General features: G+C 37.0%; 5 protein-coding genes and 1 long non-coding RNA gene across 9 annotated transcripts in view; 2 read left to right on the forward strand and 4 right to left on the reverse strand.

Annotated features, from left to right (window-relative positions):
• Positions 1-2,323: 2,323 nt before the first annotated feature.
• Positions 2,324-4,124, reverse strand: LOC133801422 (protein FAR-RED ELONGATED HYPOCOTYL 1-like). 2 transcript variants are annotated; one of them, XM_062239627.1, is made up of 3 exons: positions 3,935-4,105; positions 2,826-3,421; positions 2,324-2,496 (listed from the first exon to the last, which is right to left on the reverse strand). In XM_062239627.1, the coding sequence occupies exons 1-3, from the start codon at positions 3,970-3,972 to the stop codon at positions 2,423-2,425; spliced, it is 708 nt and encodes a 235-aa protein (XP_062095611.1). In that variant the 5' UTR covers positions 3,973-4,105; the 3' UTR covers positions 2,324-2,422. The 2 variants fall into 2 exon arrangements, with proteins under 2 accessions (XP_062095611.1, XP_062095610.1); XM_062239626.1 differs by having other exon boundaries at positions 2,470-2,704; positions 3,935-4,124.
• Positions 4,125-29,311: 25,187 nt separating this feature from the next.
• On the forward strand, positions 29,312-32,692 carry LOC133801423 (uncharacterized). Its single transcript, XR_009876865.1, has 3 exons — positions 29,312-29,557; positions 29,680-29,772; positions 32,448-32,692. It is a non-coding gene; the product is annotated as an uncharacterized LOC133801423 (long non-coding RNA).
• An 8,480-nt stretch (positions 32,693-41,172) lies between these two features.
• On the reverse strand, positions 41,173-44,355 carry LOC133801424 (scarecrow-like protein 9). Its single transcript, XM_062239628.1, has 2 exons — positions 44,228-44,355; positions 41,173-43,994 (listed from the first exon to the last, which is right to left on the reverse strand). The coding sequence occupies exon 2, from the start codon at positions 43,867-43,869 to the stop codon at positions 41,590-41,592; it is 2,280 nt and encodes a 759-aa protein (XP_062095612.1). The 5' UTR covers positions 43,870-43,994; positions 44,228-44,355; the 3' UTR covers positions 41,173-41,589.
• Positions 44,356-45,815: 1,460 nt separating this feature from the next.
• On the reverse strand, positions 45,816-51,408 carry LOC133801425 (probable protein S-acyltransferase 16). The gene is made up of 7 exons (XM_062239629.1): positions 51,000-51,408; positions 47,797-47,889; positions 47,583-47,684; positions 47,203-47,280; positions 47,016-47,114; positions 46,818-46,913; positions 45,816-46,299 (listed from the first exon to the last, which is right to left on the reverse strand). Exons 1-7 carry the CDS (start codon positions 51,270-51,272, stop codon positions 46,183-46,185), a joined length of 858 nt encoding a protein of 285 aa, XP_062095613.1. The 5' UTR covers positions 51,273-51,408; the 3' UTR covers positions 45,816-46,182.
• Positions 51,409-54,124: 2,716 nt separating this feature from the next.
• On the forward strand, positions 54,125-56,931 carry LOC133801426 (UPF0161 protein At3g09310). Of its 3 annotated transcripts, none has more exons than XM_062239630.1 (6): positions 54,125-54,259; positions 54,389-54,472; positions 55,180-55,446; positions 55,523-55,582; positions 56,429-56,569; positions 56,662-56,931. In XM_062239630.1, exons 3-6 carry the CDS (start codon positions 55,299-55,301, stop codon positions 56,718-56,720), a joined length of 408 nt encoding a protein of 135 aa, XP_062095614.1. In that variant the 5' UTR covers positions 54,125-54,259; positions 54,389-54,472; positions 55,180-55,298; the 3' UTR covers positions 56,721-56,931. The 3 variants fall into 3 exon arrangements, with proteins under 3 accessions (XP_062095614.1, XP_062095616.1, XP_062095615.1); XM_062239632.1 differs by having other exon boundaries at positions 55,235-55,446; XM_062239631.1 differs by having other exon boundaries at positions 54,196-54,259; positions 54,435-54,472.
• Positions 56,932-69,984: 13,053 nt separating this feature from the next.
• LOC133801427 (oxysterol-binding protein-related protein 3A) overlaps positions 69,985-71,497 on the reverse strand; it is a 3,952-nt gene continuing 2,439 nt past the window's right edge. The window contains exons 8-10 of the mRNA XM_062239633.1: positions 71,349-71,493; positions 70,671-70,849; positions 69,985-70,459 (exon numbers count right to left, since the gene is read on the reverse strand). Coding sequence (XP_062095617.1) covers positions 70,213-70,459; positions 70,671-70,849; positions 71,349-71,493 — 571 coding nt within the window. The 3' untranslated portion in view covers positions 69,985-70,212. The remainder of the gene's footprint in view (positions 70,460-70,670; positions 70,850-71,348; positions 71,494-71,497) is intronic.

Below are 71,497 nucleotides of genomic sequence, written 5' to 3' on the forward strand. Positions count from 1 at the left end.
TCTGGTGCCGGGGGAATGTACTTGTCGTGCCATTCTCGGCGGTCGTTGAGTACATCCCTTAAGTCGTCGTCTCTCCGCCGTTGCTCGCCGGCTCCGAGCCGGTTAAAGACATTGTTTTGTCTGGGTTGCCCCCCAACATTACGTCTCGCTTGTTGGTCTTCTCTAAGTGCTGGACTTCTGCCTCCACCTCTCTCCTCATTCCTCCGACCGACATTCCCTCTGCCTGAGTCGGCCTCATTATAGCCATGGCCATCTCTGAACTTCGATTGGCTATGGTGAGACTGAATGTCTCCTCGATTGCCTCCTCGGGCTGGAACTTCCCGAGTGTTAGGGGGAGGCCTGCGCTGGTCGGTAGGTCCCTGTGCATTATCATGCCGTGGGGGGCCCCTGACCGCAGAGCCTGTCTCTGAGTTCCTTCTGTTGCCAGAAGGACGTTGTCCCCTGGTTGGCGGGTGCGGCTCTTCACCCCCTTGGCGTCTAGGGCTGCAATGCTGCTGCCCAGCCCTATTCTGCCTTGGCTGTGGGGGATTGCCTCGACCAGCCTAGGATGGAGGCTGGATCTCAGGGTCCCTAGGTGGGACATCATCCTGAGGCATTGGTGGCTGCTCCGGCCTTTGAGGGCTCGTTGGCTGGATTGGAGGGCTAGAATTGGGACCCCTTTGTGGTAGCTCATTTGAGGGCTGATCAAGCTGCGAGGCAGGTGCAACCTGATTCCTAGCCAATTGCAGGGTTGCTTCGAAGGCTGCCATGGCCTCCCTCTGACGACGGTCCATCTCCGCCTGTCTTTCACTCAGCTCTTGGCGTTGACGCTCTATTTCTTGCTGCTGTCGCGCCATGGTCTCCGCAGCACTTTCCTGACTAGCCCTTAGATTGGCCAATTCATCTTGCAATACTCCCATAGTATTCCTCAGCGTTTCGGAGTCCAGTTCATCCTCATAAAACTCCAAGTGTGGCTCATCCTCAGCCACGTTCGGAGGAGGAGGTTGAGATGGTACAGCGCCAGCCGCCTGCCCAGTCTTCCTGGTTGTCTTTGCCATTAGTACTTCAACCGTTTCGTCTCAAGCACTCAATGAAAGCTCCAGGATGTTGACCCTTGTTTTGGTCAATTGACACAGAGTCAAATGCTTGATGTGATGGAAGGTATTGAAATAGATCTAATGGAAAGAACAGTAAACGACACAACAAATTATAGTGGTTTGGCCCCACGAAATGGTAATGACCTACGTTCACTTAAGTTATTATTGATGTTGATTCTCAAAGGAGTGATCAAAGAACTAGGGTTCTCCGAGTTTCACAAGCCTTAGAGAGATAAACAATACAATCAGAAGATAATAGCTATAATTCTCTTGTAAAGCATAAACTCATAATTAGCAAAAAGATCAAAGGTCCCTCCCTTGAGCTATTTCTTCTCTATTTATAGGCTCAAGGAGGATTACATAAATTTGTTACAGATATTCTTTCCTAAATAATCGGATACTCAGGAATTATGAGAGATAATCTCGGATATGATTACAATCGCATAAGATCTTCTCAAAATATACAGAATATACGACCAAGCTGGTCGTATATAAAATCCAAATGTTATGCCAGGGGAACCTCCCTAGTCGATAGTCGAACAAAACCTTTGCCAGGTGTCAGTCACATGTTAAAAATGTCTGCCACGTCATCCACGACTATTTTTTGGATAACAATATATTTTCTTTTTTAATATAAATAATAAAAAAATTATAAAAATTAAGATTATGTATTAAATATTATTATTATTATAATAATAATATTTTACAACATATTAATGTAATTATTATTATATATTATTATAAAATGATATTTTATATTATATTAATATAATTATTAAATATTTATTCTACCATATTTTAAAATTAATAAAATAAACTGTTTAAATACACACTTATTAATAGCAAAGTTGGTTAATAGGGTAGAGCTTTTTTAAAGTAAAATAAAGAAATGATGTTAATGGTGTATGTTTTAATTTTCAAAAGTCATACATAAAAAATAATAGATTAACTATCCTAAATTTTGATCAACCATGGGAGATCTTTTTTTCTATATTTAATATATTATTTTTTTATTATATGACAAATATAAATGTTTTCTTAGTAAAACATTATTTTATAAATAATCAAAAACACAGATATACCACTTTGTAACCAATGTGGAACTATAAAGATGGTTGCCTTTGTTTTTGTTTGTAGTACTCATCCAAGCTTTTCAAGTTAATTCTCCTCCATTAGAGTTTGGGTGATTGAGATATTGATCCAATTCTCTCTCTGCTATTCTTACCAAACAGTTGTATACCGGCAAAGAGTTCAAAGTTAGGCTTTCGCTTTATTCGTTCATGTATTTTACAGACAGAAATTGTCGAAACTATACATACACATTTCCAAATTTGGATGCATTTTCCTTACAACATCAGCATTGAAAAATACTCTTCAAATTCTTGGTCAATGGTTGGTTTCCTACTTGATGCTTCAGTCTCTGCATTCAAAATAAAAATCAACAAAATGAATTACAATAATCTCTCCATCCAAAACCACAAAAATCACATCTCAATCAGTGTTTTTCTAAATCTTCTAGTTTTTTTTTCCTAATCGCGAAGGGAAATCCCCGCCTTGTCCCCTTCCCCACCGGAGATGGAGCAGAGACAGGAGCTTAATGTATTCATTAGTTGGACATGAATTAGTCACTGAAATTGAAACATAAAATCATAAGAATTGCTTTGTAAATATTAGAAAACCTCTATGAGAACATACCAAATAGAGTAATACTACCAATACCACACACACAAACTTGAAAAAAAAAATTACCTTGATTTACAGTCCATCTTCCAGATGAAAGTACATACACATTGGGATTCAATCCCTCAGCATAGAGAATATCTTCAAGCTCCTTATCAGTACACTGCTCGAGGCTTTCATCTCCATATTCTAAGAGCTGCTCTTCAAGATTCAGACATGCCTGCATTCTCTCTTTGTGTTGGGAAGTATAATGCCCGAATACGAGCTCCTCCTCTTCCTTCGCGTCGCCTTTCACCGCCTTTAAACTGCTCCAAAGAGACTTGTTTTTCCCCAAAATATCAGTGCCTTGAGTTAGAGAAGATGAGGAAGGCATGTCTTCTGTCTTTGCATACTCTACTTCCATTTTAGCTCCATTGTATGCTGATGTTGCACAGTCATAATCTTCTCCAAAACTATTGCTGTCTTTCGCCGATTCGAGGGGTTCTGCTTCTGACTTATCATCAATGGCTACTCTCTTTGCCTTTTCCTTGGCTAAGAAAGTCGAGAGTTGCCCATCAGAAGCAACTGCTCGATCCCAACATTTATGCTTTGATATAGGCAAGCCTAATTGCTCAGCTTGCAATTTTCTCTTCTTGAGAGTGTTTAGAGCACTAATGACACGGATGCTTCCATAGAAAATTCAAATACAAATTTGTTAAAAGCAGATTAGCAAGAAACCAAGGGTCCAAAACTTAAGAACATAAATTTTGCTCCACAATGATACAAGTAAGAAAAATATGCAAATTCATATGATCATTACACCAAATGAACACGGCTTAGCTCAAAAGAACATTTGCACAAACATACAAGACAGTCTTTAACTGTGGACAATGATTATTAACTATCTCAAAGCAGATCTACACCACTCAAAATTGTACTTACATTTAGTAATCGAAAACTACAATTTTAGTAATAATGTTTTTCATCTAAACGATCAAATCCTTTTACATAATAAGAAGTAACAAAAGTTTTACACTTTGCTATGAGTACACGGATTTAAATAGTCTACTTTGAGCCGAAATTAGAGAAAGTTGGTTGCTTGATTAAAAAATACCCAAGAACAAACCGACAATAACTAACTAAGCAGACGCAAACTACAATTAAAAGTGAAAAAAGCATTGAGACCCAGAAATCTAAACCTGTCGATCTCAGATGGGCTTCCTTTAATTTTCTCCATTTCCAACAAGAAACCAAGAATTTGAGAGCAAAAAATTTGATCTGTTGCAGAAGAGACTCGACTCTCAAACCCACCAAAGTTAATGCCTTTAGAAATGGACTGTATCTAACAAGCATCTCACTCTCTACGCGGTTTTACAGTGCGTGTGACTCACCTTAAAAGTTATGTGTTATAGACTTGTGCCAGTTCCAATTGGCGCCTCGTTTGGATTGAGTCGTGGTCTATACTTATCTCAAGAACACGTAGTTGTGTTTTGAGTTCAGACAAAGCCAATCCCATCTCCCACGTGAGATGGTACTATCAGTCTCTTTGCAATGTGGTCCCTAATACTCTTAACATAGATTTTAGGGATTGTTTCTTTGTAAATATTACATAATAGCTCAGATTTCAGTGGCTGATTTATCAATGAAGTCCGTCCAAGAACTAGTAAGAGTTTTTCAGAAAAGATTATTCTGTCAGGATAATTCATTGAAAAAGTTCTTTATGAGTTTGGACCATTGAACTTTATTGGATTCAAGCAAAAAAACACAACACAAAAGCAAAACAAATTATGAACCGCAATTACTTCTTTTTCTTTATAAAAGTTACAACTGTTGTTAGTGTTAGATTCATATTCAGCCATTGATAGGGATCACAAGCTCAAGCTCAAGCTCCTCTCTTGAAATCGTATTTGAAAAGACCCTTTTGTCCTACTTAACAGTATAGTATAGCCTTATGCACAGGGAGATTTCAGAAGGACTGGAAAGACATCTTCACACATTTTCAGCCTTGTTGACCCCAATGTCCTACTATAGGGCCAATTCAAACTCCAAGAGTAATGGAGAATTGGAATATCATTTGAGTATATAAATATTATTTTACTTTTAATATTTTATTAATTATATATATTTTTTAAATTTCTTATTTGATTATAGATTACAAACTATATAAAAAAATATATATATACAATATTTAAATATATCTTATAAGCTAATTCATTTTGATTAGACCCCAAATTTACAAATTAGTATACAATATTCATTGCTATAAAAAATGATAAATATATTATACCCTAAATTACTAAGTACTAATTTATAAATTACTAAATATATCAATTAGTACTAATTATAATTATATTGAAACTAATTACTAATAATAATTATAATTATATCAATGAATTATACCCCACTAATTCATTTTCTTTTATTTTGCATATTTAATATTCAATAGATAAGTGATTCTTCATTGATGAAATGTCAATATATTTTTTTTTGGTCAAAGATGAAATCTAAATATTGTTTTCTTCCATCAATTTTCATCTTCAAGCTCTTATCTCCTTCACTCTAGCCGTAAAAAAAATTTGTCTTCTCCCTTTATTGTTGCTCTTTATGTATGGATTCTATTAATTTTCTTAATATTGGTTTTCTTTACCTTTATTTGTAAGATTCTTGGTCAAGTTGTTTTTCTCTACGCTGATTTTTGGTCCTTTTGTGGGTTCAATTATCTCCACCATATTTCTTTTTTTCTAACCTTTAATGTTTTAGCTTTTTGGTTTTATTATTGTTGTTGATCTTGTACTTTTAAACAGAGGTAAATAATTTCACCAAACCAACCTTCCAATTGGGTCTTGGTTAAATCTAATCTGTGTGCTGGTTTATGTGATTTTTTATTGATGGCTATAAGATCAAAATTTGTTGCGTGCAATAGTGGTTTATTGGGCTTGCTTAATTTAGATTTTGTTTGCTATAATGGGTTGTCTATAAGGTAGATCTGTTATTGGTTTCTTTTCCTTTAATTCTATGGCTTTAAAGTTGTATTTTTTCAAGCAAATTGGTAGATTTTAATTTGTTGTGAAACTTTTGTAACGCCCTAGCTACCTCAGAACAGTTAAGGTGAACAGTGAACCGGAAATTTGACTCGCTACCCGAGTCCTTTGGTTGAAAACGTGATCTAAGTGTTATTATCAGGTTAAGGTGATAAACCAGTAAAAAGGAAATGATACATTTCATTAAGTAAATAAACTGCTCATGAGCCATTCAAAACATTTACAAGTCGTTTATAATACAAAGGAGTAGCTATTGCTTCTATTTACAATCCCCGCTGACCTAAGCGGCAAAAATAGGGTAAATCCCTAGTCCCTCTGAGAACTTCCTGACCGTGGTGGTCAAGCGGCCCAATATGTACACAACATCGCCCAAGTTCTCCACTAAAGGTTGGGTGAGCTTCTCTTTCCCTTTACCTGAACCACATAGCACCCATGAGCCAAGGCCCAGCAAGAAAACACAATAAAGCATGACGTAATATCAACAATGATCATAATAATCATTAAGGACTATCAGTCCTTAACAGATAGGTGACAGTAGCAAAAGTCACAAAAGTGGGTACAGCTCCCTTTAGCCATGTGACGATAGGGTCACCGGGGCTTAACTGATAAGTGATTCTCCCATAAGTTTGATCAGGATAGGTGCATGATGATTGGTCACCAACATAACCTTCCTCCCGACTCTAGAGTCGTAACTGCGGATAGCGTCCCCTAGCCATGTGACAAATAGTCACCGGGGCCATATGCCCTGGCTATAAACATCTGGTCTTAGACCAGCCAAATGCTTATAAGTTCTTTGACTTTAGGGTCGATCCCTGACTAGTCAGTGCCATAAACAAGTAATCATCGTTCACTAGCATTTAATATGCAATCCATGCCCACATATATCAACCAGCATGCTTCAATAACAAACCATGCATGTCATATACCTATACAGGGTGCAACTGTATTCATACACTGTTTTCTTACCTCTGGTTCGAGTGAAAGTTATTATAAGAACAACCCCTGAGAACGATCAACTTTTAAATTCATTGACGGTCACCTGGTCATAACCAAAATATAGGATTCATCAATAAAAATGATAACAGAGGGTTCCCAAACCTAGCCTCCGAGACATCAAACACTACCCAACCGGGTAGTAGGTTCAACCCCGAGGCCTAAGGCTTGAATCCCCAAGCTAAAAACTCCATTCTGGCCAAAATGACCCTAAGGGCCGCGACCCTCCCTAGTTGCGCCGCGACGCGCCCCCCTAACAGAGGCAGCCCTCTCTGCTAGACGCCAAGGGCCGCGGCGCCCAGCCCAGACCAGCCAAAATGACAGCTCGCAACACCAGACTTTCCCTTGCGTTTTCCCTTGGAACCAAGCCCTCTAACCAGCTCCAAACCTCCTCCAAACACTCAATTTAACCTCCAAACATCACCCATAACTCACCCTCATCAAAACCCAAGCTAAACTTCAATCAAAACCTCTTCAAATCCAAACTATCAACAAGAATCCATAAGCTGAAAACTAAAGGAAAAACAGAGTGCAAACCAGAAACTCATAGCTAAACTCACCTCAAAACCAGATTTGAACCTTCTTCAATGACTGAACCAAGTCCACAAACCCAGCCCTTGGATTTCCTAGCTTGAAACCCCACTTTGAGCTCAAAATCTTCAAAGGAGAAATGATGAAGGATGGTGTACGGGTTGGAGAAGAAAACCCTGTTTTGGCTCTGTTTATTCTATATGCTTCTACAGCCAACTAAAGGGTTATATAAATCCATCCAAATGACCTAAATGCCCTTAGGTCACTTAAGGCTTCTAAAACCATTCCAAGGGTAAAATTGGTACTTTCTACTTATCCCGTTAATCATAATTAACGCTTCCCAATTCCCGCTAATCTCAATATTTTCAAACACCAATAATTCATATCCCGTTACCCTATAATTTTCGGTAACGCTCTAATCATTAAAATCACCCCGAGACTCACCCCGAGCCCTGAGCTTAAACCTGTTATGACCAAACCGATAAATCATATTTAAAGATCGTCTCATGCCGAGATACTCGAACCAATCCACATTATAATGTGGCCTCACAATATATCATTGACATGCAAACAAATATACAATTATGCCATCAACGGGCCAAATTACCAAAGCACCCATGTAAACAAATGTGGACTCACATGCATGCATTTAACATCATATTATAATATAATTCTCATACACATGCATAAATACATTTAATATCATAATTAAACAGTTATAGCCCTCCCGACCTACTAATCCAGCCATTAAACCATATTAGGGAATCCAGGGCATTACAACTTTATTCCTCAGTGACTTGTAGAGATGTTTTCTTTATATCTTGCGAGTAATCTTGTATTAGAAATCGGCTTAGATTAGAAGTTTTATTCCAAAGAGTTTATGAATTGGTATGATATAGTGTTGCTCTTTGTGATGCATTTTTATTTTGTAATGTCTATTTTTTGTGCCAATTTTGCTTTACTTTTAGTCTTGGTCTTCTTCTAATATTATATGTCTGGGTACGTTTAATTACTCTCTTTTGAGAAAAATATGTTTTGAAAGAAATTGAAGAACCCATCATTTTCCTCCTCTCATATCAATAACATATTATTACTATGTATTTAATTTAGTTTATTAGCTTTTATATCCTCGTACGTTTTATTAAGCCTTATTTTTTGTTTCTAATTATACGTCTTTTGGCATTATTACACGTTACACATTATTTCATTTATAATTCTCCCTAATTCTCTCACTATGTTTTAGGAAGCAATTTAATTCTCTATTCGTTACCTTTTATTTATTAAATAAATTCCTTTAATTACTTTTTTATCATTTTATTCTGTGTTTTTTCCTTTTCCAATATTGTAGCATATTTCATGTAAATGCATTTAAAATATTATTGTATTAATATACAACACTTATTACCATGTATCAAGTTTTACGATGATCACCGACCACCTTTTTTATAACAATCTATTTTCAAAAAGTAATAACATTTAGCACATTATTGCATTGATTCTTAAAATTTATTACTTTTATCTTATTTAAAATTTATTGCTTATTCTGCATATGACAATTGCATATCGATGACATATAAGAATGGTCAATAGATGTATGGCATGATTTTCGTGTTTCATTTTGTAAATATAGTTTTTAATTTTTTTATTCAATTTGTGTTTTATTAGATATGTTTAGTAAAATAGGAATAAATTAGCATTAAACATATTCTGCTATTTATTGATATTAGTCAAAAGATTTTTTCTTAATTTATGCTGATTTAACGGGCATATATATATTACACTTTTAATTTGTCTCAATTTTACTTTTAAGTACTAAATTTATTTGTGGAATGTCTTTTGCAAATTTTTATTCTATTTTTAGGGACCATATTTTTTTCATAATATTTTAAAATTACATTTTATTTTATTTTCTCAATATATATTTTAAGTTATAAATGTCTTACTTCTTTATTCATATGTCATCACTTATTATTCTAATTCATTGTCTTCTTTTAAGTTCTTAACATTTGTCAATTAACTGTATTATTGCCAAATGTATTTACAATATACATATTTTTCAATAATTTTATGATGAGAGAAAATCAAAGTAATAAATGTTTTTTTTTAACTTTACTAATTGTTTGAAATACTTAAATTATTTAAAAAAAAATTTGACAAGATATCACTATTTGTGCCTCCGCGTTATTTACCCTGGTGTTGTTAGTAGGTTAATTTACGTAAGTACCTTCTTAAGATATTCAATATAAGTTATTTTGGCTAGTCTTGTGCTATCTCTGGCTTGTTTTGTGCATGTTTAGGTTTGTCGTGCTAGTATAGGCTTGTTTTGTGCCTGTTTAGGCTAGATTTGTGTCTTCAGAGGCTAGTTGTGTCTTCTCAGGCTGACAATAATTCCTTCAGATTCAAAAGCTTCAAAGAAAAATATTTTAGATTAATATTAAATTTCTTTAGAAAAATTTATCTTCCATAAATATTATATTGATTGTTTTGTTTTATTATTATTTTTATCCTTAAACAAAACTATTGGGTCTATTATTTTATAATTATGTTTCCTGTAGTTTCTTTATTTCAATTATATAGGTACTTTGTACAAGGATCTTAGTTTTTCTCTTGAATATTGTTAAAGCCAAAAGGTATGTATCTCCTTAAGTCCTAAATTGAGTGCATGATATCTCTCACATATCTTGTGCCTCTTTGTAAGCTTGTTTGTGCATGTTTATATGCTTGTTTTTTGTGACTGTTTGTAGGCTTGCTTGTGCCTGTTTGAAGGTTCGTCTTTTGTGCCTGTTTGTAGGCTTGTTGTGCCTGATTATAGGCTGAATGAACTGGTAATCAACAAACAAGATTGACTATTATAAAACTGTAATCTGGTTGCTAGTGGCTTCCTTCAATTCACTTTGGGTCAAAATGAATTTTAGCTATCTTAATTGATTATTTTTAATTATTGGATGTGATTGTTTTGTTACTTTATTACTCTCAATCTCACTAGACAAAGTTAATGGGGTCTAACCAAAGAGTAGCCTTTGATTAGACCCCTAAACTTAAAAACTAATTTTATTTCTAAAATTTGAATCGAGGGAAAACCAAAGGATGGAACTTTAGCTTGATTTTCTATATTTTAAAAAGATTTTTTTTTATTTTACTTTTAAGAAGATAATTATATTTGTTGGTTTGCGCTGCAGGTTTACTTATCAACTTTTCAAGCATAAGTTCTCGTGAAACTAAAAGAGACTTTTCAATGCTCAACATTTGATATTCTTCTTGCGACCGTTTCTTTGATTTTTCTTCAATTGATTTTGGTTTAAAACAATAGTTCAACCTATTAAATTATCTGGATATTAGTTATTTTGATATGAAAATTCTTTTGTCTAATTTCCAAGAGTACCTTTACATGATATTTGGCTAGACAATGAGTTTTGTTGGTTAGAGGAAATTCCTCCCCCAGTTTGTACTCCCTATATTATGCATTCTGAATAAAACAAATTTATTCCCCACAAAATATATATATATATCTTATAAGCTTTTAAAAGACAATATTTCTAGTCAGCCATATGTATCATCCATCAAATAAGTTAAAAAATATTTTAAAAAAATAAAGATATACATATAATTTTTTTTTCATTTTCCAACTCTTTGTAACTCTTTCTCTCAAAATATTATAAAGTAGTGAAATTTACATATATCACTACAATTTAAGAAAAAATTACATATATATTGTAGCACAGTGTTTTTTTTTATTTTTTACGGTTCAAAGTATTTTTTTTTTACAGCTATAGACATCTTTATCTTCGTGCAGTCGGACTTCATCTTCTCCAAAGAGGCAGCGGCAGAGAACCTAAGGAGGCATCAAACTCTGCTAACCAGGGAACTAGCCTTTGCGCTGCTCAGACCTTCCGCCTTTGTCCCTCCACTCCTTCGTTGGGAAAATGTTAGAGCTTTGTCGGCAGTCATTGGAGAGGTGCTTTGGAGTTGGAAATGGTGGTGATGAGCTTCTACAGCATATGGGCATCAAGCTTTATTCTTCAGGAGACTATTCCATAGTTGTGGTTCAAGCCAATTCGTCTCTTTAAAGATATCAAAGACATGTATTCACTTCTCCTTCTGCCACGCATGTTGGTATCTACGATAGTCATGGCGGTCCCAAAGCTTCTCAATTCATCACCTACCATCTCTAGTTCTTTGTTGTTGGAGTAGAGTTGGTAAAAAATCCAAAAATCAACATATGAATTGCATAAGTTTTTTGAGAAACTTTGGAGCAACTAGCTCCCAGTACTGCCTTGTCGTCATGCACATGAACTCTATTTTCCTTCCTGAACAACTTCCCATACGTTGAGAATAATATAAAAAAAAAAAATTATCTTACAAAGAAGACTTTCATGCGTGTTTGAAGAAGCGTAAGGAGGCTAATAGAATAGCTACTTTCATTAATGAGCAAGGAAGAGTGGTGGATAATTACTCTGAAGTTGTTTCTCATTTTATGAATCATTTTAGAGGTATAATGGGGAGTTCCAGCTCTGCTTCCAAGGTGTTAAACAAGCAGTGTGTTGATATGGGGTTAAAACTCTCGTTAAACCAGCAGCTGCTGTTATTGAAACCTTTCACGCATAAGGAGATTCGTGATGCCATGTTCAGTATTTCTAGCATAAAATCTCCGGGCCCAGATGGTTATGGTTCAGCATTTTTTAAGGTGATGTGGCAAGACATAGGTGATGAGGTTTGTAGAGCTATACTTCAATTTTTTGAGACAGGTTTCATCCCAGAAGAGTTACTGAATACCTCTTTGTCCTTGATACCTAAAGTGGACAATCCTAGTAGGGCAGTGGATTACAGACCTATTGCATGTTGCTCAACACTTTATAAATGTGTTTCAAAATTACTCTGTTCTCGTTTAGCCAAAGCCCTACCTGTTTTAGTTCATACTAATCAAGGAGCTTTTATACAAGGAAGATCTATAGTCCACAATGTCCTAATTTGTCAAGATATTATCAAGAACTATAGAAGATCGTCCATATCACCAAGATGTGCAATTAAAATTGATATAAGTAAAGCCTATGATACAATTGATTGGAGGTTTATTGAGGAGCTTCTAAAGGTTTTATGTTTCCCAACTAGATTTATTGGCTGGATTATGACTTGTCTGAGCAAAACTTCTTATTCTTTAATCTTGAATGGAAGGATCCAAGGCAGGTTTAAAGGTGAGAAGGGTCTTCACCAAGGGGATCCGATTTCCCCTCTGTTATTTGCTCTAGTAATGGAGTATCTTACCCGAAGCCTCCAGTTAGCAGCTCAGAATTCAGACTTCAGATATCATCCTATGTGCAAGAATCTCAAGCTCATTAGCTTATGTTTTGCAGATGAATTATTGATATTCTGTAAGGGGTCTCTGTCATCAGTAAAAGTCATTAAAAGTGTGATTGGGGAGTTTAGTTCTGTAATAGGGCTTCAAATAAATGAGAGCAAATCTCAGGTTTTCTTTGGGGGAGTTTCAGCTGCTGAAAAAATGCAAATGTCTGCTGAATTGAAGCTGTCAGAGGGATCTTTTCCACTGAAATACCTTGGTGTCCCTATGAGACCGACCAAGTGGAAGCATGAGGATTGTGATACCATTATTCAAAAAATCAAAATGAGATTACACACTTGGGCTAGTAGGCACCTATCATTTACTGGCAGAATGCAACTGATTCATTCGGTTCTTTTTGGGCTGAGGAACTATTGGATGAGCATTTTTGTTCTTCCTCAAAGCATAATAAAGGAAATTGAGAGGCTCTGTCGTGGTTTTCTATGGGGAGTTAATAGCAATAGATGCAAGATTCATATGGCTTCATGGGAAAAAGTTTGTCTGCCTAAGGCTTTTGGGGGGCTCGGCTTCAGAAATGGACAGAGGTGGAATCATGCTATATTGGCTAAGTATGTTTGGGCGATCTCAGAGAAGCTTGACTTGATGTGGGTGAAATGGATAAATTCCATTTATCTAAAAGGCTCTGACTTCTGGTCCTATCCGGATACCAGCTGGTACTTGAGGAAATTATGCAATCTAAGAAGCAAATTCAGTAGGGAAGATATTAATGCTGCTGGTTTAACTGGGAAATTTTGCTCTTCCATTCTATATAATAACTCTCTGTGCCATCAACAGGTTGAATACTACAAAGCAGTTTTGTGTAGATTATCTCTGCATAAGCACAGATTTCTGTTATGGCAGGTAGTCAATGCTCAGCTACTTACTTATGATAACTTGCTTTGGTTCAGAGTGCCTATAGAGTCGTTACTGTGCCCGGTTTGTGGTGATTTTGAAGAGAGTCATTCTCACTTGTTCTTTGAATGTACTCTGTCAAAACAGGTGTTGGGTCAAATTTTTGGTTGGATGGTTTTCAATACTTGGCCTTATGAGTTTGACAGATGGAGGACCTGGATTTCAAACAGAAATAATGGCTTCCTTTTTCATATAGCTATCATGATATTAGCGGCTGCTGTTTATAGCATCTGGAGGAATCGTAATGGATGTATTTTTGATCATTTTTCTAGGACTGCTACGAGTATAGCTTCTGAAGTAAAATCTTTAATTCATCATAGCTTAACAGTATTAGTAAGAAGAAGCTTTCTGCTCAGGAACAAAGAGTGTTATCTCATTCTACTATGTAATCGTTGGTTGAGCTGAGCTGTTGGTGTTCTGAGGTATTTGTATTTAGTTTGGTATGTTGTTTAGGTGAGGCTTGCTGTTCTTAGCCTCCGTTTGTTGTTAGGCTGGATTGGTGTTTGTACTTTTTGCTTGTTTGCTTAATGAAGTAAATCCATTCTTCTTAAAAAAAAAAATAATAATAATAAAAAAAGACTTTCCTTTAAAGAAACATGTCATTTCACAAAAAAAAGGAATGATGAAACGTGAAGACTCATACGTGGAGACTCACATGTGGAAGCTCAAAATCATAAGTACTTTTTTTTTGTGAGGGCTAGGTGAAAGTTCTGGGTTTTTTTCAATGTTGCTGTTGTAAGGTTGTTGTCGTATTGCATTTAAGTTATTTTTTTGATATTGTATTGCAGTGTGTTACTTTTTAAAAATGTAATAGGTTGCATTGTATTGTTGGGGGGTTGTTTTTGTATTGTTTAACTTTTATGTATAGTTGTTTTCGTATTGGTCTTTTGTTGTTTAAAATTATATATAGTTGTTTTGTTGTCGTGTTGATGTCTAATTGTTGTTTAGTTGTTTTCAGATATATTTTATTTTAAAAAAAAACATGTTAGCATGTAGTGAGTTAATATTAAGTTGTTGTCTTATTACTGTTTTTTAATTGTTTAATTGATACCATATTTTTGTAAATATAAAACTTTAAAAAAATGTATTTTTGAAAACTTAAGGTAGTATTTTAAAAAAAAAAAAAATAAGCGACCGTAAAAAAGTAAAAAAAAAACACAAAAAATATATATTTGAAAAAACCTCTAAAAAGTATTTCTACAAAAAGTATTAATAACTTCCTTTAAAATAAAAATTATTAATAACTATTTTAATAAAAAGACTGATATATGAGAGATAATATATGTTTATATATATAAAAGTAATTTTTTATTTAGAGATGATATAAAATAAACTATTATTTATATATATCTCTATGTATGAAAAATATGAGGTTAATGGAAATTGTTGCTTTATGTTAGATTTAACATTTTTTTTTATTATTTTCTAATAATGTTAGTTTTAAAGTCATCTAAATAAGGTAAATAAATTGAAAATAAAAATAAAATAATAAATAAGTCATAATAATTTCTCATCACATACTTTAAAATTTCATATTAAAGTATTTAAATCACTCTATTAATTGTGTTTTAAAAACTATAACCAAAAAATATTTATGTGTTTAAATTTATTATTTTCTTTCTTTTATTAATAATTTATTTTTTCACTTAATATATTTTGTTTATCCCAGTATATATATAATAGTGACATAAGACATAAATATACATATATATTTTTTTTAGTTTTTTTAATAAGAACTTACTTATTTTAATTAGTCTAGTCATTAATTGAATAATATATATTTATATACAAATTATGTTCACTTTAATTTTTTTTATTAAATAATTAAAATTTGATTAAATAAACTTCTTAAATTCATACTTTTAATTTAAAATTTCTCAATAATTTATTATATTGAATATTTTTTTCTAAGAGAATATTAGAAAAAAATTATTTAAATTTCAAATTAAATCACCATATATAATATATAAATCAAAACATAAAAAAGACCAAAATTTATATTATTATGAACACTAAATTTCAAACAAATAAACAATATCAAATAATTTACTTTGAAACTATAATGGATCATATTTTTATATGTAAAAAGTGTGTATCTAACGGATTTTTAGTTTAACAATTTTTTAAATAAAAATTATGATATTATTTATTTCTTTTAAAACTATAGACAATATTTTGGTTTAATTTTTTTAAAATATGTTTGTGTCATTCTTTTATAATATATGATATTGTTTTTTAATTTAAAATTTAAATGATAATTAAAAAAATATAATAACTTTAAATAAAATTAATTAAATATGCATTGCACGTTGTTTATACCTAATATATATATATATATAATTATGCATTTGGTTTATATCCTTTTGTTGAAGCGGTTCTTCGCCAACAGGTAATTAAGAGAATAAGAGAGTAGGATTAGTGCTAAGTATTGAACCGAAACAGACGAGTAATCTTAATATAAAACGGTAATGCAAGACACTATTTTTAGGTGGTTCAAAGGTTAAAATCATTCTACTCCACCAGCCAATATTATTGGTAGTTTTTAGTATTCTTTACAGGGTATTTCTTTACATAATAGAGTCCAACCCTTTGCCAACTCCCAAGCTCTCCATATTTATAGGAGAGGGCACTTGGGGGTTGGCAAAGGGGGTCATCCTGTGACCTTCTTACCCATCATGTCATCTCTGTGACATTCATGATTAATTCCTAAAACCTGACAAATGAAGTGAGGTCCAATCAATAGGTAAGGGGGATAATGGGCCGCACGGCCCAACCCAGTCGTGGGTGCCTGAACACGCACGTTTAGGCTGCGTATCTGAGAATTCAGGGACATATCAGACACGTGATGCCTGATATATACACGTTTACATTGCGTGGTTGACTTTACAAGGGGTCATAGACGCCAACTCAAGCCCGTACCTCGAGCTGGACGTCTTCTTAGTCCGCGGTGTCCATACTCCGAACCCGACTCCTTAGCAGCTCCAGTGAACCTGCGGTTACCTCGAGCTAAAGAGGTGGGACCTGGGAGCAGCAGCTCCGGGATACACATCATCCTCGTGGTTGATACACAATTATGCCATATTTAAGCCTGCTAATAGCCCATGGAGAATTTAGGGCGTACATTTGCCCCCCAAGCCCCTGCTCGTGGCACATGACGTCACCTGGGGCCACAGTGGGGGCTTTTAGGCTTCTTTGTGGACTTTCACATTCTGCCCATTACGCAGGCGTCGAGTACGTGGAGCATCGTGGTTGGTGACGGTACATCTTCCGAGAACCGCATTAAATGGCCTAGCCTATATTCGGCCGTCGCTTCGCCTTTCGAGTAGAGAGCCTCGTATCCCACATCAGGACAATCCAACGGCCCCCCTCACTTGGCCTCCTACGTATATAAAAGGGGTGACCACCTTATGCATGGGCCACCCGTTTATTCGAAAATTTTCCAATTTTCCCATCTTCTTCTTCCTTCTCAGTCTCAAGAAACCCTCTTTTTCTTCCAGTTACTGTTCCCAGCGTTCCAGAAGTTCAAGCGCGAGAGCTCCGTTGAAGCTTTGGTACCAGATATTCCGACAAGGCTCCAACCCAGACAACCCCTTCATCCTCCCCTTAGCAAAACACTTTGTAAGTTTTCCGCTTATGCATTCTTTAAATTTTCTCTTCACTGTAGCTTAGGTAAATTGTTCCTGTAACCGCATGCAACATTATGTTGGTTTTTTGTGGGTAGGATAGGCGTAGGTTTTTATTTTAGGGCATCGACCGTAGAAAAAACCATTTAGGAGCATGGTTCATAGGATACGTTTTCTGGGGAAATTTTCTGGGTAGGATTTTTGGTATGCCTGTTTGAAATATCCAGCATTTTGGGTGCAAAACCGGGTAGCTTAGGGGACACGTTTCACAGGCGGTTTTGTCACTGTTTGCCTACTGAAACTTTCCTTCCAAGGCAAACTTTTATCCTGACCCTCCTGACACACGAATTCCGAGTAATCGGGGATCCGTTGGGAGCACAGGCGCGTGTTCATAGAACCGCGTGGTCTCACTCTTCATGGGCTGAGATTACCTCAGCCCGTGCAAAGGAAACACTTCGCTTCAGATTCTTTCTTATGCTTAGGTCGCCTTTTCTAAAATTTTCTTCTTTTGTTCGCTAGGCGACCTGATGGGACCCAAGAAGAATGCCCCTAAGAAAACCGCTGGCAGCTCGTCCTCTCAACAATCCAAAGGAAAGGAGGTGGTGACGGACTCTCCAATCCCCGTTTTCGGGCCGGCCGTGGAGCAGGAGCTCGAGGTGGCGCCCGACGCTTTCTTCGAGGCCGAGAGGATCGCCTCGAAGATCTCCGACCAGGGGAAAGTGAATAAAATATTCCTTTCCCACAATATCGAAATTGTGAGGGGCGCCCTGATCGCCCGACCTCCCCTAGAAGGTGAGCGGAGCTGTGCGCCGCTCGATGAAGAATATGCGGCTTGGAGTGACGAGCACTTCAAGGCTGGGGCCGTCCTCCCGTTGGACCAATACTTTGCCGACTTCCTCAATTTCGTGAAGTTGACACCTTTCCAGGTCCCCCCTAACTCGTACCGTTTGTTAGCGGGGTTGAGATATTTATTCCTGAAGCAGGAATGGGAGGTCCCCACCCCGGCGGATATCTTATATTTTTTCTGCCTCAAGACCAGCCCGGAGCAGCGGGGGCGAGGCGATGGGTTCTACTACTTGACCCATTTTCCAAACACGGTTGCATTCATCGAGCTGCCCAGCCACCCCAACGACTTCAAAGACCAGCTCTTTATGTCCACAGGGTTTCGCAACTGCGAGCTTCATTACTTCAACCGCCCTCGGAAGTACCCTTCACTCTTGGCTCATAAGTTAAGTATTGATTAGCTCCCCTTTATTAGTTTCTCACTTAGACCAAATCTGCAGCCATTTTCGTGAGGACGAACAAGTCTGTGACCCTCGGGAGTCAATACGAGAAACTGGCGGGGATGCCCCCCAGTGAGAAGGACTATCGCCAGCTCGTGTTAGACAAGACGATGCTGGCGTGCAAGCTGATCTCTCTAGGCCAGACTTTGGCCTTAAGGAGACCTCGGAGCCTCCCTCCAGCCCGCGAGACAGCACCCATCCCCGAGGAGGAGACCGCGGGGGAATGAGAGGACGAGGTGGACGAGGTTCCCCTCGTGAGGCGAAAGCGGGCGCTGGAAGTCGCCCAAGCAGTTAGCGTGGGGAGGGCCTAGTTCAGGGCAGCAGCCGACCCCTCCGGCCAAGGTAACCCTTATCTATTTAGGGGCTTAGATAGGGCCACCGCAGACCCCCGGCTAGCTAGGTTTAATCCCAACCAGCCCGTCCAACGCCATCGAAATGACCCAGACCTCGACATAACCCTACTCCAGTGTGTCGACCAGCTCGTGCTGGATTATGAAAGTAACCGCCCTAGGGGTACTGTAGTCATAGACAACACCCTAGCCTTTAGGTCAGTCTTTTTTGAGGAGTATGGGACTAATCTTCGATCGTGGCCCTCTCTTCGGGAGGGTATTGTAGCTCCGGGTCTTAGGCAGTACGTAGAGGAGTCTAGTCCCGAGCCAGATTCAGACCCAGAACCTCTTCCAGCTCGTGAAGTCATTGTCTTAGATTCCCCCGCAGAAGCTCCGGGGCCGGTGGTCGTGACCATAGACTCCTTGTTGTGAAAATTATATGTGCAAGTGTACACAGTCGGCAACAAGTAATATAGTAGTAAGTTGAGTATCGTCTCCACAGGGATTGCAAAATCAAGCAAATGTAAAACCAACTAATCAACAATTTAAAATTAAAGGAAGAAATTATGAGAATGATTGTACTATCAATCTGAAATTAAATGACTGCAATTAAATCTATTTAAAAATATAACTAAAATGATAGCAAAATTGAATTCAAGAAAAAGTGTCTATGGATTAATAGATCTGAATAGCTATTTCCCCCTATGTTAATCTGCCCAGTTGTTACAGCATTCGTTCAGCAAAGTTGCACAGAGTTAACAGAATTCTAAGATAAGCACGTGAGATTTTCCCAAAACTCAGTGAATTAATTCTACAACTTGATTTAATACATTCATATATTTAATCAGGTTGCAAAACAGCAATTACACACCAATTCTCAAGTTATACAAAGTAGCAAAATATTCATATTTTACTCACTAAGAACAACCTAAACATGGTAATTCTCTTGCATCATCCAAGTTATTTCCACTAGATATAACCTTTCCAGAATCAGATCTAGCTAAGAAAATTGTTAGTCATGGCCAGTAATTAGCAATCATTTAACATTCATCTCACTTGAATGAACAAAGGCAAGTTGCTAAACTCATGCAATTTTCATCATTAATTCATAACATCGGGTTCCATAGCCATTCAAATCTCAAAAGGATTAGCTCATGTTCAAACTGAAAATTACAACCCAAAATAGAAATTGTTCATCCATGGTAAATATCAGTTCACAAATTATAAAATCAAGAGTATATACTACAAAAGGAAATGTAGAAGAAAGAGAGTAGTAGAATCGTGTGCTAAATCCCTCCTCCTTCCTTGGCCGTGAGTCTCTTGGGTTTTTCCTTTTTCGTGTATATCTCTGCTTCAACTTTTCTCTCTTTTTTTTTTCTTGCTAAATAAAAATATGTACAGTGTTTTCTACTCTTCCCCTTTGATGATTTCGGCTGTACTCTCCTTAGGGTACTTTTCTCTTCTCCTTACCCTAATTAGAAAGCCCATTTTCCTTTCTTGGTCCATTAGTCCACGCCACCTCAGTCAGCTGACCTAATTTTTAAGTGGGTGCCACATAGGCGCTGAGATAAGTGAAGAAAGGTCAACTGGCTCTTGTCCACGTCAGTCCCCAATTTCCAGATTTGCTAACACTTCGGCCTCCAGCATTTGAGTAGCATTTCCAGCTTTTTGTCCCCTTTTTCCTTGGATTCCTTAGTTTCCCTTGGCGAGTCAAAAGTTCCTTTCCTAAACAACAAAACACACACAATTACTTAATTAATTACAATTATTACCAACAATTTACAAGACTCTTGAATTAACACACTAACTAGAAAAGAAAGGTAAAAACTAAACAAACTTACAAATAACATCACACTCATTACTCTTTTCACCCAAAATTCAAGTTCAAAGTTAATAAAAATAACTCTAAATCATAGAGTTATCACTCCTCATCTAGCTCGGGGGGTAGGATCCCTTTTGATATATGCTTGAGTTCTGCTTTTTCCCTCTTACTCTTGTTGTTCTTGCATAAATGCTTACTTGTATACTAATGTTGTCTTTGTTTTTCCAGAGGACATGTCTCAGCCCGGGAGCAAAGACTTGCAAGCTATGTTCACCGGAGGGAACTCTTCTACTAGGGCTTCTAGGCCCATGGTGAAGAAGCTCTGGGTAGTGAAGAAAGCCGTCGGGACAACATCCAAGTCCCCTACAAAGGGGAAAGACCAGACCCCGCCTGCCCAGGCCAAGGTACCTCCACCTCCTCCAGCAGTGGAGAAGATGCCCCCGCCCCCTCCACGAGCTCCCGCTTCTGTTCGGGATATGGAGGTGGAGCCTGGGACTTTGGCAACCGCAGCCCCCGAGGTGCGTGTTCCGGTGGATCCCCAGGCCTTGGAGAAAATTCCTGACGTCTTTCGGGGGACGGTGTACGAGACAGCGACCTACACCGTCGACCACTACTACAACGCCACAGAAAGGGACCTGCAGGCGATTGAAACAAGGAGCCCGGAGAGCGTGATAGACTCTTCACTGGGAATGGCTCTAACGGTAAGTTGACTTTGCCTTTTGTACTCTTTGGTTACCATGCATCGCACGTTCTCTCTTTTTTTTTTCTATGGCAGTTGCATCTTTGTTTTGTAGGGTGCCTTGGCTCTACACCAAAACATATCCAGGTCCAAGGCTCAGCTCGAGGACATGAGGGGCGAGCATCAGGCTGTTTTGGCCGCCCATCAGACTACTTTGGCCGCCCTGAAGACTACCCAAAAGCAGGAACAGGATGCCAAGGATGCCCTGGCGGCCACACCGGCTGAGCTGGATGCGTCCAGCCCCAAGCTGCAAGAGGCCGAGGCTACCAAGGCCACCCTAGCCGCTGCAACGGCCGAACTCGAGGAGGCCAGGGCTGCTCGGGCCGCGCTAGACTCTGCGAAGACCGAGGCCGAGGAAGCTAAGGCCGCCTTGGCGACGGAGAGGGCAGCTTCCAGCTCCACCATGGAGGATATGCTCTACCACTGCTGGGTCTTCAACCCGGACGGTGACTTCTCCTTTCTAGGAGCGGATGCTTGGGAGTCCTTCCGGGAGGGGTTCAAAGCTCGCCTTCAGCAAGAGGCGCCCTCTGAGATCGAGGAGACCTCCACAGCTACCGAGCAGGAGGGCGAGGTGGTGACCTCATCGGAGCAGCCTGGTGGAGCCTAAGGCCTTCTTTTTATTTTTTTGAACACACATTTATTTCCCTTTTTTTTTGTAACTTTTGTATGAGGTTTTCTCACCTCGAGACAATTGGCTTTGTCAATCTTTGTTTTTAATTGGTTTATATCCTTTTGCCTCTATGCACTTCGGTAATAGTTTTAGTTTGTTTTTCTTTTTGTTGGCGATATGATTGATACTTTTATGCTTTTATAGGAAAAACATGTTAACCAATCTTGATCCAACTTCTAAGACAAGTCCTGGTTGCATCCCGGACATTGCTTTAAAAACTTAGTTCGCATTAATTTTTTATTGATATCTCGTGCTTTTTAAGAAAAACAATGATCAATCAATTTGAATCAACTTCTAAGTTTTAGGACCTGGTTTCATCCAGGGCGTTAATTTGAAAACTTAGTTCGTGTTAATTCTTGATTAATATCTTGTGCCTTTTAAGAAAAACACTGATCAACCAATTTGAATCAACTTCTAAGTTTTAAGACGACCTGGTTATATCCAAGATAAGACTTAGTTCGCGTTAATCCTTTATCAATATCTCGTGTTTTTTTTTTAAAATAAAACATCGATCAATCGATTTGAATCAACTTCTAAGCCTTTAAGGTGGCCTGGTTATATTATCCAGGTACCATATGCCCCTCCAAGTAACTAGGAAAGGGTCTTTCGTGGTTACTTGAGATTACACTCGTAAATATACATAATAATGAAAGAAGATTTAATTCTCATTGCATAATACACAAAAAATGGCCTTTCTGAGTAAGCCTAACAAGGGTGTTACTGATAATATTTCTTTAAATGGATGGCGTTCCAAGTTCGTGGGACTGCTTCTCCGTTAAGCCGGGCTAACTTGTAGGTTCCTTTCTTTATGACCTCAGTTATTTGATATGGCTCGTCCCAATTCGGTCCCAATACTCCTTCTTTGGGATCCTTACCGGCTAAGAAGACTCTCCTGAGGACCAGGTCGCCAATGCTAAAGGCGCGTTTTCGGACCTTTGAGTTGAAATAACGAGTGATTTTTTTGCTGGTAATGTGCGAGCTGGAGCTGTGAATCTTCTCGTCTTTCATCAATCAGGTCGAGGGACGCGCAAAGTAGTTCATGATTGCGGTCCTGGTTATACGCCTGGACTCTACGTGAAGATACCTTTATCTCAACAGGAAGAACTGCCTCACTCCCAAAAGCCAGGGAGAAAGGAGTATGACCCGTAGGGGTCCGATGCGAGGTCCGGTATGCCCATAGTACCTGGGGGAGCTGTTCTGGCCAGACCCCTTTGGCTTCGTCCAGCCTCTTCTTAAGACTCGCCTTCAGTGTATTATTGACAGCCTCGACCTGGGCGTTTGCCTGGGGATAGGCCACGGAGGAGAAACTTTTCACAATGTCGTACTTTTCACAAAATTCAGTGAAGAGGTCATTGTCGAACTGAGTCCCATTGTCGGATACGATCTTCTTTGGCAGCCCGAACCAGCAGATAATGCTTTTGACCACGAAGTCGAGGACTCTCTTGGAAGTGATTGTTGCCAAAGGTTCGGCCTCAACCCACTTGGTGAAGTAGTCGATAGCCACTACCGCGTAACGGACCCCTCCCTTTCCAGTAGGGAGGGCGCCAACCAAGTCGATTCCCCAGACCGCGAATGGCCACGGGGATGAGATCATCTTCAGCTCGACCGGGGGAGCTCGGGCAATTGTGGCGAATCGCTGGCATTTGTCACATTTCTTGACGTACGAGATCGCATCCTTCGACAGAGTGGGCCAGTAATATCCTTGCCTTAAGATCTTCAGGGCCAAGCTTTGCCCCCTAGTGTGGTCCCCGCAAAAACCCTCGTGCACTTCTTGCAAAATGGTTTTTGCCTCGCCTGGTAGAACACATCGTAGGAGGGGTAGGGAGTACCCACACCGGTATAGCACCCCGGCCACCATCGCATACCTTGGAGCCTGGTACAATATCCGCCGTGCGTCATTACGCCCTTCAGGTAACTTTCCTTCGGTGAGATATTCGAGGATAGGGGTCATCCAGGTCGGCCTGGCGTCGATCATCTCGACCTCTGCCCCGATCTCTTCTATGCTTGGTTTCTCCAAGATCTCTACTGGTACTAACCCCAAAGCCTCCGTCTCCCCGGAGGTAGCGAGCTTGGCGAGGGCGTCTATAATGCCCCAAATTTCCTAATAAGGTTTAGGACCTTGATTAGGAGGCTGGGAGGGCCACAATTGGTTTATTATAGTATTTAATGATTATATGCATGTGTACGTGAATTATATTATTATATGATGGTGGATGCATGCATATGGGAGAATTTATGATTATAAGGGTATTTTGGTAATTTGGCCACTGTGGGCGTAATTGTATATTTTGGGTGCATGATTGTGATTAATTAATATAGCCACATTATAAGGTGGATTGGCTCGAGCTAATCGACATGAGACGATCATGAGATGTAAGTGTTCGGTCTAGTCATAACGGGTTTAAGTTCGGGGCTCGGGGTGAGTCTCGGGGTGAATTTAATGATTAGAGCATTACCAGGAATTTAAGGGTAATGGGATATGAATTATTGGTATTTAAGAATATTGAGAATAGCGGGAATTGGAGAGCGTTAATTATAATTAACGAGATAGGCGGGAAATGACGATTCTACCCTTGGAAGCCTTTAAAGGGGTTTATTTGGCTTAGGGGCATTATGGTCTTTTGACCCTAAGGATATATATGACATGAAGGCTGTAGAAAATACAGAGTTAAAACAGAGCCTATCCTCTCTTTCTCCCTTCCTTCCCGTACAAGTCCTCCATCACCCTCTTCTTTAGGTTTTGAGAGCCTATCTTGAGGAAGCAAGCTAGGGAGTTAAGCTTGGGGAGGTTTAGCTTGAGTTCAGCCATTGGGAAGGATTCAAATCGTGTTTGGGGTAAGTTACAGCCATTAAATTCTGGTTCATACTCTGTTTTCTCTTTTCGTTTTCAGTCCATGATTTTGATGTGTGAAGTAGGAATCAAAGGGAGTTTTTGTGTTGGTTTGATTGAGTTTTGATGAGGGTGAGCTATGGGTGTTATTTGGGGGTTTAATTGTATGTTTGGGGGAGGATTGAAGATGGTTTGAAGGACTGGTTTGAGAAGAAAAACACAGGGGAAGAATTGAGGTCGCGTGTTGGTTTTTGCCTGGTCTGGGCTGAGCGCCGCGGCGCAGCTGTGGTGCGCCGCGGCCCTTGGCGTCTGGCAGGGGGGAAGCCTTTCTGTTTGAAGGCGCGTCGCGGCGTAGTAGGGGAGGGCCGCGGCCCTTAAGGCCATTTTGACCAAAAACATGTTTCTAGCTTGGGGATTCAAGCCATAGGCCTCGGGGTTGAACCTAGTACCCGGTTAAGTGGGGATTAATGTTCCGGAGGCTACATATTGATTTGGGAACTTATGTTGATCATTTTTATTGATGATACCTTATATTTGGTTATGACTAGGTGACCACTAAAGAACTAAAAGTTGATCGTTCTCAAGGGTCGTTCTGTTAATTGTTCTAGCTCGACTTTGAGGTAAGAAAACTGCACCCTGTGTATATGTGACATGCATGGCTATTATGATGCATGTCGGTTGATTATTGAGTATGACATGCATGGCTATTATGATGCATGTTGGTTGATTGTTGAGTAATGACATGCATGGTTATTCTTGATGCATGTTGATTGGTTATTAAGCGTGACATGCATGGCTGTTATTGGTCCATGTTGGATTGCTGGATATATTGCATATGATGCATGAGAAACATATGATTGGGACATGCTTGTATATTGAGTATGATATCGTTCAGAGCTTGAGCCTCTGTGTTTATGCATGGTCCTAATTATACTAATACCTATTTAGCAAGCATGCTGAATACCTTGTTTATGGATATGGAACATGTGATATATGATTGGCGGCATGACTTACTTGTGTATGACACTGACTGGTCAGGGACCGACTCTAAAGTCGAGAATCACGCATTGAGTGGCTCTAAGGCACTAATGCTAGACCGACCCTAAGGTCGATGAATCATGCATTGAATGGCTCCATGGCATTAATGCTGGACCGACTCTAAAGTCGAGAATCGTGCATTGAGTGGCTCTAAGGCACTAATGCCAGACCGACCCTAAGGTCGATGATCACGCATTGAATAGCTCCATGGCATTAGTGCGGGACCTACCCTAAGGTCGAAGAACTTATAAGCGCTGCCTGGTCTACGACCAGATGACTATAGCCAAGATATATGACCCCGGTGACCGTTTGTCACATTGCTAAGGGACGTTGTCCATAGTTTCGACTCTAGAGTCGTGAGGAAGGTTATGTTGGTGACTAATCACCTTGCACCTACCCTAATCAATCTTATGGAAGTATCACTTATCAGTTAAGCCCTGGTGACCCTATCGTCACATGGCTAGAGGGAGCGATGCTCATTATTGTGACTTTTGGCTATTGTCACCTATTTGCTTGGACTGGTAGTCCTGAATGGTTATTATGATCGTTGTTGATATTATATCATGCTTTATTGTGTTTTCTTGCTGGGCTTTGGCTCACGGATGCTACGTGGTGCAGGTAAAGGCAAGAGGAAGCTGGACCATCCTTGAGTTGAAGAACTTAGGTGATGATGTGTACATATGCAGCTGCTCGTCCGCCACGGCCGAGGTTTAAAGTGGAACTAGGGTTAAACCCTGTTTTGCCGCTTAGAACAGCCTGTTGTAAATATTTTCTGTAATAAACTCTGAAATTATATTTTCGGGATCCCAATGTATATATTAAACGTTCTAGTGAAACGTTACATCTTAACCAAAGTTTTTAATCCCTAAACTGCTAATCATACTTAGTTCACGATTTTGGCCAAATGACTCGATTAGCGGGTTCAGGACTGTTTACAAGGCACACCGTAACGGTCCCTGGAGTTGGGGTGTTTCAGCGTCTGTGTTAGTGTTCTGCTCTCGAGGTATCTGCTCGATTGAGCCCCGTTCGAATGCGGATAACTCAACTTTTACCCTGGCCAGGTAAGCAGCCATCTTGGTTCCCCGTGCTTGATATTCATCTAGCACCTGGTTCACCACGAGCTGGGAATCGCTGTAGCACTGAACGGAGCTGGCCTTCAGCTCCTGGGCCACCCTTAGCCCGGCCAGCAAAGCTTCGTATTCGACCTCATTGTTGGATGCCTTGAATCTGAACCTTAGTGTCGAGTGGAATCTATGCCCCTATGGGGATATCAAGATGATTCCAGCCCCGTAGCCGTTCTCATTAGAGGATCCATCCACGAAGATCTTCCATGACGGCTGGGCCGAGGTGACCTGGGGTGAATCTTCCACCGGCTCCCTTTGGAATCCTGTGCATTCTGCCATAAAATTTGCCAGGGCCTGGCTTTTTATTGCAGTTCGCGGAGTGTACAAAATCTCGAACTGGCTAAGTTCGACAGCCCACTTCAACAGGCGTCCCGATGCTTCAGGTTTCTGCAAAACCTGTCTTAAGGGTTGATCGGTCATGACGTGTACTGAGTGGGATTACAAATACAGCCTGAGCTTTTGGGAGGCCGTGATAAGACAGAATGCCATCTTCTCCATCAACGGGTATCGGGACTCAGCTCTGAGAAGTCTCTTGCTGATGTAATAGACTGGTTTTTGAACCCAGTCTTCTTCTCGGACCAATACGGCACTAGTCGCATCTTCTATGACAGCTAAGTAAAGGAAAAGAGGCTCCCCTGCTGTTGGCTTGGACAATACGGGCAGCTTGGCCAAATGTGCTTTCAGGTCGAGGAACGCGCGCTCGCACTCTTCTGTCCATTCGAACTTCTTATTCCCCCGGAGCAGGTTGTAGAATGGAAGGCACTTGTCGGTGGATTTGGAAATAAACCGATTTAAGGCTGCCACCCTTCCTGTCAGGCCTTGAACGTCCTTTCGCGACCTAGGTGAGGGGAGCTCGAGCAATGACCTGATCTTATCGGGGTTTGCCTCGATTCCTCTAGTGTTGACAATGAAACCCAGGAATTTTCCAGATGCGACCCCGAAAGTGCACTTCTGCGGGTTAAGCCTCATGCCGTATTCTCTTAGTATCTTGAAGCATTCATCCAGGTCGGAAACATGGTTACTGGCAGTCTTCGACTTGACCAGCATGTCGCCAACATACACTTCCATGTTTTTCCCGATCTAGTTGGCAAACATCCTGTTCACCAATCTCTGGTATGTAGCACCGGCGTTCTTCAGTCCAAACGACATGACCTTGTAGCAATAGACGTTAGTTGGGGTCATGAAGCTAGTGTGCTCCTAGTCAGCTGGATTCATGGCGATCTGATTATAGCCCGAGTAAGCGTCCATAAAGGACATGAGCTCGTGCCCCGCCGTGGCGTCTACCAATTAGTCGATCCTCGGCAAGGGGAAACAGTCCTTGGGGCAGGCTTTGTTCAGATCGGAGAAGTCGATGCAGGTCCGCCATTTCCCATTGGGCTTCGGGACCAACACGGGATTGGCGACCCAGACCAGGAACCTGGCTTCACGGATAAAGCTGCATTTCATGAGCCAGGTTACTTCTTCTTCCAAGGCTTCAGCGCGAGTCGTTCCCAGGCGCCTCTGCTTCTGGGACTTCGCAGGAACGCTCTTATCCAAATGAAGGGTGTGCATGATGACATTTGGGCTGATTCCCACCATGTCCTCGTGTGACCATGCGAACACATCCAGGTTTCCTGCAGGAACTTGACCAGCTCCGCCTTCCTCTTGCCACAAAGGTTTTTCCCGAGCTTAACCAGTAGTGAGGGATCCTGCGGATCTATATTTACCTCCTCGAGTTCTTCGATAGCTTGGAGCTCGGATTTATCCTCACCTATCCTGGGGTCAATATCATCACTTAGGATGATATTTTCCCTTTCGGCGCTCTGAGGTTTTTCAATCTCAAGATCAGCCAAAAGTTCCTGAGATTCCTCATTTCCACCTTGGATGGTCATCGTTAATTGCCCGGGTTTTAATTTTCCCTTCATGGAAATGTTGTAGCATTCCCTGGCAGCAAGTTGATCGCCACGGACCGTGCATATCCCCGTGGAAGAAGGGAATTTCAGCGCGAGGTGGCGGATAGAGGCAGGCTCGGCTGAAGGGTGGGGCAGCAGGGGCCACTGCCCCAGGCCCCTCAGCCCAAAAGGCCCCTTAATTTTTTTTTTTATTTACATGACAGCCCAAAAAATTGGGCTTTTCACTCCACCATTTTCATTTGGGGCCTCGGGCCAAACCTTGGCTGATGAACAGCCCAACAAAAAAAAAATAATGGAGCTTAAGTTCCCAAGACAAGACCCAACCCAACCAATAGTATTAAAAACCCACATTGTAATTAAATTGATGAAATGCAATTAGTTGGGACATGAAAAGTCCCAACCGTTGGAAGAAGCTTAATTTCTTTTTTTTTTCTTTTTTTTAATATCTGCCAAAAGCCCAAATTCAAATCAAACCATTATATATAAATGTTCATTTTTTCTATTTTTATTACATCAACTTTCTCTTCTCCTCTAACCTCTTACACACTATATATCTTTTAATCTTTTGTGCTCTGAAATTTTCAATTATTCTTGAGATTGGCAAGTTGGCATTGAGTTTGGATACAAGAAACAAATCATTATAGTCTCATAGAGATAGAGGTACATATTCATTCAACTTTTTTTTTCTTTTAACTTTTTATGTGATAAATTTTGATATTGTTGACATATACATATATATATATATACTTCTTAACTTGAAGGTTTTTTTTTTTTTTTATTAGGTTCTCTATCTACAATATTCCAAGAGAGGAAACTTCAAAATTCAAAGAAAAGATTCAAGAGAGAATACTTATTTTTATTTGCAATAATTCAAGGTTATATCTTTCTTTCATATACTTTTTTATTATTAGTAATAGTGCTCTTTTCTTATATTATATGCAATAATAGTTTAATTTTTTATTTTTCATTAAAATCATTGTGATTTTGTTTTGTTTTGTTGTGCCTAAAATTGAAACAACTATGTCTAGTAGAAAATATATGTCGGGTAATGAAAAACTTAAAAAAAAAAGGAGAATAGAAAGTTTAATTAATTCTCAAAGAAGAGCTTTAGCAAAATTTGTTGTCACTGACAAAAAAGATGAAAGTAACTCAAGTAAAGAAACTAATGAACCAATAAATTTAGATAATTTAGTAGATGATGAAATATGTGATGATGTGATGGTTGAGGAAATTGAAAAATGTCAAGAAATATTGAAATTGAAGAGATCATGGAAACTAGAAATTTTAAAGAAGATTTAGATTATATTTATGAATAGGGAAAAGGGTCCAGAAAATCTTGATAATAAACTAATAGACTTGTTAGTAGAAAAGGGTCCAATTCAAATAATAATTGATTTCAGTCTTATTAAAGATGAAAATGGTTGACACTTTTCAAGTTCTTATTATACAAGAATATTGTCAAATGGAGAAAAATATGATAGAAGGTGGTTAGTGTATTCAAAAGATTTTGATAAAGTATATTGTTTTTGTTGTAAATTGTTTGGCAAGAGATCTAATATGGTAAGTGTAAGTCAATTGGGTAACAAAGGAACTAAAGATTGGAGACATCTAGATGATAAGTTGAAGAATCACGAAACAAGTAATGATCACATAGTTAACATGAGTGCTTGGATTGATTTGGAATTGAGATTATCAAAGAACAAAACAATTGATAAAGATGCTCAAGAAAGACTTAATAAAGAGAAAGAGCATTGGAGAAATGTTTTAGTAAGAATAATTGCAATTGTCAAAAATCTAGCTAAGAACAATTTGGCCTTTCGAGGATGTAATGAAAAGATCTATCAAGAAAATAATGGAAACTTTTTGAGCTTAATTGAAATGATTGCTGAATTTGATCCAATAATGCAAGAACATGTTCGACGTATTCAAAATAGTAAAATTCATAATCATTATTTGGGACATAATATTCAAAATGAGTTGATACAATTGTTGGCAAATGAAGTGAAAAATGTAATTTTGAAAAAGATTAAAGAAGCTAAATATTTTTCAGTTTTACTTGATTGTACTCTTGATGTAAGTCATTAAGAACAAATGTCTCTTAGATTGAGGTGTGTAGATATTTCATCTAGTCCAATAATAGTGGAAGAATATTTTTTGGGATTTTTGAATGTGGAGGATACTTCAGGAAAAGGTCTTTTTGATGAACTTACAAAAGAAATTGAAAAATTGAAACTTGACGTCAATGATATAAGAGGGCAAGGGTATGCTAATGGGTCTATCATGAAAGGAAAGTACGAAGGTGTACAAAAAAGATTATTAGATATAAATCCTAGAGCATTATATACACCTTGCGGTTGTCATAATCTTAATTTAGTGATTTGTGATGTTGCTAATTCTTGTGTTAAAGCTATATCTTTTTTTGGTATTTTACAACGCATATATTCATTATTCTCTTCTTCAACCAAACGATGGACAATATTGAAAAATAATATATCTACTTTTACTGTGAAATCATTGTCTTAAACTCGTTGGGAAAGTCACATCGATAGTGTTAAGGCAATTATATCTCAAACTCCAAATATAAGAGATGCTTTACTTGAACTTGCAGAAATAAGTGAGGATCCTAAAATAAAGAGTGAAGCTTCAAGTCTAGTAAATTATGAATTAGAGAATTTTGAATTTTTGTTGGGCATGACCATTTGGTATGATATTTTATTTCCTATAAATTCAATTAGTAAACATTTACAAAGTAAGAACATGGACATTGACAAGGCTATAAAAGATTTGAATGGTCTCCTTTCTTATTTTGAAGATTATAGGCAAAATGGATTTGTAGTTGCTATGAATTCAGCTAAAAAAATTGCAATTGAGATGAGAATAGAACCTAAATTTTGTGAAAAACGATTAATTCGTTGGAAAAAGAAATTTGATGAAAATGTTGATGTTGATATAATTAAATTCGCTGAAGAATCATTTCGAATTGATTATTTTCTTTACTTGATTGACAAATTATTTGTTCACTTAAAAATAGGTTTGAACAATTTCAAGTGTATGAAAATATTTTTGGTTTTTTGTTCAACATGAAGAAACTAAAAGTATTGGATGAAGATGGTTTGAAAGATCACTCTTTAAATCTTGAGGATGTTTTGAAATATAATGGATTGTCTGATATTGATGGTTTAGATTTGTTTTCAGAATTAAAAGTGTTGAGGAAAATTTTTCCAAATGAAAATAGTAACTCAATTGAAATACTTGATTACATAAAAAATATTGGTTCCTTTCCAAATGCATTCATTGCTTATCGAATTTTACTAACCATTCCAATGACTGTTGCTTCTGCTGAGAGAAGTTTTTCAAAATTGAAATTGATAAAATCATATTTAAGATCAACCATGTTGCAAGAACGATTGAGTGGATTAGCTATGTTGTCTATCAAAAACAAATTGCTAAATAAACTTCATTACGACGATTTGATTAGCAAATTTGCCTCTCAAAAAGCAAGAAAGATACATTTTTAAATAATTCATTTGTTGCTATATCTTCTTATTAGGTTTTATGATTTGAAGATTGTTCGTTGAGGAAAACGTGAAGAAGAAAAGTCACTTGTGTTGGATGAATAGATCTACATATTTGAATAATGTTGCTTAAGTTTTTTTTTTTTTTAAATTACATTTAGAATTTTGATATTTGAATATTTTTAATTATGTTTAAAGTTTAAATGTTTATTGAATTTTTCTTAGAAAAAAAAGGCCCCATTTTGAAATTTTGCCCTAGGCCCCTAATAGGCTTGAGACGGCCCTGGATGGAGGTGATGGCTTCAAAAGCCATAAGGGTAGGTCGACCCAAAATGGCATTGTATGCGGCGGGACAGTCGATGACCACAAATTCAAGGAGTTTTGAGACTGTCCGAGGTCCCTCTCCCAAGGTGATCACCAGCTCGATCGTCCTTATAGTCGCCGATCCTTCTCCAGAAAAACCATAAAGCATCATGGAGGTTGCTTTCAGCTCAGCGACAGACAATCTCATCTTCTCCAGCGTGGATCAGAATAGAAGGTTTACCGAGCTCCCATTATTGACCAGCACTCTCCTAACCCTCCGATTGGCGAGCTGCACTGCTACGACCAGAGGGTCGTTATGAGGGAACTGAACATGGCTGGCATCTTCTTCGGTAAAAATGATTGGTTGCCTCTCCAATCGTTGTTGCTTCGGCAGATGCCGTTCGGGGACAAACTCCACTCCATTATGAGCCTTAAGTTTGTTGACGTACCTCTTTTGGGCACCTCTGCTCGTGCCAGCCAAATAAGGACCTCTAGAGATTGTGGAGATCTCTCCTCCTATCACTGGGGGAGGGATGTCCTGATCTATTTGAGACCCGGACTGATTGACCGGGACTTCTGGAGCTGGAGGGGCTGCGGGAACTCTGTTTCGTGCGTACTGAGCCAAGGGGCTGGCTCGGATGAGAGTTTCGATCTCATCCTTCAGGTGTCTACAGTCATCGGTATTGTGGCCAACGTCGTTGTGGAAACGGCAAAACTTGGAGGGGTCTCGCTTCCCCTTCTGGTGCTTTAACGGCTCCGACTTCTTCCAGGGGAGGCGAGCAAGAGTTTGCTAGGAAGATGTTCTCCCTAGAGTGGGTGAGCTCCGTATAAATTGCGTAGACCGGCTTAAATTTTTCTATGGACTTATTCTTCTTTGGGCCGTGCTGGTTGCCCTCGCTGCTCCCCTTTATCTTTCCTCCAAACTGGTTATTCTGTGTAACGTTCTAGGTCCCTGTTACGACCTTCGTTCCCACTCCAACGGGCTGTTCAGGGACCTGGCTGGTTCCCGCAGCTAAGGCTTGGGCCTCCTCCAAGTTGATCCACCCCTGGGCCCTATTCAGGAATTCGTTTACGGAGCTGACTCCCTTTCTCTGTATCTCGTTCCAGAGTCCCCCTCCGACGAGGATTCCAGTTCTCAAAGCCATGAGTTTGGAGTTGTCATCTGCGTCTCTGGCTCGAGCAGTTCGTAAATATTCTCAGGTAAGCCTTCAGAGGCTCGTCGGGTTGTTGCCTTACGTTCGCCAGGGAATCGGCTTTGACGCGGGCAGCCTGGGAAGCTCAGAATGCTCCTTTGAAGTCAGTAGAGAAAGTTTTCTACGAGCTTATTGACTGTTTTTTATTCTGCTTGAACCACTGCCTAGTCGGCCCAGTCAATGTGGATGGAAATATTAGACATCTCAGCTCTGGACCAATGTTGTGGGCCATCATCAAAGTATTGAACATGCCTAGATGATCTGATGGATCTCTGTCTCCGTTGAACTTGGACAAGTGCGGCATACGAAAACCGAGCGGATATGCCGTAGCTGCTATGCTGGGGGCGAAGAGCTCAAGTTCGTCCCCTGAATCATATTCGTCTTTTTCTTTCTCTGACAGGAGCTTCCTCATTAGCTCCTCCATCTGAGCCAAGCGCTCAAGGGTTTTATCCTGATTTCCTTGGTTATTCCGGGGCTGTTCAACAGCTCCGGATCCATTGTACACATTTGGCGGGTTATCGTCCCTCCTATCTTGAGATAGGTTATATGGGACATTCCCGCTGTCGCGGACCTCGGACAGGTCTTCCCTTGGGCGAGCACGGCCGCCATTTCCTGCTGGGTCTCCCCTTTGAGAGGTAAGACGATCTCGGAGATCCCCCCTCGGGGCGGTTTGAGGATTTTGCGTCGAGCTTAGGCGTTGGCGCAAGTCTTCGCCGGAAAGGTCACTGCGGCGGCTTCCGGTCCAATAGCTCCCGTTTGAGAAGCTTGGAGTCCGCCTATAGGGATGAGGTTCCGGGACTTCCCTGGGCGTCCTGCCACGATGGGAAGGTCCTGCGGAGGGTAGGTTTCTCCTGCTGCTCCCATAAGCTGGAACATCTCGGATAGGTCGAGGAGGAGACGGATATCTTATCGGTGAAGGAGGATGTCTGACCAGGGACGCAATCCTGGTCCCGTCAGGGCGGATGAGGTTAGGTAGGGGCCTCTCGGCCCTGCCAACTTGCGGGTCTTGCGCTTGGCGGCCTGAGCGGGGCGCAGGACGGCTGGTCGGGACGGGCTGTCGCTGTGAGCCCTCCCCGGATCTCCTTCTAGAATTCCCTCGAGCTCTCCTGGGTGCACTTGAGGGTGGTAGTGAGATGGGAGTTGAAGTTCGGACCGATCGACTATACTGCTGCTCGGCCCTAGGTAGTTCTTCGAAGGTTGTCTCTCGACGGTGCGATGAGGGAGTAGAGTTGGATGTCGGGGGTCTGGTCGACCGGCTAGGCCTGGACCGATTACCCCGACGGGAATTATGAGTCTCGCCTTGCCTCTTTCCGACGTTAACGTCGATTGTAAGAGGGGGTAGTCGGGCCAACACCTCCTTAATCTGTTGGTTAGCTTTCGCCAGCTGACTCCTCAGCTGAGCATTCTCCATTTCCACCGCCGTGTAAAAACCTGGGTTCGGATTAGGCGGTCGGGGAGCCGAACTTCCAATATCATCTTGGCCTATTGGCTGCTTGCCCGGCCGCTGTTGAACCTCAGGGTTTCGGTCGTCCGAAATGGCGGTATGATGAGCCTCCTGCCCATCACATTGGTCCGCCTCATTACCATGTCTCGAGCGAGTGACCACCATGGTTGGGTATTTGGGGTAGCACCAATCTGACAGGCTCTCAATGAAAGCACAAATTTGTTGACGCGGTTCTTCACCAACAGGTAATTAAGAGAATAAGATAGTAGGATTAGTGCTAAGTATTGAACCGAAACAGACGAGTAATCTTAATATAAAACGATAATGCAAGACACTATTTTTAGGTGGTTCAAAGGTTAAAATCATTCTACTCCACCAGCCAATATTATTGGTAGTTTTTGGTATTCTTTACAAGGTATTTCTTTACATAATAGAGTCCAACCCTTTGCCAACTCCCAGGCTCTCCATATTTATAGGAGAGGGCACCTGGGGGTTGGCAAAGGGGGTCATCCCGTGACCTTCTTACCCATCATGTCATCTCTGTGACATTCATGATTAATTCCTAAAACCTGACAAATGAAGTAAAGTCCAATCAATAGGTAAGGGGGATAATGGGCCGCACGGCCCAACCCAGTCGTGGGTGCCTGAACACGCACGTTTAGGCTGCGTATCCGAGAATTCAGGGACATATCAGACACGTGATGCCTGATATATACATGTTTACATTGCGTGGTTGAATTTACAAGGGGTCATAGACGCCAACTCAAGCCCGTACCTTGAGCTGGACGTCTTCTTAGTCCGCGGTGTCCATACTCCGGACCTAACTTGTAATGCCCTGAATTTCCTAATAAGGTTTAGGACCTTGATTAAGAGGTCGGGAGGGCCATAATGGATTTATTATGGTATTTAAGGATTATGTGCATGTTTACGTGAATTATATTATTATATGATGGTGAATGCATGCATATGGATTCATATTTTAATTATAAGGGTATTTTGGTAATTTGACCGCTGTGGGCGTAATTGTGTATTTTGGGTGCATGTTTGTGATTAATTAATGTAGCCACATTATAAGATGGATTGTTTCGAGCTAGTCGACATGAGACGATCATGGAATGCAAGTGTTCGGTCTAGTCATAACGGGTTTAAGTCTGGGGCTCGGGGTGAGTCTCGGGGTGAGTTTAATGATTAGAGCATTACCGGGAATTAAAGGGTAATGGGATATGGATTATTGGTGTTTGAGGTTATTGAGAATAGCGGGAATTGGAGGGTGTTAATTGTGGTTAATGAAATAGGTGCGAAATGACGGTTTTGCCCTTGGTGGCTGTTAAGGTTTTATTTTAGACCTAAGGGTATTTAGGTCCTTTCCCCTCAAAGGATATATATTAGCCATTAAGGCTGAGGAAGAGTAACAAAAACAGAGCTTCTTTTCCTTCTCTCCCGATAGATTTTCTTCCCCTTTTCTCTTTGGATTTTCAAGCTCAGTTTGAGGAATTAAGCCAAGGAACCAAGCTTAGCCAAGCTAGGGTTATGCTCCACCATTGAAGAGGGTGTGTTGCTGAGATTAAGGTGAGTTTCTAGCCACTAGAACTCTTGAGTTTGCTCTGTTTTCTAAGTTAAGTTTCAGCTGGTTTTTGGGTTGGAAACTTGGGAATTGGTTGGAGTTTTGGCTAGGGTTCTTGGGGTTGTGGTCCCTAGGACATGTGGAGGTGGTATTTGGGTTCATTTGGGAGTTAATTTGATGTTTGGAAGCTTTTGGATTGGGTTAGAAATGGTAGAATCGAAAGAAGAAAATTCTGGGAGTTGGCTGGTTGAAGGTAGCGCTACAGCGCCCAGTGTAGGGCGCTACAGCGCTACCTGCAGGGAGGTTGGGCGGTTTTTGGTTTTGTCTTGAGCGCTGGGGCGCTAGAAGGGCAGCGCTGTAGCGCTACCCTATTCCTTCAGAACCCTGTTTTGGGTGTTTTTAAGGGCTTTTGGCTTGGGGTTTCAATCCTTAAGGCCCGGGATCGAATCTACTCACTACGTGGGCATGTTTCGAGGCCCCGAGAGTGGGGTTTAGGTTAAGACCTTATCTTTGGTAATTTTCATTAATTGGAGATTGTTTTGGTTATGACTAGGTGACCGTTAAAGGGTTAAGGATCGATCGTCCTCAGGGGTCGTTCCTGTACTAACTCTCACTCGAACCGGAGGTAAGAGAACTGCACCCTGTGTATATGTGACATGCATGGTTATTCTTGATACATGTTGGTTGATTATTGGACGTGACATGCATGGCTGTTATTGATGCATGTTGGTTAACTATTGAATATGACATGCATGGTTATTCTTGATGCATGTTGGTTGGCTATTGAACGTGACATGCATGGCTATTATTGATGCATGTTGGAATGTTAAGTATGATGCACGTGATGCACGAGAAACATGTGATTAGGACATGCTTTGTATACTGGGTATGATGTTGTTCAGAGCTTGAGCCTCTGTGTTGTGCATGGACCTAATTGTACTAGTACATGTTAAGTAAGCGTGTTGAATGCCTTGTTTATGGATATTGGATATGTGATATATGTTTGGTGGCACGGCTTACTTGTGTATGGCGCTGGCTTATTAGTCAGAATCGGCAATGGGGTCAAATCCGTCTGTGAAGCTGTGACTTATTAGTTAAGTTTACAACGGGCTGAGCACTGGTCGAGTTTCACCGACCCAAGAGTCAGAAGTGGCAGTGCGTTGCGAACGCCGGGCCAAATGGAGATTAGATCTAATCGAGGTTGGCATTGGATGACCCATATAGGGTATCAGTGAGAACTATAAGCGCTTACCTGGTCTAAGACCAGATGATTTCAGCCAAGGTATATGACCCCGGTGACTGTTTGTCACATGGCTAGGGGACGCTGTCCTTAGTTACGACTCCAGAGTCGAGAGGATGGTTATGTTGGTGACTATCACCATGCACCTATCCTGATTGAACTTATGAAAGAACCACTTATCAATTAAGCCCTGGTGAACCTATCGTCACATGGCTAGAGGGAGCTGTACCCATTTCCGTGACTTTTGGCTGTTGTCACTTATCTGTTTTGGACCGTTGGTCCTGAGTGGCTGTTATGGTTATTGTTGATATTACATCATGCTTTATTGTGTTTTCTTGCTGGGCTTCGGCTCATGGGTGCTACGTGGTGCAGGTAAAAGGCAAGAGGAAGCTGGACCATCCTTGAGTTGGAGAGCTTAGGTGATGACGTGTACATATGCAGCTGCTCGTCCGCCACGGCCGAGGTTTAAAGTGGAACTAGGGTTAAACCCTGTTTTGCCGCTTAGAACGGCCTGTTGTAAATATTATCTGTAATAGACTCTGAAACTATATTTTCGGGATCCCAATGTATATATTAAACGTTCTAGTGAAACGTTACATCTTAATCAAAAATTTTAATCCCTAAATCGCTAATCATACTTAGTTCACGGCTTTGGCCAAATGACTCGATTAGCGAGTTTAGCACTGTTTACAAGGCACACCGTAACGGTCCCTGGAGTTGGGGCGTTACACGACTCCTTAGCAGCAGCTCCGGGATACACATCATCCTCGTGGTTGATACACAATTATGCCATATTTAAGCCTGCTAATAGCCCGTGGAGAATTTAGGGCGTACACCTTCCTCTCCAATCCGTCCGGTTGATGAAGGAAGAGAAATGGTGGGCTCAAGTGGATTTTTCTTCCCTTCCACTTTCCTTTCTTTCCTTCCAACCAATCTGCCAAACAAAGGGAGACTCTCACTCCTGCTCTCTCCATCCATTACTCTCCCTCCCTCCAAAAATCATCTCTGCCAAACATAGACTAAGAGCCAACAAACTTCATTTTGATAGCAACTGAGCAGCAGCTGAAAACTTGTTGGGAATACAGACACGAATGAGAGTTCCTATGTGCCAACAGAAGATGCTTGTAGTACATCTTTTTCTCCCACTTTACACTCATCACCCTAACAGTATGTTTGGTAGGAAAGAGGGAGAGAATAAAGAATGGATTAACAAAGAAGGATGGAGAGGAAGAGGGAATAAGAGGAGAGTATCAATCCTTTAAACTTGTTTGGTGTAACAAGAAGGAAAGAAAAAAATAATCTTCTTTTACATTTTAAAATAAATAAAAATATAAAAAAAAATTAGTCATTCTAATATTTAATAGATTTTTTTTTTCCAACAATCCACCCATATATGGGGAGGGATTTTTTTTGTGGGCCCTAGTGATTCACCTTCCATAGCTATTTCTTTCCTTTGGTATCTTTCCTCCTTACCAAACAAAAATAACCTAAGAATGGATAGCTTCTTTCCACACACCTTCCAATCAACCATCCCAAACAAAGGGTAAAACTAATAAAATAAATTCATTGTCACCTCACTTAATGCCATTGGTTTTCTACCTTGTAAGACCCAAATATTTTGGTTTGGAATCAACCTTTTATAATACATTTATTTGAGAAAACTAAGTGAAGCACACCATTTCATTAATATACTATGAGTCAATATTTATCAAAAATTAATTATTGTGAATTGTGAATAGTTTTAACAACTAAATTTGTATTCAATGATTGTGAATAGTTTTGTAATTTATTAAAAGAAATTAATAAATTATGACAATACAACTGAAATTAATAACAATACAGTATTTTATATTTTTAAAATATAACTACTATTAAAATTTCTTCCATATATATACATATAATATATTATAATTACAACAAAAGAAGTTATAATGCATTTAGTCACTTTTGCAATCATTTGCTTTTTTTTCCTTCTTTTAATATGAAAGATGGAAGATTAAACGCAAAGGTTTGACCAACTTTTAAATCTTTATGTGTACAAATGATAATATTTTGTAATTTTCTTGTCTTTATAGTCAAAAAATGTATATAATAAGTTATACTAATATTAAAAGATACCATTCATTGCTGCAAAAAATATACATATTAAAAGATTCCATTGAAATTGGACACTACACCAATTAAATTATGGATATTAACTGATAATACTCAATAAGTTAATATGATTATATATTGGATTGTGCACTTTATTTAATAACCCTCATAATTAAGATAGGTTATAGTTGGTGATATAATATGATATAGTTGGTTGATCAAGTGAAGTGCTATTATTTAAACCACACCTTAATAAACAAATGATTTTAAACTCTTTGATCATGCTCAATACTATATTATTTATATGAATAAGTATATGTATTAAAAAAAGTTTGATTCTACTAACTTCTAATTATTATTTAAGAATAAAACTTAGAAATGATGAGATTAGAGTGGGAGACAAGTCAACTACTAAGTCACTCTCATAAGATTTGATTGGTTTTGGTATGTGTAGTTTAGTATTATTTTTCCTTAAATAAACTACCTAAATCAAGCACCACCACTTGGTGGTGATGAGGACATCATAGTAAAACTAAACTCAAGAAAAGAAAAGCACCAAAACTATAAACTATAAGATAAAGAAAAGCACCAAAACTTGAAATGAATGGCTAAGACTTCTCCCTTTATTTTGATGATTTAATAATCGATATAATATATAATAATTTAATGACTCCGACTCTAGTGTATTTAATTCAACCTCGATTCAACACATCCTTACAGGACCACCACTTGCGATGCCTCTAGATAATCTTACGACCCTTTAATGAAATCAACATTGTCTAGCTTCACAAGTTTTAAGATATAAAGAAGAAGCCACAAAGGAATTTATCTATGATTGCCCAAAAAGCTAAAATAAATAAATAAAAACATCCAAAACCAAAGCTACAACTTGAAAAGCATTTGAGGAATTAGTAAACAAACATAACACAACACCAATGCTGCATAAACATAATTATCAAACCTAAAAGGAATTGGTTATGTACATTGTATTATCATGCCATTACACATATCCTTGCCTAAATACCTAGTTGTATTTAATATTTAGGTAAAATTTTAAAACATGTAAACCAAAATGTTACATGATTGATTATGTTGGTTAGAGTTCTCACAGAGGACTAGGCATTCTTCTTACTGGCCTTATGTCAGCATCAGTTATCACCACAAAGTAATCTCAACTGATAAGAAAAAATAAGATGACGACGATGATGATGATGATGATCGAAAACACAAAACCAGAAATGAAGAGCAATCAATACACCTTTGATCCTCAATTTTGCCCTTTTGAATGCTGAAATGAACCTGGCAAAAAAATCGAAAAAAACTGCACCATTGAAATGCATTAGGCAGGTTTCCATGACGATATGGCGAATATGATTCGTCCTTTCCATCCCTGCAATAACCAACCATTATCTTCATCAATTACAAAGTCTCTGTGGTAAGTTGTCTTTACTTTCTCAGCTGCCCTCTTCATGATATAGCGGCTAATAGGTTGTTGCACAAACCCGGACCTCATGATCCGGATTTGCCATTGTTTGTATGTTTCTGGCCTTTCCACTCTTTCGCAACCCTCACAAGCTATGACATTTAAAGCCTCCCTGCCAAAGATCTCTTTCTCAATTAGCATCCGCTCTGGCTCCCAGCGAGGTACAATCAATTCGAGTATATCAAACAATGCAGAAAAGTGAAACAATGCCTCTCGAAACCTGGTAACAAAAAAAGGTGCATTGTATGCTCCATTTGTAATCCCATGGATGAAGAGATCTGGTTTAATTTTTTTTATCAAATCAAGAACTCTATTTCTTGCACTCTCTGCAGTCACACTTTCATCTGGCAAGTTCTTGCCCCGATACAGACAGTTAACTATGAGGAGCTCATCCCTGTCAATCTTTAGTTCCTCAAGTGTAATGGTCTCCCACTTCTTTGCAATTGCATTGTAATCGAACGAGACATTGAAAGTTTCGGCATAAGCTTTTAAACGACGTCCTGTTTCGTCAACTCTCTCAGCTGGTCGAAAGCCAGTTTGTGGAAACTCTATCCCAGTGATCCGAAGCTTTGGCGGTCCACCCTCTCTCAATGAGAGGCGCTGAATAAGGGTGGGCCATTGAAAGCCATAAAGGATACCAAAGTCAATGACATGAACACTTGTTGCTTTGGCTGCTGTATCCAGTATTGTCCTGTTTGATGTAAAGTTAGAGATCTTCCTAAATGGGCAGGCAGCAAGGTAAAGCCGGTAAGCTTTCAAAACATCAGCAGCAGATGTTCTTTTATTAATAAGACCTTTGTAGATCTGGCTACCTGTACCGGCCAAGCGTGCCTCGAGACCATCAGCAAAACAACTAGCTAATCTCTGAGAACCATCACCAAAAGGAGAAGAATGTTGTCTAACCTGCTTTAGCAGTTCATTTGCACTCCTATGATCATCAGCTGCAACTGCTTGAGCACACTGAATCAATAGAGATCTCAAATCCACCACCTCTTTCTTCCGTCCTTGTCTCTTACCACGACCCTTTCCTACGTTTAATCCTTTTATCTGGCCAGTTTGTTGCATACTTTTCGTGAGGTCGCTCTGCAAGGTCTGACGGAAAGATGTCAAATGTTCGCGACCATCTCCAAGACTACAGAGAAGCACAAGATCAAACATCTTTGATCGCAAAGTGGATTCAATGTAAATGGCCGCTTGCTTGCTACTTCTCCCTTCTTCCAAATCTTCAACATCGCTGCAAGGGTTTTTTCTCCCCCTCGAGCCTCCAGGAGAACTCTCATTTTTTTTCTCCGACTTCACAGAAACCTCAGCTGTCGCAAACTTCGAAGGAACCAAAGCCAACAATTCATTTGCCTCTACATTTCCAACCAAGTCATTTTGAGTGGGAAGAAACCTGCTAGCCTCCTCAACCCCCTTCCTAAATTGCCACATTGATCGATTCTCGCTACACAGATGATGATCAGGGGCTTGAATTACAATACTGCTGGGAGAGTCCAACAATCCATCTAAACTGCTAATGGCACTATTTGAAGAACTGTAAGATGAATGAGAAACTCCAAAATCAGGAAGACAATGTAATTGAGAGGTATAATTATCTAGATTTTGATACAAGGTATTATTATCAACCAAATACTCATTGCTATAGCAACTACTATGTACATAATTGTTGGATTTTGCAGTAAAATTTTCGTCTGGACTTTCACCATTTTGAAAAACATGACTTTGTTCAGGGGAAGGTGGATACTTTTTCCCAAGAACTTCATAGAATGATTTTTCCGCAGCTCGAAGATCCGAAGACTCTTCGACTATGCTAGTCTTGTCCTCATGGTCCTCTTCTTCCATGAGCATCTGGCTTATGTACTTCAATACTGTATCTGAAAAGTCACAGTCTTCTGGGGAATTAACATCATGGGTCAAACTAGAAATCGAGTTTTCAGTAGTTGGGGTTAGATCTGGTTGAGGGTAATGAAATCCCCTGTGGCTATGATCCAAGAAGACACTGTGATTATGATTATTGAATCTAGTTTCAGCCATAATATTATTGTGACTGGAAATAACTGACAAAGGTTTTTTCCCCAAATGAACTACTCCATTTCCAGAACCAGTATATCCCCTAAGACTTTGATCCATTCTCATCCAAACCAAATACCAAAACCCTTTTTCTAGTTCAATACACAGCCAAGTTCCTTCTCCAAACAAAAATAGCTCAGTCTGTACTTCTAGAATCCCTTCACTACTATGGAGTTAAAATTCCTCTCACCCTTTAAGAAATTAAACAAACTTTCAATAAAATTATAGAAGCAAAAACCAGCAAAAGCAGTGATTTTTACACCAAATGAAACAAGTATCATCAATAATTTTAATAGATAAATAAAAAAAAAAATCTAAAAGAAAGTCAACATTAGACGAAAACGAAAACCCAGAAGAGAAACAGCATAATACAGATAGACTTATATATTTCTCAGAAAAAATACAATAAGATCCAACAGCTTACCTCAGTGAAGAAGCTGAAGTGCCAAGCTTCAACGCATAGAGAGAAGAAGAAGGAAAAGAATAAACAGAAAAAGGAAGATAGAAAAAGTGTAACACAGAAAAGGTTCTTTTAGTTGTAGTTAACATGGTCTACAGTTGTAGACCAAATCAGAGCCGTTGATTTCCATTAACACTCATCTAGATACACCCGCCTACAATAAAAGGTGTTATATACTTTTTTATATTAAGTTAATGGACCAAAAAGAGGTTAGATTAAAAATGTTTTTCAGGTAAACGATCAAAAACCCTTCTACATATTAACAAAAAAATTTAAACTTTGCAAGGAAAAGGAGTACTAAGGAGACTATAACTAACTAAGGAGACAAGCTATATTAAAAGAGAAAAAAAGCATTGAGACCCAGAAATCTTAATCTGTCGATCTCAGATGGGCTTCCTTTATTTTTCTCCATTTCCAACCAAAAACCAAGAATTTTAGAGCAAAAAAATTTGTCAGTGTCAGATGAGACTCGACTCAAACCAACCAAAGTACATGCCTTTCGAAATGGAATATATCCCAAGAAGCATCTCTCTTTACGCGGCTTTACAGCGCGTGTAGCTCACCTTAAAAACTTTGTTTTGTAGACATGTAGTTCCACTTGACACCTCGTTTGGATAGAGTCGTGTTCTATACTTATGTTAAGAGCACGTAGTTGTGTTTTGATTCCAGATAAAGGCAGTTCCCCCACCCCCCACGTGAGATGATACTTCAAGTCTCTTTGCGTTGTGTGTTCCCTAATGCTCAACATAGAAGAATTTAAGGACTATAATAACTGGTAAAGATTACTAGGTAGTTCTTAGGTACACCCAAAAATAGCATACGTTGCACCCTTCTAGTTTTGTTATTTTCGGTATAAATTTTTGTTTATGATGGTGTATATTGTAGTTATCTAGAACAACGGTAAATATTTGAGAAATTTTAAATAATTTACAGTGTAGAAAATAAAATTCAAATAATTTGTTGATAAATAATAAAGTTTGGATTGTTTTAGTTAAATTTTTTTAAAAACATAGTTCTTTTTTCATAATTTTTTTGTTTTTTTTTTTAGAAAAAGACCGACCAAACCGAAGTTTTCTTTTAATTTTTTTTTCATAATTTTTTAGAAAGTCTTAGTAAAATAAAACTTAAAAATTTGGATTGTTGGAATCTATTTTTGTGCTTTTTTAAAACATAAATACAAAAAATATAATTACATTCACAAATTTAAAAGTTTGAAAACATAATTAAAAGTCCACGAGCATAACATAACCTATATATATTTATAATTTTGGGCAATCTCAGTTCAAATCGATCGGTCCACACGAATTTTTCAAACTAACCGATAAATAATTTTTTCAGTGTTTGGTTTAATTAGTTTTGGTTTTTTCAATGTTTGAAAGGTCGGGATACTCGATTTTTTTTCTTTTTCGTATTTTATGCAGGTGTGCTCTTTTTTTGAGATGCACCTGAGAATCCTCCAAGATTATTTTGTCTTGTTAATGCATTGAAAAAGTTGAGAACAAGCTCAAAATTCAGACTTTTCATTGGTTTTGAACAAAAAAAACACACCTCAAAAGCAAACAAAGAATCTCAATTACTTCTTTTTCAAGGTTAATACAAAGGCTTACAACTGTTGTTAGTGTTGTGTTGGTGAGAGGTAGAGGGTGATTCCCTCTTTTGTACAAAAACTTATCAACAGTTGCAGTTAAATCAAAAGTTGTTTGATAACAATTAGACTCAGATTCAGCCATTGACAAGGACCACAAGCTCAACCTCAAGCTCCTCACTTGAACTCGTGTTTGAAAGAATCCGTTTCTCCTACTTAACAGTATGGTATACCCTTTATGCACAGGGGGATTTGAAAAGGACTGCAAAGACATCTTCACACATTGTCAGCCTCGTCGGCCAATGCAAACCCCAAGATTGAGAACCAACAAACTTCATTTTGACTGCGACTCAGCAGCAGCGGAAAACTTGCTGGAATTACGAAAACGAAGGCCGGTTCCTATGTGTCCTGATGTAGGGCAAATCCAGCAGAAGATGCTTGGACCTAGTACCTGAAGTGCTCAAAGATTAATTCAGGCCATGAACCTCAGATCACAAGCTTTATAGAAGGGCATATAAGGTTATGTAATATACTTGTTTCATATAATTTAGGTGACTCCAAATAATAAAAATGTAAATACACATTAATTAAGTTGGGACCAAAGTTAATCCTTGCTAATACAAAGATTTCACTCCTAGGACAACATGCATATTGCAAAGGCTAAACCCCATCAATCGAGTTATGTTGTCGTTCGGACCAAACAAAGAGTAGCAGTTGCAGGGAAACCAACTATTATACCCTGCTGATAGCTGTATGTATCTGACTTAAACTGACGTCCACAAAATCACATGTGGGAACCGCTCAAGTCCCTTGCACAATTGTAGGAAGAGACACTTAAATCTCAAATTAAAATAAAATAAACTCATTCAAATCAGAGTGAATCAAATTTGTGATCTGACAGTTCCTTCACATAAATCAAAAGCATATATCTTCATAGCGTGAACAGAAGCAAGGCAAAATGAAAAATACCGTTGTTAGATTTTCAAATGCACCAAGATCATAAGGATGTGAATAGATATTCCCTCCTTTCTCTGCAAGCCACATTGCTCTCACTCCTTCATGATACTGCCGAAATAGGAAAACGGGATTAAATGATTTTGTAATTAGTGGATCATATAGGTAATCAAAGAGATGTACAATGATAACGAACTGTTAATTCCTAATAACCTCAATCGTGGTCTTGTTTTGCAAAACTAGATAGATATGCCAGCCTAAGAGTACACTCAGTGCCACACCTAAGGGAGTTAGCAACAACCCAGAAATTACCTGAAAATATAGAAAAAGAAAAGGATGAGCAAAACATTCTAATGTGGTGGATTAAAACGTAAGAAAACTTATAGCAAGTTGTCATTACATATAGTGTTCTTAAAGAGCTTCCACTTCCATCTTCATCATTTTGAGAATCGTTTGTCAGACTACCTACAAGCAAAATCTAAGAATATGGAAAGTAAGATATACTAAACAATGCAAGAACAAATATATATAATAAATGGACAATGAAAGGGAGTTATGCATTAACTTTTGCTTTCCAAAAAATAGAAAAATATTCAATTAGTATCATGTACAATCAATCAATAAGAAGAGAAGTACAATTTACACTGAAAATCAAATAATCAAAATGCAATTTGACAAAAATTTTGCAGTATCACACTATCATGCCGTATGCAACTCAAGTCAGAAATTAAATAGAAACAATAAGCCACATTAGGTACAAGCAAAGCTTTTATAACGTACCAGGGAATAGAAGCAAGCAATTACAGCATAGACAACGAAGACGAAGAAGGCTTTATAGTTTGCATGGCCAACACAATTATTTATCCATATGCAATGATGATCCTTGCAATCAAGAAGCAACACTTTAAACATTAAGAGGTTGTTAAAGAATATACATGTGCAATGTATTTATGTAAGAATATGTATGAGTGAGAAAGTGACAGATTGTGCATACCATTCGTAAAACACATCTTTGGCAGACACGGCAGTGATGCGCACGAGGTGGTTTATAGTGAGAGCACTTTTGGCAATACCTCAAGTCCCCACCCTGCAAAAACTTTCGAAAAGTCATGGTAGGACATGAAACACTAAAAGTTCCTATTAGCCTGGCTCTTTTTTTCCTACTTTAAGAAACCTTTACCATAATAAACAGATCTTTCCAAGCCCAAATTCTAGGTTTATTATTCGACATAAACAGTTTTAGGGAAATACAAATAGAAATCAAATTTAGACTTATAAACGATTATTAGGAAACAAACTACCATCTTATATTTTACCAACAGAAAAGGTATTAACAAATCTAATAAAAGAATCACAAACTACAGAAAACCTAAGAAAGCTAGATTCTCCTTTGCGCATAGGTCGAAGGTAATGAGGTTGACAAAGCATGCAGACATAGAATATAGCCTTATATTGGACCTTACCCAATCCAACATCCTGATACCAGGAAAAGAACAGGTAGTATTAATCCAAGAATATATTTTGTTAGCATCTTAAATGTAAGATACCATATAATTCCAAAAGTACAGAGATCAAAATCTTAAGACGATTTGTTTTGGCTAAAGGTTCATTTATTTATCTTATTTCCTTCAATTTCCAAACAATCAAGTAATCTATGGATTTAAAAGTGTATAGTGACTTTTATGACCAAGTTTACTCGGTGACTTAAATAACTCTAATTGTGACAATTCCCCCTAAATTTTAAATTTTAGACCTAGAATTAATACAAAAGGAAATTAATGCCTGGCTGCATAGTTTTAACATAGAAAAACAAATGAAAGAAGGCAGTTGAAGCCAAAAAAAAAAAACTAAAATAAAATAAAACAATAAAAAGATATAAATATTATTAGACAGAAAAATCAATGGAGATTCTAATCTGTCCATCTGAATTAATGCACAGAGAACTGAAAACCAAAAACGCAAATTGAACTAACACACAATCACAATTTAGCAAGAGAACCATATCTACAACGTTTCCAATTCCTCCATTAAACTGGTGGGTTAAACTGAACATGAATGAGGAATGTAGATAAAAAAAAGTGAATAACAATTAAGCAAAAAGCAACAAACACTAGTATTATAATGTTACTATACTTCTACATATAGAATATCGGGCCGGTTGATTTTTGTTAACACTTGAACAAGGGTAGAGAATTTGAACTGTGTTCCTCAACACTAGAGGTCAATATTATAATGTCACACTATACTTCACCACATTTGACAGGTTAGATATTTATAAGTGGAACACTGTAGAATTTATCGTAGCCAATTAACTCATGCTGATAACCTAAGGGGTAGCCCAAATGGTCAGCCATCTGGTTTGCTCCCTCAAGGTTTAAGGTTTGAGTCCCTCCTGGGTACCTACATAGCAATTGCTATAGTTCCTTGATCTCCGAATATTGTAGGGTTAGGCAGGGAGCCTAGTTTAAAAAATAATAATAATAATAACTCATTCTGATAACAAAGTCATGGTAATGAGGTCATTTATTTGCAGTGCAGGAAATAATCAAGAGAGTTTATGAAAGTCAAGTAGTTCTGCCAGATCGTAAAATGTTTTTGAAACTTCATTTATTTTCCTGCATTTAACTTAAAATATCATCTCATAAATACTGATGTTGGATCACAATTCCACTGAATGTGATATGCCTTGTATAGGTAGACACCTAGCAGTTGCGAGAGCATCCAATTAAAATCCAAGAGTCTTTTTGAACAAAAAATGAAAGAACTTCGTGGCACAAAGATATGAATTTAACAACATAATAAGAGTGTATAACTAACAACTGTGATTTTAAGATCTATGTTAGGGAGAAGATTTTAATTCAGACTTTTTCAGGAATCTGAAGCTATGGAGAATATTAACAATGCATGCTTCTGTGATACTGAATTGAAAAGTATACCTCTAATAAATAAAAAGACATTTAAAAAAATAACTGAAAACAACAACAAACGTATTGGAATTAATCTTTACCTGTCCAGCAATTAAGAAAACATTAAATAAGAAGTACGACAGATAAGTAAATGAACACAATGCAACCTTGAATCTATTCCACAAATTTAAAATGAGGCATCCACACAATCAACCGTACCCACCAGCATTACTTAACTAACATGACCCTATAGAAGCAGCATTCACCAATCGTTGCTTAATGATCTGTCATCACTGATGAGCTAAGCCCATTGGAATACAGTGTTGTGCCATGTGATCTCCCTTCTCAAAATAAATTTAAAATCCTATGAAGAAGACTTTTACAGTTTATGCATACATAACTACTAAGTCTACATTAAATGTTCATTAGCATATCTAAGTCTACATTAAACTTTCATTAGCATCTAAGGTATCAACCATTTAAGATACTCAATTCATCATTGTTATTTGTTAACAAAACCAATGCAATGTCTACAAACAGCATATCCAAACCAAATCTCATGTAGTATGCAGAATTTTACCATACTGAACTGTGTCGAATGATGTCTAATAATGACACATTACAACTTGCTAAAAGACAGTATTATACGATTGGAAATGGTAGATTGTGCAACTGGAGGTGAAATTAGTGAAAAAGAAAATATAAATCTTACACCTAATATGCTTTCCAATCACATAACAAGAAGCTACCCTAGTAATTAATTTACATCTCTTATTTCTTTCTTTTTCTCTCTATTCTCAAATTTTTATTCCTTATAAACAATATACCATTAACTATGGAAAATGTGGCATCTTTACAAAGCAGATTTCCCTTTAATTTCTATTAACTTCATTGTTGCGTAACCAACATTTCATTATTACTCGCCCACCTTCACTAGCACTTTTTCCTTTTTCTTCCTATTATTTCCTTAGGCTGCGAACCTAAATTGACGTCTCTTAGCTAGGAGGGCAAGACTTAGTTTTAAATTTCTAGTTAAAAAAAATTCAGCCTATACACCTAAAAGCTTCGTAATTTTCCCATTCATGGAGGACCTTTGCAGCCGAGTTCCCACAAATGTTGTAACCACAGTTTTCAGTAGATCGTCAAAGAGAAAATATACAAACAATCACAAACCAAGAAACAGGAGAAGAGCAAATCACACACAAAAAGAGAAAAAGATTTCAACTTTAGAAACCAACCAATACCCAATTGGAAAAATTCAAAGAAAAAAATAATCGATAGCTTGATGTACCTTGCGCTTGATCTCGTGAACAAGGTTGTCTGAATCTTCAACGTCCGGCATGAATGTCGACGGAACCTGACCCGGATCCGTGTTCAGGCAGATGGAATAGTTGAAAACGCACATAATAGCAACAGCCGTGAAAACGACGGCGTTCATTAACCCAGGAGAAGTGAGGAGACCAAACCATTGCTCTATGAAGACGAAGACCGTCGAAAAGTAAATGAAACCTATAACCAAAATGACGACGCTTACGGGTACGGAAAAGCGAGAGGTTTTCTTCATTGTTGAGGTTTCGAGAGTCGAGGCCTACGGCGTCGGAGGCACCGACGTTCGAAACGACGGCGTCTCCTCCGAGGTTGAGGACCCAAACAAAAATGGGTGAGGAGTCTCGAGTTTGGTGGTGCTGACAAGCTCCTTTCTTTGAATGAATCTAAATGGTGCCATTGCTTATTATTATTATTTTTCTGAAATGGGTCTTCTTTCCCCTTTTTTTACAAACACACCCCTTGTTATTTGGTTATTTATAAAATTCTAGATCTTCAAAAATAATATTCAATCAAACATTACACAGTGATTTGTTAGTTTATTATAGACAATCACAATTATTAAAATTAGAATTCACTATTTTAAAAAACAGTTGGGCGCACATATCATTAATCTATCTTAAACGTTATGATTTTATTAGAAGTATTGTTACTTGATGGTCTAGATTTTAGAGTAGCAGCAAAAAAAAAAAAGTTGTAGGAAAAGTACTATTAGTAGACTATTTATGCTTATTATACAAGTAATAGATATAATAGGGGTGTTCCTGGTGCAGTTGGTGTAGTTTTTTCTAATTTTTTGGATTCACTGCATATGTGGTTTGAACAATTTTCCAAACTGCAACCCACACCGCATAGACCTCAAACCGCATAAATCGTACCGCAAAAATGCAGTGTGGTGCGGTGCAATTTTGGCGGTTTATACCCATCGCCAAATAATTTAACAATTAAATATTATAATTAAAAAAAATTCATAATAAATCTCATAACCATAGAGTGTTTAACAAAATAATTAAATGTACAACGAGCTAATAAACTTTAAGCAAAACAATAAAAATATAACAAACTAATAACAAATAAAAAATGTAATATAAAAGTAAATATTATTTTAATTAAGGAGGAATATCTTTAGATTGAAGTAGAATATGTGCTAGCATCATATGAAACATTATATTTCTTTCTTAATATTGTGTATATTATATTATACTATATAAATATTTATGCATTAACTTTAAATGTAGTAAAATTGAAAAAGAATAATATAAAAAAGTTAATATATATAATGATGCGGTGCGGTGTGGTTTGAACCGCATTTATAAAATTTAAAACTGCAAACCGCACCGCGAATGGTTCTAAACCGCAAATTGCGGTGTGATGTGGTGTGAGCGGTTTTATGAACACCCTTAAGATATAGAGAGAATGACTATAACACATTCACTATTTTTAATAACACTGGGATATTATTTTTCTATTTTCGATACATCGATAGATATAATCCCAAATTTTTTTATATGAAAATATATATTGTAGTGATTTATAACATCTTGTAAATTTTCAAGAAATTCTGAATAATTTACAAAGCCAAAAACATAATTCAAACTGTCAAATTTTACACGCGTACATAAAAAAAAAAAAAACAGGTACGTATGCAACATATAGTTTAAACCTTATTTTTGAAATCATAATTTATTCGGAATTTCTTAAAAATTTGTAGGATGTTTTAGATAGCTACAATGTACACCGTCATATGAAAAAAATTTGGGATTATATCTATTCAGGCACCGAAAATAGAAAAATGATACACCGGTATTATCAAAAAAGTGACTGCATTCGAATTATATCTACCTTTAAATCTCAATCCTCCATCATATCCAAAGGCAAAAAATGATCTTCTTTTTCATTTATCTATCTTCTTATAAGCTTGCAATGACTTTTAATATTATATCAACATTTAATTATACTAGTAACACTTTAGAATACTTTTATTGGATACTCTTCTTTATTTTTCAAAATATTTTACTAAAACACTACTTTATTTATTTTATCTCAAACTTTTACTTTATATCATACATCAATTTCTCTATATCATGTAAATATTATATTTTTAATATATTTTATTCATTTGAAATATTTTCTTATTTTCTCAAACCATTAATATTGTAATATTATTATAGTATACATTATTTATATATTACATAAAGTATATGTAATTAGTAATCAAATTAAATTAAAAAATAGTATGCAATTTGTGTGAGAAATTCGTTGGTATCAGAGCCATAATATATTAAAAATTATTTTTTTGATGTGCCCTATTTATATGGAGAAATATATATCATATTTGTAAATATGAAAAAAAAACTTATAAATATATATCCAAATATATAAAGAGAGATAAAGAAAGAAAGAGAGTAAGTGAATAATAAATATGTGATGAAATAAAAAAATTAAAATATTTTTGAAAGAGCCTAAAGTTTAGCTATATGTGGAGATGTACTATTCATGAGGTAATATATTAATGTATTATAGCTCATTCAATGGATATGCATTTTAAGATATGCATTTTAAGAATTTTGAGCTATATTTTAACTAAGTAATTATTTTAGTTCTTCCAATGATAGCGCTCTTATGGAGATTCTCTTATCACTTTTATATATGTCTACTATGTATTATATAATTAATAATGAATTCTTCCATAAAATTATACAAATATATATATTTTTTGTTATAACTATTAATTTAAGTATATTTTAGTGCTTTGACTATTTAAATTTTTTATAATTTATTAAAAACAAAATCTTACATATTTTCATAAGATTAATTAACAACTAAGAAGACAACTACTTTTTCTAAATACTAAATATATTTTCATAAATATAGAATTAATTATTTTTCATGATAAAATATTTAATAAAATAAATTTATTGAAAATAATCATAATATCTTAAAACCTATAAATATAAAATACTAGATAGAAAAAGAGAGAATTATTCTAACCAAACTAGTATATTTAAAATGTTATATCATCTCTAATATAATTTAAATTTTGAAAGATTATTTATTTAAACATTTAAAAGAGAGAGAGAGAGGGGGGGCATTTCAGTAAATTGGTATTGGATGTTGTCAAGGGTATAAATGACATTTTATAAAAGAGAAAAAGGTTTGGGATAAGCTTAAGCTAAGACTCTCCTCCACCGGCCCGGACTCCCATCATCAGTACCCAAAACTCAGGTGAGTTCTTCTATCTTTGGATTCTATCTATGTTTTGAGAATTAATAGTATAATATAATACAATATATTTGAAAAATATAATCGAATTTGTACTCGTTATTTTCTTCTCTTAATCAATTTTTTTTTCAGTTTGAGGCTGAAACTGTTCTTCTTCTTCTTCTTCTTCCTCTGCTAGCTAGGGCACAATTATATATTCTCCATTATTCACTTCAGGTACCTTACTTCTTTAATATTTATTTTGCTTACTGCCCCCTCAACAACACATTAATTTTGATTACTAGAGATAGCAGTCACAAAAGAGTTTACATTTCATCTGTTCAAACTGTTGTTTGGCAAAGATTGTAAATTTATATTATAATGTTGGTAATAATCAAATTAAAAAAAAAATCAAAATTTGTATCAGTCTTTTAGGTATGCCCAGTACAAATGAATTTTTTTTTTTTTTTCTCAGTCGTTTGAATCATTCATCTCACTGTGAAATTCGGATTAATAATAATAATAACACAGTGAAAATGAGTTTATATTTATTTTTTAGAATATGAAAAAAAAAAAAAAAGGAAAATGTGAACATAAATTGATAAAAATATATATTATATATTAATTTACAGTTTAATAAATATAATATTTTTTTACAATATTACTAGCACTCAGTATATATAAATTTACATTAAAAAAGTTGGCAATTCTTAAGAAAGGCACACTTTGGTAAGGTAATGTCTTGTTTTAGACAAATTAATTTTGACTCTAGTTAGTTTTTTTTACAACAGTGTTCATTATAGTTATAGTAAGTTTTTTATATAATTTCAAAATAATTTAAATAATTTATGATGTTAAAATTATGATTAAATAATTTTTTTTTTATACGAGTGAACTTTATTATCGATATTATAAATTATACAAATATTTATGAAATTTTGCAGAGTCCTGCTAGCCATGACTATAATGAATATTGTCGATAAAAATTAACCCTACTAGAAGGGTTCACAATTTGAAGAACAAGCTTAAGATAGTATAGGCGAGTGTGTCGTGTGGTGTGAAGATGGCTGTAGCAGTATCGTTTAACTGCTACAAATCTCTGTCGTTTAATTCGGTCAGCTATCCAAAACGACATCTATTGACTCCTCACCGTTGTCGTTTGGTGGTTATAGGATGTAGCAGGGAAGAAGATTCAATTTCAGTTTCACAAGGTCCTCCTCCTAATATTTCTTTCTTTTATTATTATTTTTATGATCTAAACTAATACTATTAAAATCATATTATTAGATAAGGAAGTGGACAACTTGGGTGTTAAAGCTGCATTATGTGTATTGAAATTCTACAAAAGTAAGTTTGATTTAATTTTTAATGAGTAATTTATATATATTTAGGACAATTCTCGTTAAGGGGTTTCACTTTAAACCTTATTGGTGAGACTTTTCAGTGTTTTCGACCCGTGAACAGTTTTTAACACAATTTTTTTTATGATCGTGTATATTGTAGTTGTTTAGAGTCTCTTGCAAATTTTTAGAAAATTCTGAATAGTTTACAGTACCGAAAACTAGGTTTAAACATGTTGTTTTCTACATGTATAAAAAAAATTAGTCACGCGTGTAACAACATGTTTGAACTTAGTTTTTGATACTGTAAACTATTCAGAATTTTCTGAAAATGCGCAGGATGCTCTAAATAACTACAATATACACGGCCATAAAAAAAGTCGCACCGAAAACTATTCACAGGTCGTGAACACTGAGAGCTCCACTGGTAGGACTTAAAGTGAAGCCCCTTTAGTAGAATTGTCCCCCGTAAACAGTTTTCGGTACGATTTTTTTTATGACTGTGTATATTGTACTTGTTTAGAGCATCCTGCAAATTTTCAGAAAATTCCGAATAGTTTACAGTACCGAAAATTAGGTTCAAACATGTTGCTTTCCACTCGCATAAAAAAAAATTAGTCACATGTGCAACAACATATTTGAACCTAGTTTTCGGTACTGTAAATTATTCGGAATTTTCTAAAAATCACGCTGATGCTCTAAATAGTTACAATATACACTGTCAAAAAAAAAATCACGTCGAAAACTGTTCAAAAATCAAGAACACTAAGAATCCTATCGATAGGGCTTAAAGTAAAACCCCTATAATAAAATTATCCAATATTTATATTTATTTATGAAAAAATAAAAACAGGTGAAATATCACCAATGTTGCCGAAAAGTTGTCGTTTTGTACCAACGTGTAGTGAGTATTCAATGGAAGCTTACAAGAAATATGGGTTCGTTAAGGGTAGTGTTTTGACCACTTGGCGTATTTGTCGTTGTAATCCTCTTGGTAATTAATTATTCTTTCTTCTTAATCTTAATCTTAATCTTTTTTGGCGTTTTAATAATTATTTTAACAAATTTATTTATTTATTTGGTTAGGTGGATCTGGATTTGATCCTCCAAGGTGGTTCGATGAGACAAGTTTACCTGAAGAATAAGAAAAAAAAAATTAATAGAAAGAAGAATGAGTAATGTGCATATGTTATATTTTTGCATTTACTCACTTTTGCAATCATTACTTTTTTTTTTACTTATAATATGAATGGTCGGATATTAAACTTGAATTTCTTGTCTTCAAAGGCAAATATATATGATTTGTTGTTCAAGCAAAAAAACAAAAGTCAAATATGTATATATTTATAATGGAAATTAACTTATATCCTACTTATGTTTTTACTAAGTATTATTTTAGTACTTTTTTATTTTCAATAATGTTTATATGATACCCTGTATTTTAAAATTATACATATTTGATACCCTAGACTCAGATTTGATAGATAAAATTTTGTCAATATGATCAAACTATCATCAGTTATATGTAATTACTTAATTAAATTTAAATTTGGAACTTACATAATGGACAGTAGTTTGATTAAATTGGTAAAATTTTATTAATTAAATTTGAGTTTAGGATACCAAATATGTACGATTTTAAAATATAGGATACCATATGAGCATTATTGAAAACAGAGGATACCAAAATGATACTTTGCAAAAACACAAAGTACCAAATGATTAACTACCCATTTCTAATGGGAAATTTGATAAATCATGCTTACATTAGCTTAATAATTAAAATTTGAATCAAAGTTAACTACCATATGATACAAATGCTCATCTTTCATTTAATACCAAAAATACCCCTCTCATAACAAAATCCCATACCTTTCCTCTCTATTCTCCCTCTTCCTCTCTACCTTTTTTCACCATACATTCTCTCTCACTCTCTCTTCACCATACGTATTACACAAGATTTTCATACTAAAATCTTGTAAGAAAGATACACATTCGGACATTGTGGATTGTTGGAGGAGAAACACCAAGCTTTATGTTATTTTTGCGGGAATATACTCATTTGGTACCCTATGTTTTTGCAAAATATCATTTTGGTACCCTCTGTTTTCAATAATGCTCATATGGTACCCTGTATTTTAAAATTGTACATATTTGGTACCCTAAACTCAGATTTGATAGATAAAATTTTGTCAATTTAATCAAACTGCTGTCAATTATGTAAGTTACAAATTTAAATTTATTTACATAATTACATATAACTGATGACAGTTTGATCATATTGACAAAATTTTATCTATCAAATCTGAGTTTAGGGTACCAAATATGTACGATTTTAAAATACAGGGTACCATATGAGCATTATTGAAAACAGAGGGTACAAAAATGATACTTTGCAAAAACACAGGGTACCAAATGAGTATATTCCATATTTTTGCTCATAGTGAAGAGATTAAATGGTTAAGTGATTTTCTTTGATTCTTGTTGTTGTTGGTTGTTTTTATGATTTAGAATGCTGTTTAGATGTTGGATCTGTAGTTTGTTGGTATTTTTTGCTGTTTTTTGGGTGAAAATCGTGTTCTGTGAAAATCTGCATTTTTTTTTTGTTCCTTGAGTTTTTTTTCGAAATGCCCGATAGAGGCCCGATTCGGGCACGATAGTTGTTGAGTTTCAAGGTTAGGGATGAAGGTCCGATGGCAACCCGATGGTTGCTCGATAGTTTTGGTTACCCGATGGTCATAAAGGTCCGATGGCTACCCGATGGTTGCCCGATTATTATTTTGAATCTATACGCCCTTTAAGTATGATAATGGTTCGATAATAGTCCGATATATGCCCAATTTTTGTTTTTAAGCTACTGCGGACCTAATAGTACGATGGTACCCGATACTTGCCCGATATTAGTTGTTTTAAGTGATCAAAAACATAAATAAAACTTTGCCCGATATGACCCGATACTGGTACGATGCTAAAAAATGACGAACTAAATTTCGATATTTTGTTGCCATTTACTGATTTTTTTTTCTTTGTACATGATAGGGTCAACTTTGTTCGCGTACTTGATGTATAATGGTGTTTGGGAGCGTGAAGGTAGAGATTGGGTTTTTAATGGAGCCGAAAATTTAACGTTGGAGTTGGAGAAGGACATAACTTACTCACAACTTGTTGAACTTTTGTACTCAGAGCTGGAAGTTGACAAAGTGCAGTATGACCTGAAATTAGAAGTGAATTATAAGTACATGAAAGGGTTAATGTATCGGCCTGAACTTATAAGGAATGACAAGGGTGTAAGCTTATATTTGTCAATGTTTTTGAAGAAGTCAGATGAATTTGTTCCCCTTTTTGTGACTTTGGTGGAGAAGGATATCATTGTTGATCGTAATCCTCCACCAAGTACTGTTAAGGATACTCGTAGTGAGGTTGGGACTTATGTTCCAGAAACAAATCCAGAGGTGCTGGTAGCCACTGCTGTACCTGAATCAAACCCTTTCATACCGACAGTTGATCATGTAGCACAGATGCCATTTCATGATGATTTTCCTGATTGTCCTGACCCTGAAGATGATTTTGAGGGTAATGACGATTTTCCTGGTTATCCTGAACCTGATGTTGATTTTGATTGCAATGATGATGTAAGAGACAACCAAGAAACAGAGGTCCGTTCTCAAGCTTTGAACCTGAGTCCACTGTCGTACCAAATACTGAGGCAAACATGTAGAAGTGGACCCCGTAGAGAAGATCACCAAACACCTGGTACTAGTAGTAGTCGTCCAGACGGAACAAATGATGCTAGAGAATTTAGTGATCCACTCTCTTCTTCGACATATTATAGTAAATTCAAAGCTCAGATGTTTACAAGAGAAGACATTGAGGATAATAGTCACTATATATCTATGGGTGGCACATCGGGCGGGGAGATTCATTTAGGAAAGTTTTTCAGAGACAAGGAACATTTAAAGAAGGTTGGTGGCTTGTTTGCAATGAAGAAGGGATTCAACTTTATAGTTAAGAAGTCTGGTACTGATATTTGGTACATTACATGCAAGGATCCTAATTGTGAGTGGAGGTTAAGAGGGAAGAAGAAGCAACTTTCTAACATGTTCGAGGTGACAGCATTTGAAAATGTACACACATGTTCCCTCGATGTTCGAAAAAAAGATAACTGTCAAGCATCACCTTTGGTAGTTGCCGAACTGATCAAGGATAAATTTTCAGTTAACGGTTCAGATTATTTAGCCTCCAAAATAAGAGAAGATATGAAGAATTCTTACGGGATCGAAATGAGTTATGAGAAGGCTTGGAGATGCAGAGAGAAGGCACTCCACATAGTTAGGGGTACGCCTGAAGCTTCATATTCGAAGTTACCTGGGTACTTGCACATGCTGCAGTTGAACAATCCCGATTCCATTACTGATTTCAAGGTAGACGAGGGTCGCTTCAAGTATTGCTTTTTTTCTCTGGGTGCTTGTAGGCGGGGATTCAAGTTTTGTCGACCTGTTATATGTATTGATGGGTCCTTCTTGAAAACTAGGTATGGTGGCCAAATGTTGTGTGCCGTGGCATTGGATTCAGACAGCCACATATTTCTGATTGCTTTCGCAATAGTTGACAGCGAGAACCACGACTCTTGGACCTATTTCATGAGGAAGTTGAAACAAGCGATTGGTGATGTTGAGAACTTAGCATTCGTATCGGATAGGCATCAAAGCATTGTTCATGCTTTGGAACTTGTGTTCCCTGATGCACACCACGGCGCATGCTACCACCACATTATTATGAACGTGGCTAGCAAGTTCAAGACCGATTGCTTCACGGATCATATTTACAGTTGTGCATACTCGTATAAGAAGACAGATTTTGAAAGAGAATTTGAGAATATAAAAGCAATGGATGTTGCTGTTGCACTATATCTTGAGGGCATTGGATTTGAAAGATGGGTTCGTGCGTACTTTCTAGGGGACCGTCATAATGTAATGACAAGTAATTGAGCTTAAAGTTTCAACAGCAAAACTAAGGACGCAAGAGCCTTCCCGACCACTGCTTTTGTTGAATTCATCAGGTTTACTATTCAAACATGGTTTGCTACTCGAAAGGAAAACGCTGAAAAGTGTAGCACGACTCTATCACCAGTTATGGAGGGGGACCTGTCATGTCAATTTGAGAAATCTCGGTTCTTAAGCGTCGACAGAGCTGGACCTTATACATTTAATGTCCACCCTAGAGGAACAGTTCAGAGCGGTGGTATAGTTGATTTGGAGGCACGAACATGCAGTTGCGGCCTATTCCAAATCATGAAGATTCCTTGTCCACATGCATGTGCTGCTGCTCAAGAACGAAATATTAGCATGTACTCATTGTGCTCTCAATATTACACAAGAGAGTGTTGGAAGAGCACATATGAGGGGACAATTATGCCAGTTGGTGATGAGGATGATTGGGAATTGCCTGAAGACATTAGGAACATCCAAGTTGGAGTACCGATTGAGAAGAAACCTGTAGGCCGACCGAAGAAGCAAAAGGTCGGACGAATTAGGAAAAATCGATATCCTTCTAATGGAGACAAGGCTGTGATACAACGATGTTGTAGCAAGTGTGGTGGTAAAGGGCACAACAAAGCGTCTTGCAAGTACTGAGGTTAAATTGTTTTGTTTGTATTCTAGTTGACCTATTATGTTTTATTTCTACTTGAACTAGTAATATTTGTTATGTGCTGGATTTTGCAGGTTTTTTTCTGTTTTTTTCTCCATTATGAAACTCTTAAATATGTAATAATTCATTGTTGATCCGATAGTGCACGATGTCGGTACGACAATGTATGATATCGTTTGTTGTATGATTATTTAAATGTATCATACGATATGGTACGACGTTGTTTGATGTAGTACGATAGTTAATGTACGAAATTAGGGCACGATAATGTACGATATTGGTCCGATTGTGTCATGACAATGAACTTTTTTTATTTAGTACGATAGTGGTACGATGGTGTGGTTTCAGTACAGTTTCGTGAAATTTGTTAGACATGTGAGGGTACGATAAAGTACGATAGTGATCGATGATAGTACGATTGCAAAGATTAAAAACATTAAAATGTAGTAATTACAAAAAGAGCAATAAAAAAAATTATACAATTCAAAAAAATTAAGACCGTTCAAATTAAGTTTTGGTAGAATAAGTTTACACACCACCTTTGCGTAAAAAATTTCATATTATTGTCAGTTACATTATCAAATGGTAGTTGTAGAAGCTTATGTTCAATATGCTCAATTACGTAACATCCGCAATCCCCACTGCATTAGAAAATAAATAATAATTTAATAAAGTTTTGTAATTAAGAAATAATAATTAATATGTGATATTTAATAAAGTTCACCTGGATTTTTTTTGCGGTACGACTTCACGTGGACTGAGTTTCCAATAGAAGGGTCTGACATGGCTCTCTGATGCTGTCAACTGAGGCGCGAGTATAACGTCATGGTTCTCAAATAAACCGGACTGTCGCAAGACCGACGGGAAAATGTTACACCAGTCAACCATCAAACTGATCAAATCGTTTTCGGAAATTGTTCCAATACTGGAGTCAAAGATGTTGAACATCCACCCATTCAGGTCTGCCTCTACAGCTACCCAATGAAATTGGTATTTCAAGAAGAAGGCAAAATAAATGAACTCCTTGTTCTGCCAACTCGGTAAGAACTGGACTGCATCACCCCTAACCAGGTCCAATATACTGTCATCCCAACTAAAGCTAGAGTAGTCAGAATCTGGAAAAGCGTCCCACTGAGCCTTCAATGATTCGGGAAAAATTGTAGGCATAACAACACAGTTCTGAGAGTACACCTCAGGATAAAATTGTAGATGCCTCCTCATGAGATGGAATGCTACATCTAAATGCTACATTAAAAGAAAATTAAGTCAGTAACCACATTATCGTACCAAAATAAATAAACAAAAAACTATCAGACATGAATATAGTAACTATCGTACGCCAATCGTACCATAATCGTACCCCAATCGTACATGAATATAGTAACTAAATAACAACAATAAAACCTTCTATCGTACCCCTATCGTGCTAATGTCGTACCATCATCGTACCTTTATGGCAAAAACTACAGTATTATACACCATCGTACCCACTAGCGTCCCACTGTCGTACCATCATCGTACCATTGACAAAGTAAGTTAACAATTTGAAACTAACTATTATCGTACTACCATCGTACCTATATCGTCCCACTACAAATTCTAAAATTACGATGTTATAGTAACTACTTAACAAATTCTATCGTACCCCTATCGTGCTAATGTTGTACCATCATCATACCCGTTATGGAAATAACTACAGTATTGCACATTATCGTACCCACTATCATAATACCGTCGTACCAAATCGTACCATTGACAATATAAACAGTTTATAATTTGACACTTATATTTATCGTACTACCATCGTACACCAATCGTACCTATATCGTACCACTACATATAGAAACATTTAAATAAATTTTCAACATTCTTTAATTATGAAGTTATAGAAAACTTACAGAGTCAGAAAGCCATGTCCTCGAAGTATGCAGTTTCAGGAACCAAGCAGCATCGTGTGTCCCTGAGAAGCATTCCCTCGGATATTTATTCCCAATGGTGCCAAGCAACCACTTGTGAAAGGTCATAAGTAATTTACCATCAACAACCCTCAATGGATCCACATTCACTACTATCTTCGATTTCTTATTCCTTTTCTTCATTGCAGTGTACTCATCGAACCACCTAGGCCTCTTTCTTTCTCTCCTCTTCTCTGGTGCTGGTGGAGCTATGTCTAAGAATTGTACTTCAGAATCTTTAGTATCTCCGATTACAGTAATTTGCATATCCTCTGGTGTGCGAAAAATGTGATCATCTACATCATTAGGTCCGTAATCGTTAGGGAGAATGTCTTCATCTACAGGAGACTGAGGGCCTTCTTCAGTGGACTGAGGGTGTGGATCTGGAGCCGGCCTACTAAGATCTTCGATCATTGTCATCAGCTTCTGCAATTGACCCAAGATCTCGGACTGACTTTTAATAAGGGCACTTTGTTGCCCTTCAACCTTTTCCAACCTGGTCAAAATCATAGAGTAGTCTGGTTGCTTAGCTTGGGAGGAGGTGCTGGCATGAGGTGCTGATGGGGGAACCTCAGGTGCCTTAGGTGCTGGAGGTGGTGGAACCTCCTTAAAAATATTTGCTGCTTCTGCTTGCTCAGCTAACTTTTCAGCAAGCTTTTCAGCCTGGCTCTGTAAGGCTTCCTGTGTAGGCTGTCCATCGGCACCCACCTGTAGTTCCTCTAACCCCATGTCCACATACAATGGGGCTTCATTGTCTGTAAGGGTCCTCACATACTGTTCTTCAGCAGGTCAGGCGCACAAGTAAGGGTATACTGTCAACTGCCACAAAAAACAATGAATATTTAGATTGGAAAGTAAAACAATATAAAAAATAAGTAATTGTCATCGGTGAACAATGGTAACCTATCGTACCCATATCATGCAATTATCGTACCCATAACATAACAATATCGTACCCATATTGAACCAATATTGTACTACTATCGTGCCCAAATCGTACCCCTAACGTAAAGGAGAATTACTTGCTAACTATCGTACCATCATCGTACCAATATCGTACCTCTACAACAAATAACTACATTAAAAAGAATACATATCGTACCCCTATCGGACCATCATCGTACCAAATCGTACCCTTAGCCAGTTTTCAAACAATTGACAAAAAACCACAAAATAACCCCACAATCGTACTCAAATCGTACCCTATCGTATTCCTATCGTGCAGTACCCATAGAACTGCATATCTAGAAAAAAATATAGAACATTCAAAATATTTAAAAAGTAAAGTAAAAGCTCACCTTTTTGGCAAACAATTTAATAAGTTGCTCTTTGTGTGTCTCTACTTTCTCCTTGCTCTGCCAGTTGATCATTCTTGGAATGCCTTGGCCCAATCTCACAGTATAATCTTGACCCAACTCAATGATGGACTCAAAAGCCCAATACTGCAATGCTGCAGCATACCCATAAATAGAGTACTTGGCCTCCTTCTGAGTCTTTCCTTTCTCAATCTTCTTCTGTAAATGCTTCTTCATTTCTACAAAGTCTTTTTGACAAGTTTGTAACAACTTCTGGTATGATATCTTCCCCCACGGGTACTGGAAAAAAAAGTCAACGTCATCTACCATCTTCAGCATGTTAGTCCAAACCATCAACTTCTCCTCACGACCTTTCAAAACACTATCTACTAATAAACACAAACCCATCTTGTACACATCATCAACTATTTGACAACTCTCAAAAGTTTTGCGCAATTGCCCTATGCTCACTGGGGAATGACCATTGAAGTGCTAAAAAATCAACCGATCCGAAGTGGTCTTTGCTTTAATCTCAGCTTCAGACGGTCCGGCCTCGAAATTTAAACTAGTAACTAAAGCGAATTCCAATTGGCTAAATCTACATCGTTTTTTCCCAATATAAAACTGGACTTCGTCAGTCTTCTCCCCTCTGAATTTGTGCAACAACAGCTGATGGACTAAGGCACCAGAAAAATTTAATGGTTCCGCCATGAAGAATTGTTTGAAAGGGGATTCCTTCACCTTATCCAATAAACCACACTCAGTAAATTTTGCTTTAATCTTTGCAAAGTACCAACTGCCGCGCCAAGTGATACGTCCTGTAAAATGTTCTTCTACTGGAACTATCAGTTGTGGAAGTCTTAAATTCTGCATAAAACAAATAAATACCCAATTAAATAGAATAACAAAAAAAATATCAAATTTTATATTCTGCAATCTACTATCGAGCAACTATCGGACACTATCGCACCATATCGGACACCACTGAAAAAAAAATAAAAACAGGAACAACTATAACATTATCGTGCACCATCGTACCTCACATCGTACACCATCGGAAATTAAAAAAAAAACATCGGGCACGAATCGTACTCAATATCGTACCCTATCGTACATTTATCTTCAATCACAATTTATCAAAAAATACATAAACTATCGTACCAATGTTGACCTACTGTCGTACCCTATCGTACCTCTACAACAACCCAAACAATTTGTTCCCAATATCGGGCACACATCGTACCCAATATCGGGCACACATCGTACCCAATATCGTACCCTATCGTACCTTCATCTTCAACCTCAAGTTATCAGAAAACACAAAACTATCATACCAACGTCGAACCACTATCGTACCCCTATCGTACAGTCATCTTCAACCTGAAGTTATGAGAAAACACAAACACTATCGTACCCCTATCGACCCACTATCGTACCCTATCGTACCTCTCAAAAAACCCAAAAAAAAATTTAAAATTTTACGGTTTCTCAGATTTCACACAGTCAGATTTCACACAGTCAAATTCAAACAATACATACTATAACATTTTGCAATGGAAAAGAAATTGAAAAAAACACATACCCTAGACATTTTTGCGTAAGGGTGTCGGTTTGATAGTTTGCTTAAAACTTTGACAGAGGTGGTTGGGTCTCTGACGGGGTCTGGATTTTTCTTCGTCTTCAGTGGTGGTTGGGGTTTGGGTGAGTGTCGGGGTTTGGGTTAGTGTTTGGGTAAGGCTTGGTCTCCGGTGGTCTGGGTTTTCCTTCGTCGGGTGGTGGGGGTTTTTCTGACCGTCGGGTGAGGGAGAGAGATGCGTCGGGTGAGGGTGGGTGAGGGAGACAGATGCGTCGGGTAAGGGTGAGAATGGATTGCTCGATGGTTTTGTGGGAGTGAGGAGTTTTGGCAGAGAGAGGGAAAGGGAAATGGCAGGGGAAAAGTTTAGGTTTTTATGAGAGGGGTATTTTTGGTATTAAGATAAAGAAAAGCATTTGTATCATATGTGTGATAGTTAGAATCCCGTGATCCGTAAAGGAAAAGACCGGGTAAGCTGTGCAATCTCACACCGCCTGGGGAAGGTCAAGTGTAATGATTCTAAGACTGTGTAGGTATAGGACTACACAGTTGAAGATGGCTTAAATGGATTGATGGGTACTACCTATATCAGGAAGGTGCATCTTCTTTTCGGTAGCCCATCACTTGAGAACTCCATGGTTAAGCATGCTTGGCCTGGAGTAATCTAGGGATGGGTGACCTCCTGGAAAGTTTTCTCAGGGAGTGAGGACAAAGCACGCTGGAAAGACTTGTCGTGGTTTGTAGGGCCAGTCGTCATTCCAAAAAGCAGTCGTAGTGACGTGGGACGTCACAATATGGTTGTAAATTTTAGTTCAAATTTTATCAAATACTTTATCAAATTTCCCCTTATAATAGACAAAATGGACTCCATCCCATACCATAGGTGGGATGAGATTGATGAGTATAGTGATAGTTATTAATGGCTATAAAAAAAATACTTTTTTAATAACTTTTTGGAATATTTACACAAACTGCTACTGGTTTTAGTTAAAAAAAAAATTGCTCCCAAATCTTTTTAAAAAGTATCATATAGTTCTCCAAATTTTATTTTTTATCACTTAGGTCCACAAATTTACTAAATGTGTATTACATAAGTTTTTTCAATTAAAAAATAGTTTACAGAATGCATTATGGAAAACAATTTATAGCCCAGTAGAAAGTAATTTTTTTGTAATGAACGGGATCATAAATTACTTTCTGTTGTGCATTCTCTAAACCATTTTCTAACGAAAAAAATTTAATATAAATTCAAAAATTATAAAATATCATTATTATAATAATATTTAATACAAAACTACATATTTAATACTTGTATTAACATAAATTTAAATGTTATAAAATATCATTATTATAATATATATAGTATTAAATTTTATTAAAATTTTTATCATTTATATTTAAAAAAGAAAACATCTTATTTTATTTTATTACTTAATCTAACTCATATAAATATATATTCATATTAAACAAACTTTTTCTCCAATATTATGTACAAATAATATGAATGTGTAACTACATAAAAAATTAGAATAATACTTATTTTCTATCAAGAATAAACAATTTTTTTCTCCCGTCGTTAAATTGTGATTTAAATAATATCATGAATGTTTTATATCTTGAATATGGTAGTTTATGATCTAAAATGTTATCGTATTATTATTTTTTTAAAAAGCCATACACAATGTTTTGATATAATTTTTCTTTTAATATATTTTTGTCTTTCTTTTATATATAATATTATTTATTTAAAATTTATATAAAAACATAATAAAAATAATAATTATTTTTTTAAAGTAAAACTAAGCAAACGTGAATTATACATTGTTTGCACCTAGTATTTATATAAATATATATACTAGATGTACAATACATGTTTGCTTAGTTTTATTTATAGAATTTATTAATTATTTTTTATTAAATTTGTATGATTGTCATATTAATTTTAAATAAATAAACTATATAATATATAAAAAAAAATGACATAAACATATTAAAAAAATTAAATCAAAACATTATTTATGGGTTTTTTCAACAAAAAAAAAACAAAATAAATGATGAAGACGATCATGTATATGATGTTTTATCCATGTACAAATAAATGAAGGCGATTTTGGGTATATGTTGTTTTTTTTAGATAAATGTTAAAAAAAACATGTTTTTTATTTAAATATAAATGATGATTTTTTAATAAAAATATGATTAATATTATATATTATTGTTATAATAATATTTAAATTTATATTAATATAAGTATTAAATATCTAGTTTTGTATTAAATATTATTATAATAATAATATTTTATAATATTTGAATCCATATTGTTATCCCCATTTTTCTCCTTGGACATGTGGCATGACAAAATGGATCCGTGGCTCTCTCGAAGAGATCAAAGGCCTAGCCTAAGCCCAATGGGCGGGGAAGAAGAAAGTTCTAATGGCCTAGCCGTCAGTAAGCCCAATCTTATTCGATGGGTGCCACCATAACGAGGGAATCAGGAAGACCATGCGAGCCCAACTCGTCTTTCCAGTTCCAACATGAGAACACACCCTTATTAGCAATGAACCCGAGCTCTGGTAAACGATCCAAGGTCTCGGTGAATGGATCGGGACATAAGTAAATAAACCAGGCGTCCGGATTGGGCAGGATTGAACTTCCCTAACGCTGATACATTCCCAAGAAACATGGAGTTTAGTCTCCTCAACTAACCTGCAGAATAGGTTACATACAGAATGTACGCCGTTATTGGGAAACAATACTGCCACTACCCAAAATCTCCTTAGAAGCCCACACGGACCTGTCTGAGGCTACGTACTGCGATTAGCTATAAAGCATGGTTATGCCCAAGCCAGCCCAATGGGCCCTGATTAATGTGTATTATTTAGCAAAGTCATTTGTATTAAGCCTCTATTAGCGAGCAAACCATGATTATATCCTTATTGGTCCCAAATTAGGCCAGCTCAAGCTCATTGCACCCAACTGCTTATAAATAGAGTCAGTTGTGCATTGTAGAAAGGATCAGAAATTATCTTATAAGCAATTACTCTGCTAAAATTTGTAGAAAACTCCATTGTCAAATTTTTCTAAGCTTTAATACAATAGACTCGTGGACTAAGGCTCGTTAATGCCCCAACCACGTAAAAACCATGTGTGATTGTCATTACATACTTTCTTTTTAACTCTCTTATCTGTCATAATTATATTTTCTGAAAAACTCGGTAAACACATATTAATATAATTAGTAAAAAATTAAGATTATATATTATTATCATAATAATATTTTATAACATTTGAATTTATATTAATATAATTATTAAATATTTAGTGTTGTATTATATATTATTATAATAATGATATTTTATAATATTTGAATTTGAATTTGAATTTAAATTTATATTAATATAATTATTAAATATGTAGTTTTATATTAAATATTATTATAATAATGTTATTTTATAGTATTTGAGTTTATATTAATGTAATTAATAAATACCAATTTTAAATTAGTTTAAAATGTATATTCTATTAAATATTTATAATATTATGTTAAAGTTAAAAAAAAATATTTAAACTCATTTTTATTATCTACACACTTTTATATAAAGAGATATATAAATGTTTGAAATTAAAATACTAAAAAAAATAAAGAATAAACTAAATTTGAATAAAATAGAAAGAGAAATAAATATATAATAGAAAAAATAATCATGTGAAAAAAACTTAATTATGTAAAAACTTATGGCTTATTTTTTTAATTTAACTATTTATATGGAAATTTAAAAGCTATATATTTGAAAGATTAAATAAAAATAAAGTCATAGAAACAGTAACAAATGTAAATTCCCATAAAAACAAATTAAGTGCAAAAAAAATCAAGTGGTGTAACTTCTTCCACAAGTGAAAAACTGGTCAAGACTTACAAAGTTGGTATTCTTCAAAATTGATAAAATAAAATTCAGGTAATATTGAAGCTAAAAATGAGAGTTAAATCTGAACAAACAAAACAAAACTGTTTATCAAATCTCAAAAAGAAAGAGAAAAATAAAATAAAAAACTACTGCATCATGAATCATGATATCGCCTTACATTACAGCCAAATCAATAATAACAAATAAACAATTATATTACAAATGAAGACGTTCCTTTAATTTAAGATAGGGAGAAAGCTTCATGCAGATGCCAAATTTTCATATTGCCAGGGATTAAACTCAGTCAATTTGACATCAGTCACTTCATCGCTGTTTGAACTGTCTACCGCGGCGCGATGTTCAGTATACTTGCCGTTGTAGGCGTATACTTCCAAGTCTCCCCACGGCGTAGGACAGATTTCATCAGTTTGGTCAAACCATCTTGGAGTGAACTGATGACCGCTAGCCTCCCGGTTCTTCTTCTCAGCCCTCTGCCTCTCCTCAAGGCTGTGACAAAGATTAGAGGGTTAGGCATGTTTAATGCATCAAAATCATGGCCTTACCATGAAGAAGACGGCACTCGCTAACAAGATAGACTCGTGTTATCTCTAACATGTCATTTCTAACCTTGCTTGCTTAAATTTTGTACTTGTGCAATATGCATGCATTTCAACAATAGAGAAATAGAAAATTGGAAGAATGAGAGAAGAAAAATCACCTGCTCTTTTCAAATCCGGCTTTTGATAAATCACCCTTCTCTAGCGCATATCTATCAGGACGCAAGCGTGAGTCTGATGCCAATAACTTCTTTGGAGCAGTGTCAAAGCTATTTACTTTGTGTGCAAAATGTGTGTACTGATATTTGTCATTTTCTGGACCTTTGATAACTCTCCAAGCCTGTAATGCAACACCAGAATATTTTCATGAGCTTATTTTGAAAGAAAAAGATACATCTGAGAGGCTGTCACAAACAACAAAATGAAGAAGAAAAAATAGAGTCGAAGTGTGTCAATCTTCTCCAGCTTTCATTACTCAAATGGAAACACAAAAAGGTGCCATTTATAGTACCAAAAGTGAACAGCTTACATAAACTTGATAGCATTTTGTCAAAACAAACTTGACAGAGAATTTTATACAAAAGACAACCAGAAGTTGGAACTTAGCTTAGGGGGTGGGGGGAACCCCTAGCGGCAACTAATAATATTTTGAGAATCATCAGCAATATAAACAAAGATATATAAATATAAATAGAGAGAGAGGGGGGGAAGATTTGGCAGCAGTCGAATAGATAGCAAAGGTGATACAAAAGAAGATATAAAAAAGCTTATGTGCCTCTAACATTAACACTCAACAAAAGACAAACTTGTACAAGTGTTTAACCAGTGAACAAACAAACCTCTTTCAATTCAGTGCCAGGAAGTGGCTCCCCTTCCGAATCACATGGCTGATAACTCATTGACTCGTTCCATTTCCCAGTCATCAATATTTTTGGTTCCTCACTAGAATTATAAACATAGCCATCAACTTCATAGCGACCAGCACTGG

This window comes from Humulus lupulus, chromosome 9 (genome assembly GCF_963169125.1).
Source record: "Humulus lupulus chromosome 9, drHumLupu1.1, whole genome shotgun sequence".
Lineage (NCBI taxonomy): Eukaryota > Viridiplantae > Streptophyta > Magnoliopsida > Rosales > Cannabaceae > Humulus > Humulus lupulus.

What these genes read in the sequence shown, in the direction of transcription:
- LOC133801422 (XM_062239626.1), bottom strand. Translation starts at nt 3,972, where the DNA reads ATGGAGAAAATTAAAGGAAGCCCATCTGAGATCGACAG. An exon ending in AGCCCATCTGAGATCGACAG is followed by an intron (nt 3,422 to 3,934) that starts GTTTAGATTTCT and finishes TTTCTATGGAAG; the next exon opens with CATCCGTGTCATTAGTGCTC. An exon ending in AAGATGGACTGTAAATCAAG is followed by an intron (nt 2,705 to 2,825) that starts GTAATTTTTTTT and finishes TTTCAATTTCAG; the next exon opens with TGACTAATTCATGTCCAACT.
- LOC133801424 (XM_062239628.1), bottom strand. Translation starts at nt 43,869, where the DNA reads ATGAGAATGGATCAAAGTCTTAGGGGATATACTGGTTCTGGAAATGGA.
- LOC133801425 (XM_062239629.1), bottom strand. Translation starts at nt 51,272, where the DNA reads ATGAAGAAAACCTCTCGCTTTTCCGTACCCGTAAGCGTCGTCATTTTG. An exon ending in TTCACGAGATCAAGCGCAAG is followed by an intron (nt 47,890 to 50,999) that starts GTACATCAAGCT and finishes AAGTTTTTGCAG; the next exon opens with GGTGGGGACTTGAGGTATTG. An exon ending in TTGCTTGCTTCTATTCCCTG is followed by an intron (nt 47,281 to 47,582) that starts GTACGTTATAAA and finishes CCATATTCTTAG; the next exon opens with ATTTTGCTTGTAGGTAGTCT.
- LOC133801426 (XM_062239630.1), top strand. Translation starts at nt 55,299, where the DNA reads ATGGCTGTAGCAGTATCGTTTAACTGCTACAAATCTCTGTCGTTTAAT. An exon ending in TGTATTGAAATTCTACAAAA is followed by an intron (nt 55,583 to 56,428) that starts GTAAGTTTGATT and finishes AAATAAAAACAG; the next exon opens with GTGAAATATCACCAATGTTG. An exon ending in TTGTCGTTGTAATCCTCTTG is followed by an intron (nt 56,570 to 56,661) that starts GTAATTAATTAT and finishes TTATTTGGTTAG; the next exon opens with GTGGATCTGGATTTGATCCT.